General features: G+C 32.0%; 6 protein-coding genes across 7 annotated transcripts; 3 read left to right on the top strand and 3 right to left on the bottom strand.

Moving 5' to 3' along the window:
* Positions 1-2,276: 2,276 nt before the first annotated feature.
* On the bottom strand, positions 2,277-3,076 carry LOC131852749 (uncharacterized). Its single transcript, XM_059203478.1, has 4 exons — positions 2,991-3,076; positions 2,657-2,903; positions 2,476-2,511; positions 2,277-2,299 (listed from the first exon to the last, which is right to left on the bottom strand). Exons 1-4 carry the CDS (start codon positions 3,009-3,011, stop codon positions 2,277-2,279), a joined length of 327 nt encoding a protein of 108 aa, XP_059059461.1. The 5' UTR covers positions 3,012-3,076.
* Positions 3,077-10,649: 7,573 nt separating this feature from the next.
* Positions 10,650-20,772, top strand: LOC131852739 (dihydrolipoyl dehydrogenase-like). Its single transcript, XM_059203467.1, has 12 exons — positions 10,650-10,772; positions 11,350-11,472; positions 11,863-12,099; positions 16,397-16,537; positions 17,350-17,419; positions 17,976-18,211; positions 18,434-18,570; positions 18,897-18,984; positions 19,063-19,164; positions 19,277-19,414; positions 19,832-19,918; positions 20,359-20,772. The coding sequence occupies exons 1-12, from the start codon at positions 10,731-10,733 to the stop codon at positions 20,422-20,424; spliced, it is 1,467 nt and encodes a 488-aa protein (XP_059059450.1). The 5' UTR covers positions 10,650-10,730; the 3' UTR covers positions 20,425-20,772.
* Positions 20,773-23,009: 2,237 nt separating this feature from the next.
* LOC131852328 (uncharacterized) lies at positions 23,010-37,381 on the bottom strand. Its single transcript, XM_059202997.1, has 18 exons — positions 36,859-37,381; positions 35,558-35,680; positions 35,134-35,308; positions 34,476-34,630; positions 34,199-34,354; positions 31,076-31,296; positions 30,508-30,679; positions 29,817-29,986; positions 29,095-29,377; positions 28,351-28,434; positions 27,958-28,248; positions 27,299-27,495; positions 26,886-26,970; positions 26,294-26,485; positions 25,322-25,531; positions 24,997-25,081; positions 24,494-24,702; positions 23,010-24,016 (listed from the first exon to the last, which is right to left on the bottom strand). Exons 1-18 carry the CDS (start codon positions 37,294-37,296, stop codon positions 23,090-23,092), a joined length of 4,173 nt encoding a protein of 1,390 aa, XP_059058980.1. The 5' UTR covers positions 37,297-37,381; the 3' UTR covers positions 23,010-23,089.
* Positions 37,382-38,131: 750 nt separating this feature from the next.
* On the top strand, positions 38,132-39,517 carry LOC131852728 (mpv17-like protein 2; the record flags this gene model as incomplete). Its single annotated transcript, XM_059203457.1, has 3 exons — positions 38,132-38,381; positions 38,481-38,719; positions 39,304-39,517. Coding segments are annotated over 3 exons (630 nt in total), but the record flags the coding sequence as incomplete, so codon positions are not given.
* A 374-nt stretch (positions 39,518-39,891) lies between these two features.
* LOC131852958 (histone-lysine N-methyltransferase 2D-like) lies at positions 39,892-45,860 on the bottom strand. 2 transcript variants are annotated; one of them, XM_059203715.1, is made up of 6 exons: positions 45,685-45,860; positions 45,340-45,588; positions 43,697-43,998; positions 42,882-43,448; positions 42,353-42,706; positions 39,892-40,148 (listed from the first exon to the last, which is right to left on the bottom strand). In XM_059203715.1, exons 2-6 carry the CDS (start codon positions 45,584-45,586, stop codon positions 40,002-40,004), a joined length of 1,617 nt encoding a protein of 538 aa, XP_059059698.1. In that variant the 5' UTR covers positions 45,587-45,588; positions 45,685-45,860; the 3' UTR covers positions 39,892-40,001. The 2 variants fall into 2 exon arrangements, with proteins under 2 accessions (XP_059059698.1, XP_059059707.1); XM_059203724.1 differs by lacking the exon at positions 45,685-45,860 and adding an exon at positions 44,444-44,491 and having other exon boundaries at positions 45,340-45,426.
* Positions 45,861-46,445: 585 nt separating this feature from the next.
* LOC131853041 (GTPase Era, mitochondrial) lies at positions 46,446-50,739 on the top strand. Its single transcript, XM_059203837.1, has 6 exons — positions 46,446-46,508; positions 46,625-46,894; positions 47,366-47,490; positions 48,114-48,288; positions 49,564-49,755; positions 50,361-50,739. Exons 2-6 carry the CDS (start codon positions 46,718-46,720, stop codon positions 50,718-50,720), a joined length of 1,029 nt encoding a protein of 342 aa, XP_059059820.1. The 5' UTR covers positions 46,446-46,508; positions 46,625-46,717; the 3' UTR covers positions 50,721-50,739.
* Positions 50,740-60,601: the final 9,862 nt, after the last annotated feature.

The following is a 60,601-nucleotide window of genomic DNA, read 5'->3' as shown; positions in this document are numbered from 1 at the left end:
GAACCATTTGGAGCCACTTTTGACCCCCTCATAACTCAAAAACTCTTTCACACAAACCTGTCAAATTTGGTTCATATATTGAGACTTGCGAGATAAATATGTATTCCAAATTTCATAAACATATCTCAAACGGTTATTTAGATATTAATGTCCAAAAATCGTCATTTTTATCACTGATCAACTATAGATCAAAATTATAACCCACTTCCAGATGACCTAGGAAGTTCAAATTTGGTATGCAGATAGGTAATTAGGTGAATATAAAGGAAAAAATCTGAAACTGGTAAATTGTTATCATTTTACTACAATTTTTCACTTTAATTGATTCTATTTCAACTTATACTGGACGAATACTAAAATTCTATGAAAACGTCGATAGCCACCAATTGACATTGATCCCTGGCGAAAAATCTCATCTTGTACTGGACCGAAAGTAATATTGTATGAAAACGTCGATAGCCACCAATTTACGTTGACCCCTTCACATCAGTGTCGATAACTAGCAAACTTCAAATATTGCATTGAGCGGTAAACACTAGTTGCTATAATTTAGATTCTGTCTAAAATATACTCGTACTTATAACTAGGAGTATAGTCGAATTTCGTATTTATTATGTTATTAACTGAGATTTGGTATTAATTATTGTTTCAATATTTAGCGCACATCGATAGTGTAAAATCATTATTTTTATAAATAATTATTAAATAATAGGCATTTCGGTATAGGGCGCAGCGGCGGCGCCGTGTGGGAGCGGTGCGATAAAACTCAATGTTTTGTTTCTGGATATCTAACCTATAAGGTTGCGATTTATGCTACGAAATTTATAGCTTTCTTAAATTATACTGATATATTTGTGATTATATTATTATTACATTATTTTAGTAAATACGTATGGTATAGACAATAGTTTAAACCAAAAATTAATAACAATTTTAGTATAGTTATAAGTAGGAATGTACAGTTAACTCGAGAATGAGAAGTTATTGGTAACAAATTGTTTTCTTGAGAATTCAATAGATAACAGTCAATTTGTTACATAATCGTCTTTACGAACTATAACGTGTCAATAACAAGTTTCAGATATTAAATAATGTATATGTTGACAGGGAACAATTCCGTATTTGCTTAACATATGCTATTACTATCCACAAATCACAAGGCCTTAGTTTTGGCAGTCCTCTTCTCAACATAGCCTCCTCTATATTTAATAAAGGGCAGGTTTACGTTGGACTCTCCAGACTTAAAACCTTAGATGGAGTACGTCTTAACAATTTAGATCCAAGTCACGAGAGCTCTATTGTAGAGTACAACCATCTGTGGACGTTATACCGCCCGGATTTGCCCAAAAATTCCTGATACTGAATTGGCATTGCACTTGAACATTTAAAAGTTACAAGAAAATATAGAAAATAACACAAAAAAAAGACAATTATACCCCGTAAATATACGAAAATACAGTAATTTATCAAAAATAATTTGGTATTAATTTAGTTATAAATAAGTACCTCGTATAATTTATGTACAAAAAGTAATGATATCCCATCAAAAACATAAATGTGAAATGATAGCCGAGTTTAATATTATGATATATGCCTTGATTGTTGACTTCTACGACAAAAGAGATGAGATCTAAATGGGTGCCAAGTTCAATGGTCTGTCCTGAAATGTATTTATAACAATATAAAATATCATTTCTTCTTATAACTTAGGATAATATACTGTAGCCTAAGGTCTAACTTGGCTAGTTTTCATATACGAAATATACTGTAGCCTTCGCAAGTTCTAAACATGTTACTTGTCGGTTCCAATTTTAATATTAATAGTAACTAGCAATCGAAAGTAATAATTGGTATATGAGAGCTGGCCAAGTTAGACCTTAGGCTACAGTATATTATCCTAAGTTATAAGAAGAAATGATATTTTATATTGTTATAAATACATTTCAGGACAGACCATTGAACTTGGCACCCATTTAGATCTCATCTCTTTTGTCGTAGAAGTCAACAATCAAGGCATATATCATAATATTAAACTCGGCTATCATTTCACATTTATGTTTTTGATGGGATATATTTATCAACATTCTGCCCGTCACTACGTTTACCATCCATCAGAGACCTCCCGCCGGTGGGGTTAGATTTGTAGCAAATCACAATTAAAATTAGCAAAAATAAAAAAAAAGAGTAAATACATGAGAAATGACACATTTATTTAGATATATTAATAGTTCAATAAAATTATTATGCATGCTAAAAGCTTTCAATTCTATATCATTCTATTTTATACAGTAAAATAACACTGGAATAAATTTTAGTACTTTTTGACGTAACAGACAAAATAAAGAATAATATGTTCTACAACAGGCCGTTACAGGACATATCATTTTTAATTTTGACGTTTATAACAAAATGCAATCTTTCATTTTTTGATGATACTTTAAAGTTGCATATAAACAAATTAAAAATATTTTATACCATATATTTTATCAATGTGACTCCATTTGACTATGCCTAAAAACAAAAAGAAAATTAATCAAAGTCTAACATCTAAAATTATTTACTAAATATTTGTCATATTTAAAATTCTATACCTACACTGTTATTTTATACAGGTTACACCTGTATTAAAAAAAACTGATACGTATATATTACTTACCTTTAATACTTGCATCTTGTGACTCTAAATCTGTTATACATTCAATATTATGCTTCATTAAGAGATTGCGAGTGCATTTTAATAAATGAGGTGGATCTAGCACTGTTACTATTTCCCTTTGATCATGTATGAAGTAGGGTTCTGCAGGTGAAGCACCAAGTGTTTTCAACACTTTCAAGTTAACGGTTGATAAGTCGCACACAGTTGCGACTATATTAATATTGTAATTGAAGCATTCCGTAAGTATCTGAAAGAATAAAACCAATAGTTTAGTAGTTGTGTTAGGTTATACATACATGTACGGTTATACTACATAAATAAATAAAATTATTACCTCTTTCAAAATTACTGTCATTCTATCTGCGGTTAATATGTTCGAAAAGTAAAATGCTATGGGCTGTTTCCATTTTTTTCGAATTCCCGCAAGCATAATCAATTGTCTGATGAGTAAAAATAATACCTGAATTACAATCAATAATAGTCTATTATTAATGACGCTACGAATAACTAAAATGAACGATGCTAAATGTACTCAATACAAACTGCAAGTAGATTAAACACACGGATCCAACGATTTATTTTTATTTATAGTAATATATGTAGTGTTTGTGATTTCCAAGACAACACATGTATAAAATAAAGATATGTATCAATGAGAACTACGTTTTATTATAAAAGTTTATTATAGTAGTTTTTAAAATATTTAAGCTTTAATTTTTTTTTTACCTATTTCTTAATTGCTACTGAAGTTCGTTCATCCGTTAATGTCCGTTCAATGCATGGTATAAAATTAAGTAGGTAATTGTTGTCTAATTTACAGAATATATTTATTAAATATGTAACCTTAAAATGTTGATGTAGGTACATAAGGTCGCATTTTCATGTGCCGGAATTTTGTTCTAATCTGGATTGGATATAAATATATCACGGTAATGCACACATGGCACCAACAGTACCAGCAATCGAACAATCGCAAGATATTTCTGTAACTTCCTCGTTCAAATAATACGAGAGCGTATAATGTAAACTATTCACAAAATCAATAAGCATTCTATGCTTCGTACATCTGTTTAATATTCGTGTACATTGTTCCCATTATGTCGGGCTACTTTTTTGTTAATTTTTATAATACAAAATAAAGAATGTTTTCAGAACTCTGTTATCTTGTATTTTATTTAACAAACACGTATAGAAAATGAACTCTGTAATATTTTTAAGAAGGTTGTCAGTTTAGTTTAATGAATTCTTAGTATATTATCTAATCATGGGATCAGGATTAGAAATCCCCATATATTGGACAATACTAAATCTTATCAATTGTAAAAAAATATTTTTATATAGATAATCAATACCTTTACTATAAATTACATCATTAACTTATTTTTAAACATTTTTTAATTTGTTTGACTTATATATGTATATGTACATATAAATGAAATTGGAGTGTCTGTTTGTAATATTGGAATAACGTTTTTACTATATGAATATAAATACGATACATACACAAAAATAACATTTTTTACTACTTTTTGACAAATTTTGACAAACAGACAGACGTCTGTTTGTCTGTTCCGGCTAATCTCTGAAGTTGCTGGACCGAATTTGACGGGACTTTTTTTGGCAGGTAGTTGATGTAATAAGGCTTAGGCTACTTTTATTTTAGAAATATAATGTTAAATTCCACGAGGACGTAGTCGCGGCAGCTAGTTAGATATAAAAGAACCTATAGATAGCATAGCTTAAAGTAAATGGCCGCCACCCAAGGTGTTAGAAACTTATCCTGCGATCTCCTTTGTGGATTCCCGCGTGCATAATGGGCTTCGATTCTTTATTCCCAAGAGGAGCAACAAGTTAAGACTATTAAATACCTTCTCAAATAATTTCGACTTAAAATAAGTATATATATGTAAATACGAAACATTGGTATGTACCTTATTTTTAGCGAATTACACTTTGCAGAAAGTCGTCTTAATGTTATCTGTGTTTCGGTTGAAAGGATAAGTCAGAAGACATCTTAGGAATAGCAAAGCTTTTAGAAATAAAAATAATACGGGCGTCATATGAAGACATAACTTCTGTATATGACGGCTGACAGTTACCACTTAACAAATTTGTTGCTCAAGTTGTCTGACTAATCAATATATATACTTTCTGAAGTATTAACTATAGCCTAGATAAATACGGAAATACTTCATGTATGATATATGAGTATTTATAGAATGTCTTTCTAAACGTTATTAAATTAAACATTAAATATAATTTTCTGAGATCATTATAAACTTCTTATGAACATTCAATTTTTAATTCCTTGTTAATTGATAACATTTGTTATCATGCTAGTCCCAACCTAAGCAGAGCTTGTGTTATGGGTATTAAACCACTGATAGAAATACTTATAGTCATTATTTTCTTTTTTTAATATATACATAGTATTCATAGGAAATACCAAGAACAACAGAATCAATTATGATTATGAATATAATTTTTTAATTTTGCAATAACTGCAAAAGTAACTAAATAAGACATGTTTGAATATTGCAATTTTAATTAAATTCGTGGACCGTGTGAACTATGTATCTATAGTAGTGTGTTCAAGTGAACACAAAACATAAGAACAAAGATTTTCAGGCCAATAGTACGAACGATACGAAAAAATGTGGTTTCTGTGTTACCTTTGTCGTTACAATGTGAGATATTGTAAATGCAAATCATAACTATGTTGTAAGCTGTAGAGGATTACGAGACATGGCCGCGACTTCGTTCGTGTAATCGGAACATATTTTAGGACTCGACATTAAACTAACCTAAATCCTTCTCTATTCAAAATTTTTGGTGATTCAAAGTTTTGTGATATACTTTATTTACCTCTAAAGAGAAGGAAAATATAATTCGATAGCTAAACTGACATTGGCGTAAAAATAATGGGAAAATATGTCTTAACTAATAACTGTTTAATACCTACTATTTTTAGCAAGTGTGTCTGTTCAAAGTAAATAGGTCTACATTTATTTTATAACTACATATGCTAAATGCCTATTACTCGCTGAATGATAACGTAGCTTTCCATATGTTAATAATTTTTAAAGTCCGTGGAGTATTTTTACAGTAGGTAGGTATATCCAATAAAAACCTACAAACATGCAAAAAGTACACTTTCAGTCGCTTTATTATAGATTGTAGATTAAATAATAAATTTAATATCCTCGCAAACCGATCAGCGATGCAAATAAAAAGTATATATTTTGTGAAATAATAAGAGTTCCATATATAATTACAACAACATACAAAATAGAAAATACATATATGTATATTATTTCTTACTTATGTTTTAAATTGGTATCACAACTGTAATACTAAATAAAAACTATAATAACTTGTTGTGGGATGTCAAGAAATCACTATTAGCACAGTATCTATTAGATTTAAAATTTCAAATAACAATTCTCCAAACGAGCAGACCCTACTATTATAGGCCTTGTGAACAGCGGTGGCAAACACATACCACACCAACCTATCTCTTGGTACATACTCTTATTTATATGCGGACGTGAGAACAACACATTATTCTACCTGACCCATGACGTTACTTAAAGCCAACGACAGACGCACGAAGATTATTAAAACCTCTTTTTGTGTCAAGCAGTCAACACATACTAAAGATTATATTTCGGGGACAACAAACAGCGGCGCGTCGCGCCGCAACTGTATCTAACGAAATGTGTCTCTATATTAATATATTTCAATATGCTTTTTTTGTGTGCATTTTTTGTATAGTACTGTTATGGTTGATCACTTCCTATAATTATGTTCCTATTTATCCGCAAATATATTTTCCTTTTTTATTACATAGGTACGTACACAATAAAACATAATGACACTGCACTGATAAGGTGAGAAAATAGTGAACGTGAGGTTGACGCAGTACGGATATATTACAAGGAAAAATGTACATGTAAAAGATAACATGAGTGTTTATGATGTAGCTGTTGTAATGACCGAATTTATATTGAAATAGTAAAGCAAAGCTAAAACATTGTACCTAACTATAACAACATGAGTGATGGGCAAAAGTCTGAAAGATGATGATGATCACGATGTTATATGTATTGGATTATTTTACAAAGGCGTCATTCTTTACTAATGCAACAAACAAGAATGATCAAACAAATAATTGAGTCAGCAGCATTCATGACAAGCCAATATTACTTGCATTATATTCTTACTTAGATCAGATGTAAATAATGAACATTACTATGTCAACAAGTGACAGACTAAAACACGGCAAAAGGGTATCAGGTGACTTGGTAGCTCGTTGTACTAGGTATGTCAAAGTGATCGGATGTCACAATCACGTGGCGTGAAAGCGTTGTTTTGTTTAAGCTGCTCTATTAGCACGTGTGCCAAATGACAACAAGCCGTGATAAAATACGAGTACCATCGAATACCTAAGGCCTGAAATACCTAACACTCAGCAGACCATAAGACGCCTTAACCGAATTATAATCTATAATATATTATTTATTTATTATAATTGATAATTAGTTTTAATGAATTTAATGTACATAGTAGTATTATTAGAATATTTGTTTATTCCTTTAATGTTCAACAGGGATACATTTTTAAAATTTATAATAGATACATTGATAATTTTACCTTTGTTGCTGCTTTACAGACTTCAAAAAGTAATAAATGTTCTAAAGTACGTGAACCGTTCCAATACTAATAAGATCCTAATTAAACAAACCTGATACTGATTGGGAAACTAAATATCGAAAGGAACAAACCTTTCCAAGCGTACAATGCTGGATGCTGTTAATGATAATGAGAGATAGATAGATTTTCGTGACCTGAGTGATATGTGTTACTAACATATGTAACATATACAAGTATGTAAATACTGAATTCCACAATCAGCGAAGCCGAGCAAAGTGAGAAACGTAAGGTAATGGAGAATCGTGGAAACGTCATTTTATTGAAAACTATCTCTTAACCGCGACATCGCCTGCATTTTTATATAGAATACAGCCCAAGTCCATCCTCGTCAGTCTATCTTCAGGTTTTTCATTCAGATTCGTTAATCCGCTTAGTCGTTAAATGATAAACATTTGGAATTAAAACCATTGGTATCACATATCGTATTGTTTTACAATTGTTGATCACGACTTTATTCATTGGAATTATGATAAAATACATTATATATATGACTGTGTCAATGAATGAGACTATGGCCCATCGTAGTATAAAATTGAATTAAAATCGTAATCATAACAGAGTAAAAAATAAACACAGATTTACAAAATTTAACATTTAAAACATTATGCATAAATTTGCTGCCAAATTAATTGTGTTTAGGATACGAACTGTGTCATGATAATTTGGAAACAACAATATATAATGGGAATATACCCTTACAAAAAAATGAGTAGGGACCTTTACGATCGCAAAACAATGATTAAAGGAAATAATAGTGTATTAATTAGTTGCTATTTTCCGATCCTGTGGAAATTTGCGGAAACCCTTTTCTAGTAGGATTGCTGCATAATAAAATGAAATCTCGTTAGGTACCACTTATATATAATATGTATAGTGATAGTAGATATAGTATTTTACAATTTTATTAAATAATTTTGATATCACGTTGTAAATGCAGAAAACATTTGTACCTACTGTACTGATTACCGGCATTTATTAATTTATCTTCTTGTCACTCGGTAATTGATTGTACTTACAACATGGAATTACCGGCGTTTATGAAGGATACATTTAATAAAGTTATCTTTTTGCAATCAATTTACGAATGAAATTGATTGCAGGTAGTGTGCTTCGATATTACACAGATTACCGGCATTTATTAAATTTATGTACTTGGCAAGTCAATTGTAATTTGTTTGCAAGAAAAAAAACTAATAAATGATAATACACTAGAACTGCCGAAACCGGTCAAGTCACTTAATAATAATGAAAATTGCTTAATTGGTTTTAAAAACAAATACAGATAATGCAGATGTACTTCAGCACCATATCGTATCTATCGCCACGGTTAAGACTTAGGTAGCAAACGATCTTAATAAGTAAAACTTGTAAATAAAATACGAAATTTGATTAATGCGTGAATTAAATATAATGACAACCTCTCGACGAGTTTGACCTATGTATGGAAAAAACAGGTAAAATATTTGTGGTAGGTTATGGTTGTGGTGCACCTGCTGCTAAAGAATTACCGCAGGCCATTAACATTTATGATATCCGTAAAATGATTATTAATTTTCGCGACTTCGTTCCAATGACCACGATTGGCCTTATTTTTAAAAATGTAGCGTCGTTCTTTCTCTACTAAATGCTAAAATATAGGCACATGCTAAATTTGACGACTATTATGCTGAGATGTTAAGATGTAATAAACTCGCTTAGATTGTGGGGAATGAAATTGTTAGTAATGTGAATTAATAACCTAATTGTATATCAATATACCATATAAGCTGGACCTTCACGCGGTTCCCTCTTAAAATCATCGAAATTCCTGGTGAATATGTCATGATGGGCTAACTGACCTGACCTCATGCTCGTCTTAGTATACTCCTCTGGTGCTCCGCCAGCGAAAACCGTTAGCGCAGGCAGGTGCAACATCTATTGCATCGATAAAAAAACTCACTTATATTCTTTAAATATTATTTGAGACTGCAATTGTCGTAGCAGTAGACCTGTAGTACCTGCTTATTTGAGGACTAATATATAACGCCGTTTTATAAAGTAATAATGTAGGTACCTACTTACCTAATTGTTTACGAATCAATTTGTTATTGTTATTATCGATTTAAAATTAAATATTAATATACCTCATAATAGTATTGTCAACCGATTTTAAAAGAACGAGATATTGTAGGCCTCTGCCCGTTACACGATGTCTTTTGAAGCAATCCAATGATTCCTTTTGTAATCAATTGAGTTTCTCCCATGTTCACAGTATACTAAATTTCGACAAGTTAAGGGTTTCTCAACAAAATCTTAATTGTATTAAATATCCAATATTGCAAAGTATCATTTTGAAGACTGCGCTTTCAACTTATAATAAAAATAAAAGGGGGCATGAACTACAAGTATAAGACAATATAATTAATTATAAATAAAATTACTAGGTGGCTAATTAATATCCTCATTATATATAATATATATGATTACTTAAATATTTGAATAACAGTAAAAGCTCAGAATTTGCTCATTAGTTATTATATGGATAAATAAATGATAATAAATAATTTAAAAATCTAACTCTACGTGTACTGGTAATATAACAAAAATAAAATGATTTTAATATATTTTCAATTTATACAATATTTTCGCTGTATTCATTTACTATTTTTTATTTACTAAAAATAAAATTATTAGTAATTAGATTTACTTACTGTCGATGAAAAAGCTGTTAAAGCTGGCCTGACAATCCGTATTTTTCGTGTAAAAGTAAATATCACGGAACAGATCGGTTTACACGAATAATCCAAAATATTATTCACAGCAATTTACGTAAGGCAACAATCGACGAGACACTACCGAACAAAGTCATCGGCTTGATTTGATTGATAAACAAAACTTCCGCTTCTCGCAACGCGCGCATGTGTGTTGTTATATGAAAAAATGTAGTAAATATTGCAATATTCTACTACTATATTTTGATTCTGTAATAATCTTATAAAACTAATTTTAAAAATTAAATTAATGTAGCTTGTATATAATGCTATCACAATTCAGATGACAAATGTACTTTTTAGTTTATCATTACTTTTATGTGAAGTATTAATTGATAAAACATTGATCACTGTAGTTTCGACAATGTTATGTTCATGAATATAATTTCTTGTTTATTTTTTACTTGAATATATTACAATACACTCCATATATAGATAAATTATTCGATTTATTAGCCTTAGTGAACAGGAAAATATACTAGTAATATTTATTCATTCGTTAATGATAACACTCAATTACAATTGTCATTTTTGACATTCGTTTGAGCCGATAGCCAGGGCTCCGAATCTACCTTTTATCTATTAATTATTAGTGAAAAACATAATTTGGAATGGGTTATAAATTTCTAAACCTCGCTTCCTCGTCACTAAGGGTAAGCAACTTAAAAAGATATTTTTGTATTTAAGTTATTCAGTCCTAATCTGTCAATTGTTATGCAATGGCTCTTTCCCCAGTTTGCCTACTTGCTCCGATTTTCAATACTTATTGAAAATTCTTGTTTTATATTAAAATACCCATTTTAGATATTTACATAGACAAATCTAGTTGCTTACAATTACAAACATGCATGATAGTATCCATTGACCTTCAAGCATGTGACCGATTGTCAAGTTATAGCTTATCAGAAAAAAAAATCTGATTAAATGTAGCAACAATTTACGATATTAGAAGCTTTTACTCTCAAACACTAGTGAAAATTATAACTATCAAACTTGTTTAGTAACGAAGTTTATAATTTATTTTAAGACAGTAAAAGCAGGTACAATAGTATATTCCTTAGTCTTAATTTTTTTATTTCAAATTAGTTTTCATTTTACAACGACAATACATATTTCAAGTACTGAAATATGTATTGTCGTATTTAGGTGGCTATATAACATTCTATTTGCTCCAATTTATGTTTTAATAATAGAACAATATTTCAACAATTTAATGATTTATTATTGTAGGTTAGTGGCTTTCGAATTGCTACCAGACATTATGCAACAACCCATGATGCAGACATAGTGGTAATTGGTTCCGGACCTGGTGGCTATGTAGCTGCCATCAAAGCTGCCCAACTTGGCATGAAGGTATGTTCTATTTTTCCTAATATTCATTATATCACATTGCTACATACTTCAATTTATGTTAAAAGTATCCTATCTGTAAATCTAGAATGTAACTATTTATGTGCTAAATATAATTAAAATTAGTCCAGTAGCTTTAGCACATAAGAGTAACATACATTCCTCTTTTCTTACAAAGTTTCATGTTTATTGTATTAGTAAGTATTAGAATTAAATTTATTAGGTATTAACCACTTTTTCCTTATATATAAAGGTAGGCTACTGTTATACTCATAGTTTTGTCAGTGTTGGTCTGTAGTTTAAAAGTGATTTTCTAGTTTTCTAACAGTCACCCCAACCCATAGTCTAATACTTACTGCTATGGTCAGAAAATTGAATACTAAATTTGTACAGGTGGTGTCTGTAGAGAAAGATCCTAGTCTTGGAGGAACATGCCTAAATGTAGGCTGTATTCCATCAAAGGCTTTGCTTCACAACTCACACCTGTATCACATGGCGAAACATGACTTCAAACATAGAGGCATCAATGTCTCTGACATCAGTTTTGATTTTAAAGCCATGATGGATTATAAGGCAAATGCAGTTAAAGGTCTTACTGGTGGTATTGCTATGTTGTTCCAGAAAAACAAGGTAAGCTTAAAATTGTTATTAATTAATGAGCAAATTGTTATTAACTAAAGCTTTACTGATATTAGTTATCCCCCATCATTAGGAAAATTTTAAGAAATTATGATTATTTAAAAATTTTCATATAAAAGCAAAAATGATTAAAATTTCAAATATTTATCTGCAGTAGAATAGAATAGAAAATTCTTTATTCAAATAAACTTACATTGAAGCATTTTTGAATAATCATTATTTATTTTTTAATCTACCACATTACTACATTTAAAAAGCTATCTATGTCAGTAGTTTATTCTATATTTATAAATGCAGTCAGTAATAAAAGACTAGTGCCAGTGGGTAGATGCAAGATTAATTGTAGTGAAAAGCCCAAGTGAATTCGGGATACTCCTTAGTAAATTTATTTAGTATGATAGGTTCTGCAATATTTTTCACATTTCACCTATAGGATCTTGCTCACTCCCTTCACACTATGTATATACAACTCTTCACTTATTGAATTTTTTTCTTCAAGGTTACTGGCATAATAGTAAATTTTAAATCAATTTATTATTATACCACTGCCACTTGCTATTTGCTACAACCAGTGGCACTCAATGAGGAAGTAGCCATTATTATTGCTAAAAGTTGCATATAGATGGCGTGATTGGTATCGATGGAATTCTTCATAGTTTTGCAAACGTTTTAAAAAACAAAACTGTGTTTTCAAAAATGTTTAATCAATTTTTAAAAAGTTATATATACATGTTAAAATGAAATAATGCGTTTAGAAAAGTAATTTTCATATATTTACTCATTTTGTTATTTTCCAGTACTTAATTACACTTTAATCAGTGCTAATATGGGGCTCAATGTTTTCAAAATGCTTTCATAGATGGCATTGTCGTCATTTGTATCGGCCTAATTAAATGTCTTTTTTATATTTTCCAATAATAAGCACTTAATATATTATTATTGTAAATTAAACATATAAAAATTTTTTAAGTAAATTATAAATAGCCAAACAAGCAAGTAATACTATTTCCAATAATACTTATGTATGAAGTGTTGTCATATTAAAAATAAATACATGTATTATCGATTTTTTTGAATAATCGATAACAGGATTTTATTACAGCGCATTATTCGATGATGCTTTTAATGAGTCGTTGTGAACAGTAAATTTTCATTATTATGTATTATATATTTCGTTCTTTGAAAGTGTTCCGTTTCAAAGAACGAAATATAGTAGTACATACATTATTAGTGTCGTTGGTTATTTACATTTGTACTGAATAATCGATTACATAATAATTTAAAATATCGAGTACGAATCGTAGCTGTCTTCGAATACTGGCAACTGGTAAGATTAAAATAGTATTTAAAAAAAGAGAAATCGACCCTAACTCGAATACCATAAAGTTGATTTTCCTTTCTCATTAATATATCATAGCAGTTTGTTTTTAACTTGCGTATGACTCTGTGGTATGATGTTTAACGTGTATTGTTATTGTACGGTGCATACATTTCAAAAATTATATTTTAATGTAGGTACATACATTTCATACATGTCAAAAATTATCTTTTAATGTAGGTACACACATTTCTTTCATACATTTCATACATGTCAAAAATTATCTTTTAATGTAGGTACATACATTTCTTTCATACATTTCAAAAATGAACTTTTTATGTAGGTACATACATTTCTTTCATACATCTCATACATTTAAAAAATTATATTTTAATGTAGGTACATACATTTCATACATGTCAAAAATTATCTTCTAATGTAGGTACATACATACATTTCTTTCATACATTTCATACATTTCAAAAATGAACTTGTGGGTACATACATTTCTTTCATACATCTCATACATTTAAAAAATTATATTTTAATGTAGGTACATACATTTCATACATGTCAAAAATTATCTTCTAATGTAGGTACATACATACATTTCTTTCATACATTTCATACATTTCAAAAATGAACTTGTAGGTACATACATTTCTTTCATACATCTCATACATTTCAAAAATTATATTTTAATGTAGGTACATACATTTCATACATGTCAAAAATTATCTTTTAATGTAGGTACATATATTACTTTCATACATTTAAAAAATTATATTTTAATGTAGGTACTACATTTCTTTCATACATTTCATACATGTCAAAAATTATCTTTTAATGTAGGTACACACATTTCTTTCATACATGTCAAAAATTATCTTTTAATGTAGGTACATACATTTCTTTCATACATTTCATACATTTCAAAAATAAACTTTTTATGTAGGTACATACATTTCATACATGTCAAAAATTATCTTCTAATGTAGGTACGTACATTTCTTTCATACATTTCATACATTTCAAAAATGAACTTTTTATGTAGGTACATACATTTCTTTCATACATTTCAAAAATTATATTTTAATGTAGGTACATACATTTCTTTCATACATTTCAAAAAGTATCTTTTAATGTAGGTACATAACACCCCATGTCAGACCCCTTGTATTTGGAAGAAACTTAAAAATAATGCCAAAAATATTAGATGAATATATTTTTAATACGAATATTGTTTTATTTTTGTTCATCAACTTTATCCCTCACTAACAATACTAGTAGTAGTACATAACCTGGTTTATACCGCTAAAGATATTGAAAGATATACGAGTAATTCAGAATGTTATCAAGTTCAAAATAAGCACACATTACTTGCTTAGATAACAGAGTAATATTACTCGTAATAAAAACATTTGTAACACCCATATGTATACTACGTATGTATAGTAAGTACTTACGCTGGGGCGCCGTGAGACTCGTCTACCTCATCTACTAACCAATAGGAGCGCGCCTCTCGTGTTTCCAGAAAGTTCGCGACTAACGGACGATATAGTAGTAAGGCAATGAGTGTCCCAGTGACATCATTATAATATTTTCTCGTTAAATTTTATTGTAATATACACAATTTCGCACTAAATAACGTGTTACCCCATTACACATTTCTAATAATGAAAAACCTAGACCAACCCTGTTCACTTAATCTTACAAGATCTGACTTTAAAAATTACGATATCCTCATATAGCCTTTCATTTCCCCTTTCAATACTTTTTCGCATTAAAAAGTAGCCTTTCTCAGGGTCTACATTATCTGTCTACCAAATTTCAATTAAATCAGTTCAGTAGTTTTGGCGTGAAAGCGAGACAAACAGACAGACTGAGTTACTTTAGCATTTATAATATTTGTAAGAATATCGCTATTAAAAATAGGGGTTGGTGAAAGACGGGTGAAAATTTAGGCGTGTATGTATTTTCAATGTAACATTATAAATAAATAAAAAATTGTCCATAATACAAAAAAATATTTTTTCGGGGTAGGCCACCCCTATGACTTAGGGGTATAAAAATAGATAACAACCCTACCTCAGACCTGGCAAGTATACATATCAAATTTCATCAAAATGTGGGAGAAATATGGCAACTAACACTGTGATACAAAATTTATATATAAGATATAGCGGAATTCTCATTAGGTAAAAGAGGGGTACATCGTAGAATACATGAGGTATATACCAGTAAATTAATTGTAGCTAAAATCAGTCTCATACATATAACGATTGAAATAAAAAATCGTATAGCCCGATTTTGATACGTACGAATATAAACGTATCAAAATCAGGCTATACGTATAGCGCAGACGCGTTACAACATATCAAAAAAATAGGCATGGAATGTAAAATAAACCATAACATAATAGGTACATACATTGGCACATAAGCCATATCTGCAGAGTGTCGGCTAACGATATTATACCTACACATTTACATTGAATCTTGAATCGTCCCTAATGAGGTACACGATACAGTTACCTACATATCTATTATATACATATCTTTGCAAAACAGATGTCATGTAGACTGAATTGACTGCCATCTATTTTCATGCTTTGTTACTAAGCACCCACTAGTAATCCGAACTGCTTCAGATCTAGCGACATCTAACGGCTACGGTGGGGAAATAAAATAGCCCGAAGAATAGCCCGAGTTAGGAAGGAACCATTTTCTTGTATGGGATGGGGTATCTGTATGTAATATTATGTTATCTGTGCTACAACTGTAGTTAATAAGAATAAGACAGTGTGATAAAGTATACCCTAGACTTAATAACTGAATACTTTAACTTAATTGGTCTATACAGTACAGTTCATTAAATGAGCTATCCACAAAGAAATCGAAGAAACATTGCATGTAGCCGTTTATCTTTAAAGACATGTAGTCAAATTGGTTTGTAATAATTTTATTTTAGGTGAACCTTGTACGTGGAGTAGGATCCATAGTTGCCCCAAACAAGGTAGAAGTCAAAGGTGAACAGGGTGTTGAGACTGTGAACACAAAGAACATTCTTATTGCAACTGGCTCTGAAGTTACACCCTTCCCTGGTGTTACGGTTCGTTGACAGAATATATTTTTATTGATTCTATGTAGATGTATAGTTTTCAAAGAAAATAATGTTAAATCAGACTAATTTTCTCATATATTCCACATTTCATAAACTATAAACAAAGGGTAACATTTTTGAATTATGCTTAATTTTTAGTAAATCAATGTTGAAAGGCACAGCCCAATTTATTAATCGTTAGTGCAAAAATAAACATGAGTTTTAAAAATAAAACAAGTGTGTACTTATTTAAGTTTATTTAATTTACATTATAAGGAACTCGGGATGATATACTCCATACACAACAATCTTAGCTATTTATTACTTCATAAGGCATGTATTGTTGTGTTTTGGTTCAAAGTGTAAAATTTGATTTTGTTGCATTAAGGACATGCCACCATCCTAATTTTAATAGATACTCTTTTCTGATATCCATTTGTCATCACACTCTATGGTTTCTTGTATTAAATAAATACTATGGGTAATTTTTATTATACAAGAACTTATTTAAAAAATCCATAATTTATACATTGGCGACAAATGGCAACAGTATTTAGAAAGACTTCTAGATATATGCTTTATAAGTTATATTTTCGTGACACTATAGTCAATCTGTCAATGATTAGATAACAAAGACTAGCATATAACTGATTTGTATCAGTTCTTCTGAATCAGCAATGAGATAAAGATACTTCATTCATTAAGATTTTATATTGTTTATTGATTTTGTTGCTGGTACATAGTAGGCGAAGTACCTTTAGTTAGCAAATAGTTGTACAAACTACCACATTTACCATATTATTAGGCATGAGCTTTGCCAGCTTCAGACCCAGGGGAAGCTGGAGGCAAGTGAGGTCAGGTTTGCTTCAGGCCTGCTGCTGTGTTGGGGAAGTAAGCAAGTCAGTTAAGAATGTATTGTAACAATGTTTAGAAAAGGCCAAGTACCCGCCCCCTCCCCAGATACAAAATTTACATGGACTCATAATGAATGAATAATAATTTTATTATGTATATTTTATGAATATAATAATAAAATCAACAGTCTATATACTTTCTTCTTCATCCTCGCCTCTTCCCGTTCGGTCGGTCGGCTTTTCTAATCCTGGGGCGCCATACATTTCGCTGGTAAGCATCATCTTTTGACAGGCCCAGCTCCTTCATGTCCCTATGGATATTAGTCAACCAGGTAATTGTTGGCCTGCCTCATCCTCTTTTTGTTGTAGCCATGGAAAGGGACTTTCTCACAATGTGGTTTTCAGGTTTATGCTGAATATATCCATACCACCTTAGTCTACATTCTTTAAGCTTCTTCGGTAATAGGTATCACTCTGAAGCTGCATGAACATGCTCGTCTTGGGACTTTATCTCTAAGCGTAAGTCCACCTGCCCAACGAAGCATACGCATTTCAGTAGTGTGTAATTTTTGCTCATGTACTTGCTTACATAGCCCACGTTTCACTACCGTATAGTAGAACTAGTCTAACTGCTGTTTTATACACCTTGCCTTTTGCCTTTAATTTCTCAGGTGTGGGTATCGACGGCGAAGTAGGAAAGACACTGCAAAAAATTCTTACTAAACAAGGCATGAAATTCAAACTGGGTACTAAAGTGATGGGTGTCAAGAAAGAGGGAAGCACTGTCAAAGTTGACGTAGAGGCAGCAAAGGGCGGCAGTAAGGAAACGGTAAGTTAATATTTATATTGTCTGCTAAGTTTTCAAAGGCAGACCTTTCAATTTGTACCACTCATTCAATTATAATGCTTATTTATTAATCTTATTAGATCAGTGGTTATTATGCAAAGTATAGTTATTTTTGACTAACTATGCATTTTTTGTTTGTGTATTCCTTGTCAATAGCCGCAAATTAATCAAAATAATTAAACATATGTATTTATATATTTCCAGCTGGAATGCGATGTGGTTCTCATTTCTATTGGACGCCGTCCATACACTAAAGATCTCGGTCTGGATAAAGTTGGCATCGCTCTGGATGATCGCGGCCGCGTACCTGTCAATAACAAGTTCCAGACTACCGTACCTGGGTAAATATTCTGTCATTCATTTTAATAGCCGACTTTAAAATAAAGTGTTTTAAATGGCACTCCCCATGGGTTCACATATTGTACTCTTTGGTGACCTAAATTTGGATCTGTGTACCAAATTTCATTTACGTAAAATTAAATAAACATTTGCCTTTATAACCTTAGTAGAGAAATAGAATTTATGTAATTCTTTTATATGCTTATGTAAGTTATGTTACATTTTGTGATGCTATTTGAACCAACTTTTTGAATTATTTATTTATTTTTATCTTAAATTTATGTATTGTTGAGTGAATGTGTTTTTTTATCATATGTTATATTTTCAGAATATATGCAATTGGCGATGTAATACATGGTCCCATGTTGGCCCATAAGGCTGAAGATGAAGGCATTGTCTGTGTTGAGGGTATCAAGGTAAATTATTTGGTGTTTTATTTTACAATAGACTAAATATTTTGAAAACATATATTTACTCATTTGTTTTCTGTACAGGGCTTGCCAGTTCATTTCAACTATGATGCTATTCCATCTGTGATTTACACATCACCTGAAGTCGGCTGGGTCGGAAAAAGTGAGGAGGATCTAAAGAAGGAGGCAAGTTATATAATTATCAATAATATACTTAATACATAATAAACTAATAAACAAAAACTTAATACACAAGTTTTAATTTCTGTAATATTTATTATGACTTCTTGTTTTTCAGGGTAAAGCATACAAAGTAGGCAAATTCCCATTCCTAGCCAACTCGAGAGCAAAGACCAATGGGGAAACAGATGGTTTTGTAAAAGTGTTATCCGACAAGTCTACAGACGTCATTTTAGGAACACACATTATTGGACCCGTGAGTACTATTGTAAAAATTTAATTTTTATTACAATGAATAATATGTATGTGAAATTATGTTATTGAGACCATCATGGCCTAATCGTAATTTGGGGGTAATAACCGTACCCCAAATTAAGAAGGTATGCAGGCATAACTTAATTCTTAGGAATAACAACACAAATAATAGCACTATTATTTGTGTACTTACGTACGCAACAATTTCTACTTTAAATCAGTTGGACCCTTACATATTGCTATTCTAATTACATAAATAAATCATTTTGGAGACTGTATAGTAAAAGCAATAGATATTGGCTATGGTATACATATATAAACTAAGGAGGTTATAGGCAAGAAAATTATTTTTAGTTTATTTACTATGAGAAATTACACGACAGTGATAACTTATTTCCCATTTGTTTGGTGTTTGCAGGGCGCCGGCGAATTAGTCAACGAGGCTGTACTAGCCCAAGAATATGGGGCTGCTGCAGATGTAGCAAGAGTATGCCACGCACATCCCGTTAGTATATCCCGTAGCTTTGTATTCACTTGGACAGTTGCATAAGTATAAAAAAAATGTAATACCAATCTATCTAACAAATCTAGTAATCTAATCTAACAAAAAAACTTAACAATAGATCAAGATTTTATGGAACAATATTAAACAAGTTACAAAGGGTGGATAATTAATGTTTCCTTTATATGACTGAAAGGGGAAATATAATCTTTCGTAAACATTGTTCATTACACTAAAACTGTCAAACGAGTAAATGTATTATTGTTTATTTGATTTGCTTCTGGGACCTTTTGGGCTTTGACCTTGGAGTATTTAGTGTTCCTTTTTTACAACACAATGTTCGCGAATGAACACTATTGCGACCTCGTTACGTCCTTGACGAATAATCACGAAGTCATTGCCATCACTAAAACTGTATTCTGATTGTACCTAACTGTTTTCAGACATGTGCTGAAGCCCTGCGCGAGGCAAACTTGGCCGCGTATGCTGGAAAACCGATCAACTTCTAATTTTAGATGTAATTGTACAAATAATAAATGTTAACTCACAACATCCGAGTCGTGTTAGTAATGTATTCTAATTAAGTTGGTCTGCCTTAAGGAATCTTGTATGAATCTGAGTTGAACAGTTTTGGATATTAAAGTAATTTATGTCGTCGTATTACGCCTTTTGTAAATCACTCATCTTAAAAGTTTATTTTGAATGTGTTCTATGCGAAATCTTTTTATTTATTGTAATCAGACACAACTGATTATGTGATATTTGTTTTTAAAATATTTATTTCTGAAATGTTATTTTGTGTACTATATAATTTCATTCCGTTATGTTGAGAACAACGTCCTTGATATAACATTTACCTGATATAAATGTTGTGGACAAGGATGTATTTTTTTTTTGTAAATAGGTTTACAAAAATACAGTTGTCTACTACGTACTTGGTTTTATTTGTTATATGAGCATAAATGACTTAAGAATAGTCATATTAATACAGTTGTTAGTATAAATGAAAAACACTTATTGAATTAGTATAGTATTAAATTCAAAAAAGCTTCACAATAGCGACTAGATAAAGAAATACAACTTGAGAAAAACTTTTACTATCACATTACATACTTGCATATGTATAAAACTAATCTTTATTTCAAATAACGTTGGAAAAATTATTTTTGCAGATGTTACTTTTCTCGAAATAATATAGAAAACGTACTTAGTGTTACATTTATTTGAAACTTACTGTTATAATACGCGTAATATGCAGCAGTTGTTCATAGTAATCTTCTGATAATGCTAATGAGGCTACATATATTAACAAAAAAAAAAAAAACAATTTTTACGGCATGGCCAGACAAACATGGTCATAAGTTAATCTGGCCTAAACTATTGTATAGACCGTTGTTTCTTAACCTATGGTCCGCAGACGCCAGGGGATTCTGAATCTATGAATAAATAAACGTTAATTTCTATATAAGTCTCGTAATCACTACGACTAAATATTACTAATATTGTTCCAAAAAAGCTGCACCAATCTTCACATTACTAAAATAGTGTCATTTTTTTATAATTCTTCTCTTGAAATTGGTTTGATCTTCTACGGAAATTACAGAGTAAATTTACAATAACAAAATAGTTAAGACAGTAGTTCCCATAAGATATGGTGGTTTAAGGTTTAAATCCCACTAAGTTTGCTTATTTATCCATCGTTACTTAAAATACGTTTTAAAAATCAAGCTATCAATATATAAACATGCAAATTCGAATAATATAAACTAAAATATGCTGTGACCATAAATACTTATTCTAAAAATCGATATAAAAATAACTAAACACAACATAGTCCTGTAACAGTGATATAAAATTAAAAAAATAACTAACCTTCTGAATATAACACAACAGAAATGATCTTTGCTTAAATAAACTTAGTATAACAATTATAATATTTTTTAAGGTTAACAATTCAGAAAGAATAGATTCAACTCTATACAGCTTGTTATCCGAACTTTATAATCACACAAATAAAGGTGTATTTTTTTACGTTTATTAATAACCAAAAAGTAAGTACTTTTTTCGTAATGAATCGGAATCCGAGTACAAAACATTATCTCAGTACAAGATATACATATATGTTATTATAATATATAAAGAAGATTTATACAGATCTAATAGCTTAACATTCTTGCTGAATGTTTTGTTAAATTTGATTAATTAAGCCTAATCTATCTAACAGATAGATACTTCAAACTGTTACAGACATATTATGGCACTAGACTAAAAAAAAACACTTGGTATAGCACAATCCAATAATACTAATCGACAGGTGAGTACCTGGTACAATATTCTATAGTTATATTAAATATGTAATTGATCGCTGTCTGTACATGAGAAATAAATATAAGAAAGGAAACTAAATAAAGAACCCATTTATGTTATAAATCCCAAAAAGTAAATTGTAAGATTTTAACGTTATTGTTTGATACCGTTTATGCGCGTAAATTTCAGAAACGATTTAACTGATTTAGGTGCTGGTTTCACTAATGTTTTATGGTAAGGTAATAAGTTTCACTTCAAATTTAGTTTATTTTATTTCAATCAGTTTACAAACATAAAAGCTACAAATTATATTGTTTATCTGAATATTTCGGGTACGAAATCACCGACTTAGCTATTCACTATAAATATATGTCTAGGTACCCTGTAATTTTAACACTTACTCATTTATGAGGAAAATCTACCTATACAGTTTGTTAAACAACCTGCTAATTGCAAAAAGAAATATACAAACGACGTTATACAGTCTTGCTCTAATAATAGCCAAATAGACAGATTCAGGACAGTTATAGTAAGAGTATAACAATTATAGTAAAATAACAAAATATTTCTTAACAGCGATCAAGATTGTTTATTAGTCTAGAACCCTAAGTGAATAAATGATCATGAAAAACTAACCTAATTATATGAATAATTGTTATGATTTTCATTTTGCCCTTAACTGATACATTCTCTCTGCCTATTCCACCACTAAACGGATAGTATATCTGGCAATCTATTCAGGTCTGATCAATTCTTATATTGTATCAATTGATACATAATATTCGTAATGTAACCAATACCTACTGTGTTTCAACACAACCAACCATACATCTTTGCAACGACCCTTAGTATGTCTTAACATAATATTCACCCCCATGTATCCAATACTTTGTTGCACATGTTCAAATAGAACTTAGGCGTCAATATCTGGCTGTACTGTACGCTATCTTTTGAAAACATTACAGCTGCCGCCATAGTTGTTGGGTTCGTTTCCATATACTTACGCAACACTGTTTCGAGTTCCGCAACACACAGATTATTTTGAATATAAAAATCTTTTGAAAGGCGAAAGCAAACCTCCCAAAGATTTGTATCAACAGGAAATAAACTGATACACTTGTCAATAATCTCGGCCGCTTTAGGAGATATATCATCTTGAGGTATATTTGGGTTACATTTCGATATTCCATCATTTGGAAAGTACAGAAGTTCATCACAGCAGCAATGCAAATGTATGTAAGTTGAGGGGTCAATTTCTGGACATTCTTTTTCATTGAGAATTGTCAATGAAATTTCTTTAATACGTTTTAGCATTGTACTTAGAATGGCCATTTTAAGTTCATCCTTCAGTGGATATTTTCTCTCTTTATCTAAAATGTCACCTTTTAGTTCTGTGTGAGTGACATAAATTCGATTTTCTTGTGGTGCACATTTTAAATTATCCAAAAATAATTTAAGGCAATCCGAATACAGTTGGTTATAGTAGGCCAATTTAGCTGAGACATTTAAATTTGAGCATAAACTGTCTTGATTGATCCATGGTTTTAGTAACAGAATAAGATCGTCAGCCCATGATGTTTTATCGAAGTCCTCCAAGGAATTCAATGGATTCATTCGAGGACCAATATTATCACGTTTTTTATCTTCCAGTTCAAAGGGGAACATGATATCTAATCTATCTATGGGTTGAAACAGGAACTTATTGCTCAATCGGTTCGTTGGTATTTTAATTACACGTTTAGTAGTCTTCATCATAAAAACGCGATTGGTCTCTTTATCTTTCTCGCCGTTGCTCTGTTACAAATAACAAACAGAAGTCAGATATATCTAATATCGTCTGCACAAGAAATGAATTCCAAACTTTATGTATGGCTTAAATTAAAATTTACAAATAACTTTGTTGGCATACGGTAAGATTTGCCGTAAATAAAAAATATTATGTTTCTATAGCGACGGAAACAAAAGCAAGATAAGTCTTTTACTTTATACAATAAAGTTTAAATAAATACAATTGCGTAATTTAAAGCGAAGCCAAGCATATACATTCTAGGCATATAATACAGCGAATTAAATTGGTACAATGTTGAAACAGTAAAAGCCACTTTAAAAACATTATTTGCCCACTAATAAAACAAAATTAAATTTCCGTAACTGCGATAAGAAATTATATTAATTAGCAGTTCACTGCACAAATGTGTAACAATAGCAAAGGAAATTAATATTGGGTAAGAGAAGAAATTGTATAGCATAATAATAATGATGAGTACCAACCTGTAAGTGAGCATTGCCACATGCATAAATTTTTCCGTCATCATCCACAAATATCGTGAAGTCTCCACCGCAAGCGACTAACACTTGAGTGGTTACATTCGGATTTTCAATTTCTGGTGTTTTGGCAATATCAGTTTTTTCAGTTGCCTCAGTTTCTGAGCGGATTTTTATTTCTGTAGGGATCACCACTTGTTTTCTATCACCACTCCCTTAAAAATAATATAATACACAGATTAAAAAATAAAGAGATCTCTGATAATCCTTTCGTCCTGATAATTTTGTACATTCATATTTCTTTAGTACTTATAAAAGGCCAGTTGAAGGTTATTAATGAAGAAAAACACACACAGATATATGAATAATAACACACAAAATATAAAAAAATATAAAAATTACGTTAACAGTATACTATTTATCAATAATGTAAACACTTGACTTGTGAATGCTAACTAAAAACCAAATTTGCATCTTTCAACGATTAATTCTTAATAAATTATGCTTACCTAATTGTCCATCGAAGTTTAAGCCCCAAGAATATATAGTGCCGTAGTTATCGACTATGCATGAATGATGCCAGCCTGCTGCCAACTACAAAATGATTTTCGTATAATTTTACAAGTAACATAGTACATTTACACAATCAAATAAAAATAACGGCAACTTTAAGAATGATCATCAAAGGATTTTTTTTCAATAATTGTGGTAAGGAACATACAATTATATTAGGGTATACAACCTTAGTTAAGTACTTTTTGTAACTATTTTTGCACAATAAACTTATTATTATATTGTGCCTCTCGGAGGGAGTGTGAGGACATGCAAACTCACCCTTACGACCTGTCCGCGTACGTTGTGCGTGTCGACGAGTTGCGGTAACAAGTGCGGCTCGTACGGGGGGACGGGGATGACGGGCGGCGCGGGCTCGGCGGGCGGGGAGTGTCCGGCCGCCAAGCCCGCAGACTGACGCGCATGCGTCGCGCGGACTTGCTGCGGACTCGCGCCCCAACACCACACCTCTCCTTTCGTTGTTAACACCAGCTACGATAACAGCAAAAATCTTTACATAATATAAAACAAAGTCGATGCCGCAGTCTATTCGCTTTTATCTTTTAAATTACGCAACAGATTTTAATAGAATTTTCAGCAGTAGAGTCTCCAACCAACGTCCTATCACCTTCAGGACTACTTGCCGAAAGGAGTGGTGTATCGGATCTACCGTGGCAGATTATCTTCGTCAGTGCCTGAATACAGATATAATTTATATTTTATTATTTCATATGTATTATAGGGTATTTCTAATATGGGCAATACGTAGCTCGGATCAAATAAGTAAATTTTCAACACACTTGCTCGTAAAGTGGATTTAATTTCATCGGTTTTCTATATACAAAGCAGCTCAAACACGCGTGCGTTATAAACGCAAATAGTGAAGTTATATTTTATAACTACACTATTTTCTATTTTTTTTATTATAAATTTTCACCCGTCAGTAGTAACTTATTCTACGATGGTGTCAACATATGGTGTGATGGTAAATAGTTACCGTAGCCTATGGATGCCTGAGAGACCAGGGGTATCACGTGCGCATTACCCACCCTTAAGAAACCTTAATACCCTTCTTAAAACAAACTCTGCTGCAGTCTCATGAGTAAACCTCAGCAAAGAATTCATTCCCAAATCTAAGTGTACGCAGGAGGAAGCTCCTCTGAAACCGCACTGTCCGAAACCACTTCGTTTCTAACCTATAAATTCCCTGTCAACATCCATTAAAAAAAATAAAGTCGTGTGTCGGTAGCGTACGTTGTGGAAGTATCCGACGGCGAGCGAGCGCGCGGGCCCGGCGGCGGGCGGCAGCGCGACGCGCACGGGCAGCGAGCTCTTGTGGCGCGCGCCGCCGCCCAGCTGACCGAACACGCCCGCGCCCATCGCCCACACCTCGCCGCCCACCGTCACCACCACAGTGTGGCACGCGCCGCATCCCACCGCGCACACCTACAAACACATTACCTGCCTTTATACGTATGCTGTTACACGCGCCAATAGTCACGAAGGAAAGAATGTGCATATAAATGTAGACAAATTAATAAAAGATACATTTTACTATAAATACATAACTATGAAGATACATTTGTTTTAAACAGCAGCAGGAAAGTTTTCTGCTCGCTCTTGTGCGCAGCACAATGAATAGTAGATTTTAAAAAAGCGTGAATATTCAAAAGTGCATAAATTTAAGTTTATTTCAATACAGACTATTTCACCAATAATTTTGTTTGGCTGCTGTTTAAGGCCTAAAAGGTAAGAAAATGATGGCAATAATCATTTTAACTTTTACTACGTTAAATACAATTTCTTAAGTTAAAAATTAATAGTATAATTGCGTATTACAAATTACCTTCCTACCCTGAAGTTTTGTGACTAACTGTGGCACCGATTGGCAGTCTATAGTTCCAAGACCCAGTTGACCGTGAATACCCCATCTAATAAAAATACAAAATATCTCTTATAACAAGTGAGATTGTATGCACTTCTAAAATTTGTTTTGCCAACTTGGTAGGTTTTTTTTATTTAAAGCAATTTATACCTCGACTTTATTTGAATAATATTAGCTCCACTCTAAAAATTTAATATATAAAAATATTTTGTTGTTGTTAGTGTCTTTTAATATAAGGTGCTGTCAATAGTTTTTAGAGAAATTTGTTAAGTTACTACATTCATATTAGGTTAACGATTGTGTGTATAGGTATAAGGTGTGAGGAACTAAACCCGCGACCATCGGAAGTAAACCGCTAGACCATAGATGCGTACCCCCAGGTGTAGAGGCGGCCGCCCCGGTCGAGCGCGGCGGAGTGGTAGTGGCCGGCGGCCAGCGCCACCAGCGGCGCCGCCCAGCGCCGCACCACCGCCAGCGCCCGCCCGCCCGCGCGAGCCGCCCACCCCGCGCCGCCCGCCCACGCCGCGCCCACGCCCAGCTGACCGAACCTGTTGTCGCCCGCCGCGTACACCTACACCCCGCACATTCATAACACATTCTATAAATAGTGCTCATAACCAAAATATAACCCTGTAATAGCATATACTCCATACATATACTCCATACTTATACGCCCACACGTTTATAACAACGACAACACATTTTAAAATTAGTAATCGTAACCAAAAATACCCTTGTAATAGCAATAATATCTTTACACAAATTCAAATTCAACAATAATTTATGAATGTAGGACCTTTTAGCCACTTATGAATGTCAAGTTTTTTATATTATTATAATATTTTTAGTTTATTATAATATTTTCCCTACCGTACAACGTTATCTAGTTCCAAACTAAGCAGAGTAGGGTACCGATTGATAGAAATAACACTTTTTTTGGTGGTCTAGAAATAGATCACAAATAATATATGCAGAAAGTAAGAGGAAATCACATTTACATATACATACACATATATAAAAAACAACTACTTACCCCATTTTCAGTGAGCATGAGTGTGTGATGTCTACCACATGCCACCTCCACGACTCTTCCAATAATTTCTGTATTGACTGGAGTATTAGCCATAAATATCCTCGCATTCCCTTCGTCGGCCACTGCCCAATGTGCCAGACCACAACTCAAAGATCTCTTAGGAGCAAAATGATTCTTCCAAGTCTCAGGAGCTTGTGTTACTTCTAAATGTATATCAGGACATGGGTGACGAGATTCGATAGTACACACGACGTGCATAAACGTCGATATTAAATCTATCATTCTTGTAGTCTTAAACAAAAAAGAAATATATACAATAAAACTTACTTAAACTGTCAACAACATAATGGTAAATCAATTAAGTTCATTAATTATGAGTAACTTAGTACTTACATAAACTGATGTTATACCCTGTTTCATATCACGAATAACAGGGCGTAATTGATCTTGTAAAGGATTCATCCACAAGCACAGCTCCTAAAATAATAGAATATAACGATACGATACGATATAATGTAACACCCATGATATACCACTAATGTGTTACCATTCTGATAGACAAATAGATGTTATTTATCTTATCCTGCAATTTCACTTCTTAATCATCCTTCAACCGAAACACACCGTGTGTCTTACCGTGTATATGTATATACACGGTAAGCAGACGGCTTTACAATGTATACACTATATTTAAATGAGTATTATATAGAGTAGGAATATAATTAATTCAGTCTTAACAGTAAATAATTAGAAGGTAAATAAAAGTAAACAAAATAAAGTAAACAAAATAATGGTACACAAATAAAATAGATTTAAAACATGTCAGTCTATTAGTTTTTGCTAATCTCTGATTTTGACTGATTTTAGGACTTTCACTTGCAGATAGATAAGAATATAAGGGGTAACTTAGGCTACTATTATTTTAGAAATGTTATTTATTTTAATAAAATTAACGTTGCATGCGGACGTAGACCTAGGTAACAGTTATATTAATAAAAAACTCGATATTTCCACTAGGTTGCACTAACCGTGGTCACGACGAAATTCAGTACGATTTTAAGATTCATTTTATAATTTGCATTAACATTATTAATTTTTAAAGTTTTAAAGTACCTAAAATTATTAATACTTAGTTACCTTCAATATTGTTGTATCCAACGTATAACACTTTCCCACAATAAAGTCGAAGAGCCATTGAGCGTTTTCTTCAAGCAGTAGAGGTACAAGGCACGGCTCTCGTATCAAACAGCCGAGTGCGCCTCTACATATATCTTTGCGGGACTTTATGGCTGCCAGTAATAGATGTGGAGAGCCACAATGGATGCTGAACATTGGAAGTATATCCCATAGGCCTAATCCTGCGGCTACCGAAGATAATTCAAGCAACTCTGTAGTACTTAGTGAGGTATATTTTGTATTCCTGTAAATAATAATTCATTTTTCTGTTTCACATTTATTACGCATTATCTATGTTTTATACAGTTAACTTGGAATTTTAAAACAAATATAAACAAAACATTCTACAAAACAAATCTATTTCTACAAATACATACAAAGTAAACACGAACAGACAAAAAAAATAGCCTGAAAGAAAAGGACAATATAATTCAATAGGTTTAATTAAAAGTTTTTGTGATGAGTCTGCGTTCTGAATGAGTGGTAGAAAAAAGATATCACTATTCAAAAGTGCTTGTATATAGTTTATTTGAATAAAGATTATTTGTATACCTACTATTATACTATTCACTCCATTTTATTTCTTTATATACAATCCTCCTTGAGATCATAATGTTAAATTATTTTTATTTGGAATATTACTTTTATCAGGAATAACTTTAAAAGGTAGGACTAAAACTCACGTGTCAAATTTCCTTTCGGGATTAGTTCCCATTTTTAGGAGAACTGCTAATAATTTTATAGTAATAGCTGCATTTCCTAGACTACCCATGTTATTAACGTGTCTATACGTAGACAATTCATTCATTCTTCCAAAAGCTCCCAAACGAGCTACCCATCCATCTGGTTGGCTCTGAAATATAAGACATTTACTGTATTAATGTAATATTATTTATTATTCTCAATAAATATTCGAGTTTTTATAGTTGATAGCATTACAGTAAATGCATGTTTCAGTTGTTCAATGCTATACATACCGTAATTATTACGAAAATCTATACGATAATATTATAAAAGGGGTATTATGAGTGTGGATAATCGAGATAATGTCCAATTCTACTAATTTTAAAAATACATACTTTTGAATTTTTAGAATACTTTTCGCATTGAATAGCCCAGTTATCTATAGCCCAGTCATCACGCTACAGCCAATAGGAACGGGTCGGCAAACTATGGCAAAAATTGGGAAGAAGTCAAGCAAAATCGTTTGTACTGTGGGAAGGACAGGGAAGGAGTAAAACAATAATCAATATTGCGGAACATAATTTATGGTTTAAGCCGCATATTGCATATTTAGACATAAACTATAAAATAATGTTCTAAAAGAACAAAAATGCATTGTATGTACAAATGAGAGTAGAGTGCGCGACCAACCTGCGACAGCGAGTAGAGATACTGTGCGGTAGCGATGTTGCCTCGCGACATTAGCATGTCGGCAGAACCCCGTAAAACAGCCGGCAGAGGCGCAGCTAATGCCCCCGCTGAAAACTCAGCTCCTTCACCGCCACGTATTATCAGCCCCACTAACCACTCGCATGGCTCAGACCTGGGGATTAGCATTTTTTTTTTATACCACGTAGATAATCAAGCATACGGCTCATCTGATGGTCATTTCATATAGGCAGGAATAATATCGCATATAGGAACTCAGTGTAAAGATTCGAAGAATATACCTTTACTAGCCATTTCTCATTGTCTGTCTTTTTTATTCAAACAAAAGGCAGTCTATTTCAGTCCTCGTGATACAAAGTTTTAAATAATGATTTAAAAGAGGTAGGTACTCGTTTACCATCAGATGGGTCGTATACTTGTTTAACACCATCGTAGTATAAGAAATTGCCTACCTTCATGCCAAATTTCATTAAGTTGAGTTTAGTAATTTAAGCCATGAAAAGGTAACAAGCAGATAGCACACATGTTACTGAATATATTTACCACTTACACAGTGTGAAATACATAGGCACCGCAACTCGTTATAATTAGGCAAGGTTCGATGGCAAACCGGGGTAGTTCTAAATCACGCAAAAAGGTCGGCTCGCGCCAACCTGGCGTCGCTGTGACCAGCTCTTTTGCAGACATCAAATGAGCTCGACGAACATCGCCTATTAACTCCACAGTCCACATATAGGAGGATTCTCGCTTTGGACCTGATAATGGATCAACCTGTGTAATAGATTATGAATATAATATATGAATATATTATTTTTAATATATTATTTTTTCCTGTGTGGAACTAGACAATTATATAGTTATATGTGTTTATAGACCTCCAAATAGTGATTATAATTTATTTGAAGAGGTAATGGAGGATATTTTAAAAAGAGTATTTAATATTAACAAAAAAATTATAGTGTGTGGTGATTTCAATGTTGACATTTTATCACATAATACCACAAAAACTAAATTAATGAGTTTATTTCAATCCTTTGACTTGAGTAATGTCTTCCACGAACCCACTCGTATCACTGCCACGTCTGCTACTTGCTTGGATAACATATTTAGCAACAGTGAGTATTTAGATAAAATAATAATAAACAACCTTCCTTCTGATCACTGTGGTCAAATAGTTATTTTTCCAAATCACTTAAACAAAATTGGGAAAATTAATTTATTAAAAAGAGACTTGACTAGTTATAAGATAAATAAATTTAAAATATCAGTTCGTAGTAAATTAGATTTTTATCTTCCATCTAATGAACCTAACAAACTTTATACAGATTTCTTCAATATTGTTTCTAACGAATATAATAAGGCTTTTAACAAAAAAACTATCAGTATTATTAACAAAACAAAATTTTCAGAATGGGCTACAAAGGGAATTCTTAAAAGTAGAAATATATTATTTGATTTATATGCTCAAAAAAAATACCGTTTCGATAGTACATTCGTAAATTATGTAAAAAGATACTCAAAAACTTTTAAAAAGGTATGTAATGTAGCAAAGTCTAATTATCTAAATAAAAAAATTAAAGAGTCCAAGGATAAGATAAGGACAGTGTGGAATATTATTAACAAAGAAACTGGCAAAGTTAAAAGTCCATATAACGATTTTACGCTAAATTATAATGATAAACTAGTAACGTCCACAAAAGAAATTGTCAATATTTTTGAAAATTTTTTCGCTAATATTCCAACTGATATTACTTCCTCTTTGGACTCTTCTCCTGGTACAGCTAAATCATTCCTTATTGATAATGTTGTTTCTTGTCCGGTTACATTTAAATTTACATTTATTGACATTGCTACAATTACTAAAACATTTCAACAATTAAATTTAAAAAATACTGAAGACCATTGGGGCATGTCTGTTAAAGTTATTAACACCGCTATAGATGTTATTGCTCCATATTTAGTAATTATTTTCAATAAATGTATTTCTGACGGTGTTTTTCCCAATTTAATGAAACATAGCAAAATAACTCCACTCTTTAAGTCAGGAGAAAAAACTGTGGTAGGTAATTATAGGCCTATATCTATCTTACCAGTATTGAGTAAAGTGTTTGAAAAAATTATGCTCAATCAAATGCTACAACACTTTAAAGTAAATAAACTGCTTCACAGTCGACAATTTGGTTTCACGGCCGGTAAATCAACTACTGATGCCGGTGTAGCTCTCATTAAATATATATTTGATTCTTGGGAGAGGTCTCAGGATGCAGTCGGTGTATTTTGCGATCTTTCAAAAGCATTTGATTGCGTTGAACATGAAACACTTTTGCTCAAACTTGAACATTACGGTATTAGATATGAAGCACAAAGCATGATGAAATCCTATCTAAATAATAGAATGCAAGTTGTCGAAATAAATGGTGTAAAGTCTGAAGGAACTAGTATTAAAATGGGTGTTCCTCAGGGCTCTATTTTAGGTCCTTTCTTATTTTTAGTTTACATAAATGATCTTCCTTATATGGTAGAAAAGATAGCTGCCATAGTTCTGTTTGCTGATGATACTTCATTAGTATTCAAAGTCAATCGACATATTGATGATTTGGACGAAGTAAACGGTGCTCTTTCTTATGTTTTAAAATGGTTTACGGCTAATAATATGTTACTAAATGTATCAAATTTACTCTCCCCAATGTAAGGCCGGTAGATTCAAAAATCATGTTGGACAATAAACCTATTAATTTTGTGGATGATACTGTATTTCTAGGTATCACATTAGATTCCAAGTTGCAATGGGGTGCCCATATTACTAAATTAGCGAGTCGACTTAGTTCTGCCGCTTATGCGGTAAGAAGAATTAGACAATTAACAGACGTGGCAACGGCTAAACTTGTGTACTTTAGCTATTTCCATAGCATTATGTCGTATGGTATTTTGTTATGGGGCAAAGCAGCTGATATAAATACAATATTTATTTTACAAAAGAGGGCCATTCGCTCCATTTATAGCATGGGTTCCAGGGAGTCTTTGCGAGAGTGCTTTAAGGAATCAAATATCCTCACCGTTGCTTCTCAATATATTTATGAAAACATCATGTACGCCAGGAAGAATATAGACAGTTTCAAAAGAGTTAGTGATTGCACTAATAAAAGCTTACGTAACAATAACAAACTGATTTTACCTAAATGTCGTTTGGCTAAAGTTAGTAATTCGTTTTATGGCAATTGCGTAAGTATTTACAATAAAATACCAGAGTCTGTTATAAATCTGCCAGAAAAAAAGATTTAAATGTCAAATAAAACACTTCCTTTGCAAAAAAGCTTACTATAAAATTGAAGAATTCGTTAACGATAATAATGTTTTTGTAGAAAAATTTTAAATACATAGCACTGACAATATTATCTGATTACACTAATAATGAGTGCGTAGCGATTTCTATGTTGATTGTCGCATGCCTCTTACTTGTTACACTGTAATTATTTATATAAAAAAACATCTATCAAAAAGAGCAACACACAAGTTTCTTGCTCATTCTTCTTGTGATGAATCTGCATTCCGAATGAGTGGTAGAATCAAAATATGACTATTCAAAAGTGCTTGTAATGAGTTTATTTGAATAAAGATTATTTCTATTTCTATTTCTATTTAAGAGAAAGTATTTATTTAGTAAGCTTAGTACCTGAATTACAGAATAGCTTGCACTGTGAATCTCCAACTGATTTTTTTTCAGAAGATAAATGAGTCTTTGAGACCATAAGCCCTGTATATATAAGCCATCTTTCTTTATGCGAGGTCTAAAAGTTCTAGATGGTGTATGTTCTTCAGGGCTTTCAAGCTACAAAAAAAGTTTAAACAGTTTGAGCATTCGTTATGAAGTCTTATATCAATGCCTACAGAAAACAGAAGTTAAGTATAATATAAGGTCTCCATAAAAAAAGCAAACACGCAAAACTTACTATTAAAGTGCCTTCATTCAATTCAAATGCAGTTAGGAAATGTCTTCCATTTACATATTGGGCTGTGAGGGCCCAGTTGTTGGAGTCTTTACGAAACAATGGTAAATATTCAGTAGGTTTCAAAGCATGTTCGACTGTTTGTGTCTTATTATCATCTGAAAATATAAATGTTTTATTAACTAAACAAATCAATTACTAATAATTAAAAATGTTAATCAGCCCTTCAATGAGACTTCAGCAAAACTTTGGTTACAATCAAAATTAATTTAATATTTTGAATAAATAAAATATGTTTTCTAAACATTTACACATGCCCTGTAAATAATTAATTAAATCAACACTATATAGCTGAACTTTTTGAGAGTAATATTAATTAATAATTATGGGGGTGTCTTGGGTAACTCAATTATGTATAGATGAATAAAGTTACTGCTCAGTAAAATTTTACACTACATATATTTTCTCTAAATACAGTGAATCAATTATAATTAAAAATTGTAAATAAATAAAGCATTTAAATAAACCAATCAATCAAAATTATTGATGTTAGTTATAATAAAGCATGAGGATGACAATTTTAAAACTGTCCATCAATTGAAATTATGGGAATGTATGCAATATGTATCATAATTTTAAATTTAATAAATTATAAAAATACCTTTAGATCCTTGAATGAAAAATGTTATTTTATCTTTAGACAACTGTTTAATGAAAGACATAAAACTGTCTTTCTTGTCTTTGTCTATTTGAGCTCGTGTTTGCTGCAACCAATTGTACCCAAATGATCTGTGTTCTAGCACTAGCTTCCATTGTTGAGATTTACCATTAGATATCTGTAATGATACATAAACCTAAATCAATGTGTACTAATTTAAATTTAATGACTACCCTGTATGGGTTTTTGATGTCAATATTAAAATTAATTTTGTAAATATAATTAGACAATACAATATACAGTATAACAATAGTTTTCATTTCTGTCGTGTATTACTAACTTCAAATTGTAGTATGATCTTATATAGGTATCTTGATTAAGTGAAATCCAATCAGCATCCCCCTACAATATAAATAAAAGTGCTTACCAAAAGTGCTAACAGATCTAATGAGTCATCAAAACACATCTGCAAGTCAATAATTTCACTTGACACCTTGCATTCTGCAATGGTTTCCTGGGACTCCAAGGAATAAAATCTTATTGCACCTGACTAAAAGTTAAATACAATCCAATTAAATTAAAAATATAAAAAGCAAAAACAAAGGTTTTATGGCACACATTAAGATAATCAACTCCAAATTTGTATCTTTTTGTTTTGTTATGCAATATTAAAAATATATAGGAGATTCTCTGTCACATTTAATACTATTCCTACGGAAAGTACCACCCATTGATTGATGCATAAGAGGGGGTGACTAATTAAATTTACATATATTTTAATATTTGTATAAAGAATAAAATACAATGACTATCATGGTATTTTATTCTTAAATAATGTCCATTAAATGTGAGACTAGTCAGGAAAATAGGAATAAGTACATGATTTTTGTACAAAATCATTTTGCATAGCAGTTCATTACATTTATTTTAAACATATGTATATTGACTTAATGCCTACACATGTTTGTATCTAAACATATTATTATGTAATATAAATAACATTTTCCCACATTAACTGCCCTGACACCCAGATATGAACAGTGTTATTTGATTATTATTAAGTTAATTTATGTGAGGGTTCTTATGCAATTATTGCATAAGTACCTTCACATAAATTAACTTACAAATAATCAAAAATGAATATTAAAAAATTTTGCTTCCAATCTCAACCCAGATGGTCTTTTGAACTTTACAAACAACCCACTCAGCTGAAATCAACCTATCTGTTGTGGCAGTTACTAAAAAAAAAAATATTTGTAAACATTACTTTTAGGAATATAAAATGCACATACACTAAGACTACAGAGTTACTTGAATTATCATCAGTACACGCTAGGCTTGTGGGATCTTTTTATAATATCAAACATCCATTGTGGCTCTCCAGATCTATTACTGGTAGCCTTAAAGTCCAGCAAAGATATATGTATGGGTAAATAAAGCTAGACTATTTAAAAGAAAACATGATTCGCACAGCCCTATCCATTTTACACAGAATAAGCCACATATAAAAAAACAGACAACATGAATACAAATGACTGAATAATGTGAGGAATTGAACCTGCAACTATCAAAAGTAAGATGCTGTGCTATGACATTACACAACTGAGGTTATCACATTATATTGCCATTAAATGTTCTTACTGTTGTCAGTTTATGGTGTTGTACAAACAATCATACTTTTTCTTCTTTACACTTTTTATAGCTAGTAAACTTAAGTCATAATCTTACCTTCGAACCAACAATTATTATATTCTGAGACTCCTTTGTCAACCACCAAACAACTGATGAAGGTTTTGGATTACTTTCGAAAGGCAAAACAGTTACACTAGATAACGACCATTTGCAATCAAATGTATTTTCTGGTACAAATATCGGCAAGAAAGGAATGAGCAATACTTTATGATCGCTTAATAATAAAAGCCATGTACCGCTGGGTTCGAAACACATAGAATGAATAGGATTATCAAAAAAATCCCAATCATAATTATTCTGAAACCGTTCACCTCGAGCATTAATGTACATAAATACCAACTCTTTGCCACTAGAAAATGCGAAGTGTTTGTTTAGTCCCACTTCGTAGAAACTATACGTATCAATATCAAGATGTAATAAAACGTCCAATTTAAATAGGCCGGAAAAATCCAAGTGTTCACCAAATTGTCCCATCTTCGCAGTAAGAGTTATAAAGAATCAATTATTCATAACATGTCCGATACAATCAATCCCATACTATTACAATTGATTACTATGTATATATTTTTTCTCAAACTATGCTATGCTAATGCAATTTCACTCTTTCTTTGTCCCAAACAAACAAGAAAATTTCTGACTGATTGACATGACATGAAAATTGACAGTCTGTCAGTTCATATGATTTCTTCTCAAGTAGGGTGCAAGTGGTTCAGTTTTTTTATTTTTGTTGTCAAAGTTCAACAAGTAGCGCTTTCTCGTCTAAGAATCCCAAGGGTTGGCTCAATGTGCGAAGGAGAATTTAGGCATAACACGTGCCTAAATTCTTTACAAAATGAGTTGAAAAATACTCAAATAGGAGTTGACTTGCCAAGCCAAGCATACGATCCATAAGTCCTTCAACCGTATTTGGAGCGATTTCTGTTCGCCCTCTATAGTTCAATGAAGCTGTTAAGCTGCAGCCAACATTGGAAAAGTTCTAAAAACGAAAAAAGAAAACAGTTTCTTCCTCGAGTTACGTTTGTTACGAGTTTGCACTTCTCTAAGAATGACGGTGAGACTGCGAACTGTCAGTGCTACTTTAAAAAACAATGACAATGACGGCAGTACAAAAAAGTGCTCTGTGTGGAAATGGTTGTCAAATCCAAGGTCAAGTTTAAATCAAAATAAATAAATTATAGGCCATTATATGCGCTAGGGCGCACTTTTCAATTTGTTTCTTGTTATTTGAATGATTTTTTAACAGTAAGAATAACAATTATGTTTTAAAATAGTTGTTAAAATTTTAATTTAGTATTTCATTTTTTTTTATTTTTCAGGTTGTTTTATAGTCATGTTCTTTAAGAGTTGTTTAATGATAAGACAGACATCACCTCTGATAAGGTTTCAAGGCAAATCTTATTCAACTTTTCGTCGTGGAGTTCAATTTTTTTTTAAGAAAAATTTGTTGTTTACTAATAGTATTACCTCCGGAGGGTTTATGGCCATTGGTGACTTAGTCCAACAAGAAATTGAATATCGGTCCAGTATTCTTACAGAGAGATATAATTGGGGACGTATGGGTATGTCATCAATATTATTAATTACTTAATTATGGTTTTATTTCTCCTAATCTATTCTCCTCTTCATATATTTCTCCTAATCTACATAATCATTTTCAGCAAGGATGTTTACTGTTGGCACCTTAATGGGACCATTACATCATTTTTATTATATTTATTTGGATAAAGTCTTACCTAAGGCGGATATTAAAACAGTCTTCAAGAAAATACTCTGTGATCAATTCTTTGCATCACCAGCAACCATAATTTGCTTTTTTTATGGAATGGGTTGGTTAGAAAAGAAATCTATAGAACAGAGTACAACAGAAATTGTAAATAAAATTAAATATGTATATATGGTGAGTCCTTTCTTTTTATAAGTATAATTAGTAAATAACGGGATCTCATCACGTTAAATGAAGACATGTGAAGACGAATATGTGTGCCCATAAAAGATTTATTTACCTTCTACCTGCTGTTCTTCAGTTTACCTGTGTTCATGGCGGTTGAAACACTGTCGAAATATCAGAAACTCAATAAAAATAAAATGTGGTAAGATTCCGTGGTTTACTAATTATACTTATAAATAATGACCGCGTCAAACTTAAAACAGTATACTTTCTTTTTTCATTAAAATCTCTTAAATATTTTATTAATGAAATTTCTTATCATGTTAATTCTGAACTTATTGTGACGAGATTTTTGTTGTTGGTTATTACCTAAGTTTGTATAAAAAATACAAACAAAATATCATGTTTCTTGTTCTTTAAATGCTGACTTTGTTTTGGTCAATTGACTGAAAACCATTCAATTAACAAACAAAACCTTTGTGTTCTACACTGACTCGATTGACAAAATATAGTTACATGCAGAAATAATTTATAAATATTTATTGTATAAACTAGTTGTATTGTTATTACATCACTAATCATATTATTTTCAGGGAGATTGCTTATTCTGGCCTCCAGTACAGTTTGTCAATTTCTATTATTTACCTACACAATACAGAGTATTTTACATTAATATAGCAACAATGGTGTTCAATATATTTTTGTCTTATATGAAACATTATGATCAACATTGACTTAGAAGATCTGTGCCACTGGAATTATTTTAATGTAAATATTGATTACAGTTTAAAATGGATTTGAAAAGGCTTATTTTCATTTACTACTATTCCAATTGCATTACACAATGTGATAAATCCAACACACAACAGTGTGGGAAACATTTCCTAGTATTTTATTATTTATCTATTATGACAGTGAGTAAACTTACTCACTTATGGGTTTAATTCAGTTTTTTTAAGTAGTTACTTCTTCCATAATTTGATGAAACTACATACTGATTATGATGAGTCATTTAGGTAAATTTAACAAATGAATAATTCTGTATTTATGTACCATACTAGACCTTGCCTGAAATGGGTGTACATGTATTATACATTTAAATGTTCTTCTTGAATCACTCTATCTATTGTTAAAAACTGTAATTAAAATCAATTGTAAAAGATTTATAAGTACTTAAAATGTCCAACATGAATAAAATGTAAGAATTAGTATCTGACAGGATGAAAGCATTTTATTTGTAAGCATATAAAATAGATAAGTTTTTCCTTAATTCTCTAATAACAATATTAAGTTAACCCCAGCACATAGTCCAATCATCTTTTCTTGTTTGCAATTTCACAACAATACGATATAATGCAAGTCCTGGGCCAAGCGGAAGACCTAAACCTATTACTATGTCTGCTCGCCGCGCCATGTTTAAGGCTTGCCCATCAAATTCCTGAAAATAAAATATTAAAATTATGCTTGTCATCTTGAACTACATAGAAGTGTAGAAAAAATATAATATTTTTTTTATTTTATTTATTTATTTATTCATTTATTTCAGGCAACTAGGCCCATATTATAAATACCTTATAGACTAACATACATATAATATAATATTTAAAAACTAATACAATAATATTGTCTGTGTGATCACGGCACTGAAGACGGCAATCTGCCACGGTAGCGTCGATACACCACACCTTTCGACATCAAATAATGGACTATAGTCGTATTTTTAATTAGACGAAGCTAGCTGACAGTAGCTAATGTCACATTGTAAAATAATGTTGCCATATTTAAAGTAATAGTGATGCGTTCAGTTCTCAGTTAGATGAATGAACAATGAGTGTGAATAGTTAATCATTACAAACTACAAAAGAAAATTGTATAAAAGTGCTCTGATATAAGTTACTAGTAACTACAATCAGTTTTTTGACGGCTTATTACAAAGCGCGCGGCTACTAGTGCCAACACAAATCAACGTCGCGAGCGTCTGTCGCCATTTTGTTCGTAATTCGGCTTCTAACCTCTGGTCTGAGAGCACCAATGTTTTTTTTTGCGCTCACGCTTTTTTATTAAGTTTTTCCTCATGTTGTGTTTGTGGTAATTGTTGGGTATTTTGTATATTTACTATATTGTTTCATACAAACAATATGGATAATAAGCACGTCAAGCCAATTGTCTCCAAGAAAGACGTTACCGAAAAACTTATGATATCGTCTACAAATACGTATTTGAGAAAGTATTAATTACCTATTGAGGCTCCCAAAAAAACAAATGTATTTCGAAAACAGCTGACATTTTGGGAATTGGTATGACCTCAGTCTACAATGTATTAAAATAATACAAAGTGAACAATTTAAGTCTCCCGAGAAACGTGGAGCGAAACACTGTTTCAAAGATAAATTATTATCAATTTTTAGACAGATTTATAATTAATGTCACTGAAAGCGACAATGATTTTTTTATCTGATGATGAATAAATACAAATTTTGTAATAAGCGCAGTTTTTTATTTTTATTACCTAACTATATTATGTTATATATTGTTATATTTTGTACATCTATAGTTTCAATTACATTATGAATTGTAATTAACAGTCTTAAAAGTTTTACGCAATTTTTGTTTGTTTAAAATACTCGGTATTCAGTATAGGTAGATACAATAGGAACATAATCGTCGTAAACTCGTTGGTATGTATAAAGCACGGCTAAAATTCAAACCCCGTACCCGATATCGGCAGTTCGGCACACTAACTATTCACTAGACAATCGAGGCAATTCCATTAATTCAGGAGTTTTTTCAATGATTCACTTTGTCACAACACTATTTTTATTTCATCAAATACTGACAACACAGTAAACGTCAGTTGACTTCGTCTAATTAAAAATATGACTATAAAATTATTAGAATGACGTTTTAAATGAGTTTTATATCTCTCATGTGTATTAAACACATCTTGCTCATCAAAAACTCATCATTAGGAGTCCTCCAATATTCAGTCTTGATATTTGTATTGAAAATAAAGTTTTTTTGAAAATAGTATTTATCTATACATATCAATAAAATTGGAGCCTGTTTGTAATATTGAAATAACCGCTTTTTACTACATGCATATAATAATATAAATACGGTACATACAGCAAAATAACATTTTTTTTACAAATTTTGTCTGTTTGTTCGGCTAATCTCTGAAATGCCTGGTCCGATTTTGACTGTAACTGATGTAATGAGGAGTATTATAGGCTACTTTTATTTTAGAAATATAAAGTTAAATTCCACGCGGACGCGCGCGTTAAGTCGCGAGTACGGCTAGTTTAAAATAATATTTTAGATTTATAATATTATCCATACCATTATGTTTTGTCATGCATACTGTCAGCCTAAAGAAAAAAACTAAGCTAAAGACACATAATTTTTGTAATACATAATATTGTGACGATCGATAGAGAGCAGTGGAAGAGAATGACGTACTGCGCCGACCCCAATTAATGGGATAAATGCAAGGCAATGATGACGTAGAAAACACTGAGACTGATACAAACAAATATAATCATGAATACAAATGTTTCTAGAATCGACCCACGGCTATCGGAAGTAAAACATTGTGCTAAACGGAGCCCGTCAATAATATGTTTATAAAAATAATTAAATTACCTGTTCTTTTAAAATTGGAGCAGCTTCTGGAAAATTTGTCATAAAATATTCATATACATCTTCAGTAGTCCAGTTTGTTATATCTGGTATGCTTGGATCTATTGGTAGATCTCCTAATTTTGATTGCGCCCTATCCATTTCATGAGGTTTTAAAAATGGATCTATCATAGGTGAATTATGTGATTCATATTCAATACCAGGTATGATTCCAGGTGATCCCATTAGTACAGGTCGCGATTTAAGGCAGTTGTTGCACTCCCATTGGTCCCAGGCTTTTAATCGTTCTGGTATTCTTGGAGTATGGCATAAAGCATGATAAGCATCTGAGCATATACTGCAGACTGTTAGTATCCCCTGGAATAACAAATTGTTCATATATACTAATAGTGAAAATTAATACATAGACTACCTAAATGTTTTGTCCTAATTAAAATTGAATATGTATAGAAGTATTGAATGTATGATATGGATACAAGGAACTTGGTATACAGTTCATGACATTAAAATAATATATAAATATTTAACTTACAGCATCATTAGTTTCACAACAAACAAGACAGGTCTTGCAATGTGGACATTGCCATGTATTATCGGGGCGAGGTTTTAATATTCCAGAACCAGACTGCAGACAGCTTAAGTGAGCTTTATTGTTACAATCACGGCATTCAACCAGTCTATCATTAGAACCCCTAGGTTTTTGAATGTGGCATACAGAGCAAACTCCTGAAGTCTCATGAGGCATTGGTTCATCTTGTTCTAATTCATCAGCACTTCCATCTACAGACAGTTGACTTTCAGATAATGGAGTACCTTCCTTGTCTGGTTTTTGCTGATTACCAGCACCCAACAAACGTTTTTTTATTGTGCTTTTGTTAAGTGAGCCTACAGGTCTACCTCTTTTACGTTTGCTGGGTACATTATTATCTGAGGGATCAAAGACTTTCTTAGCCATTTTTCGTCTTTCGCCAACACGAACTGCTGAGTTGCGTGTTGTAACAATGTTTAATCCATTGCTAGTGCCACCACCACGCTTTTTAGGTCTTCCTCTCATTCGTTGAGGTGACGAACGACATGATGAATTGGCTGAGGAAGTCATCTGCAAACATAAATTATATTATTTTTTTATATATATGGTCTAATAGTTTATCAACAATCCTAAATCCAAACTAGTATTATAAGGAGTAAGGTCAATTTCATTTTTTGTCTTTTAATAGACATACTCAAAAAATATTTTACCAATTTAACATATCTTTTATTTATAGAACAAGAGATACATGAAAATTCTGATAAATAGATTATTTATTATTGCTATAGTGTAACAAATAAAGTATATGTCAGGGTTACCTTTGTATTAGAATCTACACTGTACTCAAATTTAAAGCTGTCTGAGCTGTCACCATCATGGTCTGCAGGACCAAGGGCTAAATTTCCATTATGTAGTTTTACCAGGCTGCCCGAAGACAACTCCTTGTTAATTATATTTTCAAGTTCTTTCTTTGAATACTTGGATTCTTGAGATGCTGCAGCTCTGACAAGATCTTCAAATGCTATGCCATTTTCTAAATAGCTTTGGTCTTGATATATAAGAGTAGCAATTGCAGATGTAATTATTCTTCTTTCACTTGTTGCTGATGAATTTGCCATTTCTGTAAAATGAATTTTAACTGTGAACTGTGATAGTGTGAGGGAAAAGTTATAGGAAAGGAAAAAGGTTTGCTTATATTAAGATGGTAAATGAAAAACATATATGCTAACACTTTTATAACTATATATAGACTCTCTCTGTCTGTTTACACAAAACATTTTTTTATATAAAAAAAATATATGAAATATCATCATCTATAGAAAATGTCTAACTGAGCCAAAATACAGAAAAGTATAATGTACATTTATTCTAAGTAATAACAAGAAACTTGAAATCTAATTAAAATAGATTCTTGTATCAAGGAAATGAATAAAACATATTCATTTAAATTATAATGTGGAATGTCCAAATAAATATTCTTTAGTGTTCAAATACATATGTTATATGTAGTGACAATACATACAAAAATAATGTTTAAAATAACTTAGATAATGTTATCTCAGTACCTCAATGATATACCTGTTTATAAGCAAGCATGAAGCAGGAGCACAAAACTAGAATTTAAATATAAATATTGTTATTCACATATTTTAAATGTAGGGTAAAAAATCTAAATAAAAACTTGTTAAAAAGTTAGAAAATTATACAGATGACTTTGATTACCATGTGGAAAAAGGTAGCATAATGGGAAGAAGAATTAATCAAGATTTGATTGATACCATTTTTAATTCATATTATTTTTAATTCATATTAAAGGCTTTTTAATTATTTAATCATTTCTTTGGTTTTAATTTAAAAAATGTTTTTATATATTGATAAAAAAAGGACCTTCCCATCTTTAAGGTATAGTCACCCCACTTGTATACCAACACACACTTTGTAGGAATGTAAATGTATCTAGCATGTTTTAATGTTATTTGTGAGAAAATTTAAATTCTGTGAATGGGAAATAAAGTCATCTGGTATGATTGTTTTAATTTGCCAGAGTAATTATATATATGTCATATCTTATAATATTAAAGAACAATGGGATCTTATCATAAAATAAAAAGATATATAAGATAATTTTATTCTTTAATATTAAATATTCCTATTAAAATGTAGTAAGCTATTTTGCAAAATGCTATTAGCATAATTAGATTTTTATTTTCTTTGCAATTATCATATACTGTAGGATATATTTTTTTATGTATGATCTTTCAGAATATTTTAAAACACTAATAATTTGAAATATAATAGGAAATGCAACTGCTAAAGATAACAGCAATTACCAAATCATTAAAATCTATTAATACAGAATACAATAAATTATAATGGTTATATGGCTATGATAGAAAAAAAATCATCTAGTTTAATTACAATGGGCATATTTTTACATAATATGTTACAAAATAAAACTTACCGCTATTCCGACTTGATTTTTTCCGCCACTTAGCAGCGTTCCTATAGCTTACATTATCTTTGTAATCAACTTTAAATATGCTTTTTTCTTTCAAGCAACGTTTTAGATCAGCCTTAGTATCTTTTGGTGCTACTTTATAACACTTTAACATAAATTTGCAAATTCTATTAATATCTGGGCGGGATTTACGTGAACGTAAATGATCTATAGCAGCTAAAATCTGTTGTTTATACTTTATCTCTGACATTTCTGTAACAAAGAAGAAAAATAACAGTTACAATTACTTGTAATAAATTTAAATTTGTCTTTGTGAATTATTCTGGAAAAATATTCAATATTATTTACCTAAAATAAATCATGCCGGCGTTTATAATCCTACAGGTCCTCGGTCTTGGAAATGGAGAAATTTATAAAAATAAACTTGACTTTAATGCAATAACACTGTGAAATAAATTCTATAATGATAGTAGAATATTAATTTAGTAAATAATTAAATTACTTTATCAGTTTGTTCGATAAAGAGTTTTGAGAGGAAAAACAAAACACAGATAATAAAAACAGTAGTAGTAGTAGTAGTATATTTTATCCACAAGTGGATAGGCAAAGGTACGAGACCATACAGCCTAATCTTCAGTAGTATTTCCATGAAATTCAAAAATTCTTCAAGGCTATCGCCTTGAAGAATTTTCGCCAAATCTTTTCATTAATTATAAGTTTGTTTTAAGTCCTTGTATGTGTCCATAATTGAAATGTTTATAATTCTCCGATAGTTGCTATGATAAAGTCGTAAATTGGTTTAAAAGTTGCAGTCCATTTGAATAGTTCTTGAAGCGATGGCGGAATAATCTTATATAGAATAAAATGCAGATCAGAAAGAGTAGTAGTGGTATATTTTATCCACAAGTGGATAGGCAAAGGTACGAGACCATACAGCCTAATCTTCAGTAGTATTTCCATGAAATTCAAAAATTCTTCAAGGCGATATCGCCAAATCCAGATCAGAAAGATCGTATATAGTAGTTTTAGTACGACACAGCTGGGTGCTAACAATATGACATTGATAGATACATGACTTCAAATTGACAATTAGGGCTGTGGGATTTTTAAGTCATACTGAAAAATATTGTTATCTTTTTTACTTACTCATTTAGGTATAATCATGCAACAAGGTTAGCAATATTATTATAGATTATTCAATTCATTGTTGTTAATTTAGTAGTATTCATTTATCTGTAGAAGTACATAATTTATAAAAATGAATACCAATATTTTTATTCCTGTATAGTTTATTTTCAGTTGTCTTCACGTCTCGATTAGAATTTAGTGTCAATTACATGGCATAAAAATTTTGAATTTTAAAATACTGACGAAGGAAACAATGTATAACAGAACGTATATATTGCGATTATCATACAATAAAGTTAATTTTCTATCATCTACATTTTATTCCACACAAGCAAAAGAAAATCTGTTATGGAAAATTGTAAATGTAGCTATTATTGGAGCCCCTAACTCTGGAAAAAGTACGTTAGTTAATAATATTGTTGAACGAAAGGTAAGTTGCATATTTTCATTATCGAATTACGAATACTTAATCTTATTTTGGTTTGTGGCTATACTTTTCTTTTTAGTCCTAATAGTCGGCAATATGTATAAAACGTTATTATAGATTTTGTTTAGTATTTTCTTAAAGCTGGCATAGTGCTATGCATGATGCTCGACCAAGCAGAGTATGCTCGCAATGGAATTATAGTTTCCATTAAAAACAATATTCTCCAAATTTGAAAATTTATTTATTGCCCAGTAGTATGTTTGGTCTTGTCAGAATGAATTGTGCACACCATTGGTACAGTAGTTTAAGATAATAAGTATGAGAAAGAAGTCAGTCATATAACATTGCTTATAATGATAATTATTCTGGGAATTAAGTACAATGATATTTCCACCTGATTCAATAGATCATTAGCTAGAATGCAATATTTTTCTTTTGATTTGTAATCATAATTTGTGTTTTTTTACATTCTAGATATGTGCTGCATCCAACAAAGTGCACACAACTACCAAACTAGTTAGAGCTATGTGTATTGAGAATAGCACACAGATAGTATTTCTGGACACTCCAGGAGTTGTTACAGAAAAAGAGCAAATGAAGTAAGATACTTTAATAATCATAATAATAACAAAATACATCACAATAATGCTTTGTGTACTTTTGATAATATACAATATTTCTAACAATATGAAACAGTTAATGACATTGTGAAAGATGGAGACCAATACAAAGAGCAAAGAAAATGGCACTGGTATAGTCATAAAATATTGTGTAATAATGACTTGTCATATAAAAACAATATAATATTATAAAAAACATAGATAATAAACAAGGTATAAAAATAGTTTGCAACAGCACATATCAGCAAGTTTTTCTGGAAGACTATCTATATGGAATAATTACAATGAAAACTAATGCTGCTGTTTTAGCTTTTATGTTATATTGTTTTAAATTTATACCAGCTCTGGATCATGCTTTTTACATTGAGCATATATGACAGATAATGCAAGTGGTATTTTTTAATATACTTACATAATATGAAGCTTTACATTATGAAAAAAAATTGTAATATCACCTATACACAACATACAGCACCACAGATCTTAGATAATACATATTAACAATCTAGGTACTTCTCATGCATTGATATTCCTGAATATTAACATATAGGGACTTACTATATACTAGGCAAATATATTAATTATTTGTTTTATATTTCCAGATATAAGTTACCAGCTTCTATGATTGGAGCATACCACAAAAGCCTTAACTGTGCAGATGTTATTGGTGTAGTCCAGGATGTTTCAAATTATTACAGTAGAGATAGTCTTCACCACCAAGTAACTGATATGTTACAAGGAGTCAAGAATATACCAAGCTTTTTAATTTTGAATAAGGTAGTTATTGCTTTCATAAAAATCATATTATCATAGTTTTTTTTATTTTGAACAAACAATAGTTTCAAGATATAATTTTCACATATTCATCATACCAGAATATACCCACTGCCTGCTACACAAGTAATAAATAAAGAGATTACTTATTGTCATTATATGTGTGAGATAGTAGTAGTTAACATTTTGCTATTCATTGATTTATTAATTCATTTTAATTAGTATGATGGTGAAGTGCCTATTCAGTTTTTTTACACAGTTTCCTACAGTAAAATCACCTACACATGACACTAAATCTGTGGAAAATATCAGTAAAATAGGAAGTAGTGGAGAGAATTAAAGAATTAATAAAAGAGAGCTTTGGATGTCTTCCTAAATTGTCTAGTGTGTAGTGTATATACGAAAATTTTATCCTGATCATCACTGCTTCAATATTGCCCCTGATTTTAATGTCTTGTGTAGTCTTACTAATATTTTTCTGTTTACATGAATCAAATGTATCTCACCAGGGGGAAAGTAGATTGTTAATAATGTGGATTGATAATCTCATTGCTAGCAATATACCATGTCAGGTTGACCTCCACACGGTTCCCCCTGGAAACCATCGTGATAAATTCTTAGTGAATTTGTTACGATGGGCTAACTGACCTCACCTCATGTTCATCTTATCATCCTCCACTGGTGCCTCGCCAGCGTAAACCGTTAGCGCAGACGGGTGCACCATTCATTATCATCCATAAAAAAAATGTATCTCACCAGGGGGGAGGGGATTGTTAGTAATGTGGACTAATGATCCCATTGCTAGCAATGTACCATGTCAGGTCGACCTCCACGCGGTTCCCCCTGGAAACCATCGTGATAAATTCCCAGTGAATTTGTCACGTTGGCCTAACTGATCTGACTTCATGTTCATCTGATCATCCTCCACTGGTGCCCCGCCAGCCGTTAGCGCAGGCGGGTGCACCATTCCATTATCATCCACTAAAATAAAAATCTCACCATTATGGTAAGTACTAACCTTATGAATTTACAGTTCTTATTACATTACAAAAACTTATTCTGTAGGCATATTGAAAATTTTCATGAAATTCATTACGCTCTTTGACAACATTACTCCTAAGTTCATATATCCTACATGTTGATATGTTCTGTAAAAAATTCAGTGTTGTTCCAGCAGAGATTTTTACAGGGTGGCTTAACACACAAACAGACAGTTATCGCCGCGTCACGATATTGTTGTATGTAAAGATTAACAATATGACTTTTTTATTGTTTTAGATTGATAAATTAAAATCAAAAAGGCAATTGTTAAGCACAATAAAAAACTTGACAAATGGTCGTATTGCCGGTAAACCAATACCTGGCACAGAAAAAGAAAGCAGAAATAAAAAAATCCAAAGGGGATTTGCAAACTTTTCTGACGTGTTTTTAGTATCAGCTTTAAATGGAGATGGTGTTAAGGAAATTAAGGTAGGTATATATTAATAATCTAAGACTAAACTTTAAACTTGGTTGCAAATATATATTAAAAATAATGAAATAAATGCCATCTCTATGGCATTTCATTCGCAATTCCTGTAATTTGTGTAATAGTTAAATGGTCTTATATTATTTTTAAATAAATGTACATATATGAAATAATGTTCCCAGTTCCTCTACCGGGATCCCATCCCATCATCTTCCTGTTGTCAAAACGCCAGTAGAGGATGATGAGATAAGTGAGTTAGGCCATCATAGCGAATTTATCAGGAATTGATCATGATTGTTATCAGGGGCGACAGGACATGCTGCATTTATAGCTATAATGCCACTGCTAACAACCTCTTCCCCCCTAATTTCGAAAACAAATGATTAATTATTAATTGTTAGTTCTGGTAGCGTTCACCATTAAGTTCTTATGCTGTGTTTTTTTGGTGTATGACAGTTTAGCGCATAGAGAACGAAAACGCTGTAATAAGCTAGTCTAGTAATGGGCAATAGTTGCCCATGTAGTTGTATGTTTGCTTTTACCATGTGCATGTGAGTAAGCATTTTCATTTTGCAAAATTAAAATAGAAGACCCGATTTTGTTTCAGGATTATCTCATAGGCAATGCAAAACCAGCTAGTTTACACTATTCTCCAACCGATTGGACGGATCAAACACCAGAATCACTTATAGAAGATGCTGTCAGAGCAAAATTCTTGGATTTCCTGTCTCAAGAAATTCCATACAGTCTTAAAACCCAGTTGGAATATTATGATGATGAAATAGAAGATAGGATCGTAAGTTCAGTGGCTGTAGAATGTCCATCTGAGAGAATAGCCAAATTAATAAGTGGTGCTGGTGGTGGTAGATTACAACAAATTAAATCCCATATTAGAGATGATTTAATTAGCTTATTCAAGAAACAAGTTGTTATAGATATACAATTAAAAGTAAAAACTAAAAGTTAGATATAATGTTTGTGCCTTATTAGAGAATAAAGAATTTATTTAAAAAATATCCTGCAATTATTTTCTTTTTCATCAATAATACTACAAAAAAGTCGTTGCTGTGGCAATGACTGTGTATAAGAAAGTTGAAGTTCACAGGTTTTTTTAAAACATATCCGGAACTGGAAATTGAATCTGCTTAAACTTTTAAAGTAATTTTATTATTAAATATCTATTCTTTTATTTATATTATTAGATAGCAAATTGAGTGATAACAATGTAATATTTATGGTTTATGTTAAAGAATAATTCTTGTATACACAATATCTTACGTTTAAAGATATCTGAAATAACACATTATAGTAACTAAGATAGTCATGATAATATGTATCTACACTGTATTCGTTACAAATGAATTGAAGTGGGTGTTTATAATTTCTAATTAACAGCTTTTCACTAAATGAAAATATATACGATAAACATTTGAAAAAAAAAATGTCGTTAGTGTTGCTAATGACTGAAACGATAGGACCGAATTTGATGGGACTTTCACTCGCAGTTAGCTAATGCTATAAGGAGTACTTAGGGTACTTTTATTTTAATAAGAATAAAATTAATTTCACGCGGTAGAAGTCGGGGTAACAGCTAGTGATATATTAATTGTATGGATGGCGTAGAACACATTACTTTTCAAGTTTAATCTCACCACCTTTTTTTTCTTTTTGACATTTTGTACTTTCATTGACATGAAATTACAAAATGTCTTTTTTTTTTTTTTAAATAAGATTAGATAAAAAATAATATTACATAATCAAAGGCTTTTTCAAATACAAATTACATAATCTTAGATAATTTTTTTTTTATATTTAAATACATTTTTCCACAGACATATTCGTCCGTGCCTTTTTTAATTTATTTTAATATTATAATATTTATTTAATTTCCATTTTTGTACAACTCCAGCCGAGATGTTACAATTTGCCTAACAGTGACACCGAGGCAGACCTTATCCGTCTGGCCCAGAACCACCGCTGGCCGGCCGGGTGAGTTGACAACATGCAGTGTCACCCATCTTTATTTGGAGGATTAGATTTACCAATATGCATATACAATTATATAAATCTTACACTACTACTAGTTTCACAGTTTTCATTACATTGTGAAATGTAAGAATTCATAATGTAACAATACACATTATGAATTCTTACACTGCATATACAATTATATAAAATCTTATTTTAACACTATTTTCAAAGTTCACTATTTGTTATAGTCCAGGTTTTGTTTAATTATTGATTGTTTATTTTCACAGTTCACTTTTTGTCGTAATTCGGCAATTTTTTTTTTCCCTTTTTCACTTCCCTTTCCCTTTTTTTTTTCTTTTTTTTCTTTTTTTATTATACTTTTAGCGAGCATGTTCTGGCCTTTCCAGTCCAAAGCGCCCGACGATGCATCAGCTGTTCCGGTTTTCTATGTGCTGATTATTTTAGCGCAATCAGCGCATCAACGATCGCCCTGTCTCTATTTTTAATCGCCATCTGCAGTGAGTACTCACGAATGTTCGAGTGAGTCGCGCCTTCGGCCTCTTGTATAAAACGAGCAACTGCGTCTTCTCGATTTCTCGTATAATATACGCAGTCGCCTGTGTGCCTGGTGATGGCTACCACGGCATGAGAGTAGCTGCCATGCACTTCCAAGGGTTTACTTCTAGTATTGATGATAATAACCCTCTCCGATGTCAGTCCCTGGGCCTCATGAATCGTCAGCACTTTAGACTCCTCGTCCATTCCATATCCCTCGGATATTAGCTTTGCTTTCTCCGCTTGGGTATGAACCAGGTATAGAGTCCTGCTTTGGTCCGATGGTATGACTTTGCTGTCGTATTCCATGAGCCTCAGCGACCTAGTCCGGAGGTTGGTCGAGTATATCCCGTTGTATACTTCTCTCAGGGCATACGCTACATCCAAGGGGTTTCTGTGAGTACATAGAAACTCCCTAGTAATACCTGCTGATTTGTTAGATCGCTCGTAGGTAATTTCAAATAGGTTATGCCTATCTATAAAGGGGAGTTGATTTATGTCGCCAATAAGCAGGACATCTTTTGCTTTGGCCATTTCTGCTGCTAGCACTATGGCCCCAAAGTGGTTCATAAGGGCTTCATCCACTAGGATGCGGGACACATTAGTATTGTCCCTTTTGCCGTTAACCAACAAAGAGGCCATTGTTCTCCTGTGTTTTTCGTTGTCTTGGCTTCCAGCTTGTTCTTGTTGTATAATCTTAGATAATAATAACAATACAAAACATTAACAAAATGTTATATTACAAGCGTTCCTTAAAATGTTTCTTTTTTCCTTATTTGAGAGATTCTTTTTAAATGTTCTGGAATGTTTTAAATCTATTTTTTCTTCAAGATCAGCTAATTTTCCCCTGCTTTTATAATAAATGCTTGCCCAAGTATAGCTGTATTCAAGATTTTAAATGTGCAACACTGTTTCTAATTATTCTCATTTGAGACATATTACAATATAGAATTTTTAAATTATGAACGGATTAAAATTGCGAACCGTACTTTGTGTGAAGGGCTGTATAAAAAAATAACTTAAAAACAATAATTAACTTTAAAACTTAAAAGATAATTTATAAGACTTTAATTATAATAAAGTTTGAATTTTATTTGTGGTTTTCTGTTGTGTTTTGATTGTTTTACGCAATTTATTTATTTCCGACGGTGCTTAGCTACTATCAACATCATGTATTTTTTTATTAAAACAAACGAGTTTCAATCTTCCTTTATAATTATTTTAAGCTTAAATGGGAATTGTTCTTTAACGTCAATAAATAAAAGTACTTAACATTATCTCGGGTTAGCTATTCATGCTTAACAATAGAATTGTACGAAACACTAAAGAGACTGTCTACAACTTAACCGCACAACTTTGTTAAGACTTGTTTACGGACAGTTACTGTTTCGGTTTATGTGATGGCGGTCTCCAACTTGGTAGAAAGCTACCTATATAGGTTACATAATGTATGTATATATACTTACTACAAGATTTCGAAGTCTGCCATAAAGAACTTAAAATAGCATCTATATTTTCCTATTTCCCTAATTATTAGATACCTACCTAGTATACCTGCGACATGTATATAAAGAATAGTTTTATTACGAAAACAAAAATAAGCCACAACCAAACTTGTTTGAAAAGTGTCGATGCATAAGAGAATATGAAATAGTACGTACCTACCTACATAGTATAAACATTTTGGTAGTATAACCGATACGAGTAGGTATAACAAAATGTTGAAAATATGTAACATCGTGGGCATCTTTTATCTTAGAATTAAATATTTTATGTAAATACACGTAATATGAGTTCACCTATTACGAATTCATAATGGGTATATAGAGAGAGCTTTTTGACTGGTATGGTAGGTATGCATAAAGTGTTACGATGCCTCAAAACTTCTAAGTTCAAGTTATGTACAGACTTAGCTAATAGGATTGCCAATCTACGATGACTTTCGCCGGAAATTTGATATACCTAAAAGAATTTTATGGCAATGGAAAAAGGTCCACTTTTAGATAACCACTATTTTTTATTTTTGCGGTTCTGTCCATAGGACAAGATTTGTAGTCATAGTCGGTCATAAATACAGGTTTCAGTCCACGAGGATCTTTGTGCTGTATTAGAGCCTATTCTTTGGTCGTTACCTTTATTTTGTATTATGTCACAAAAATGTTCAGATAAATCTTCATCATTGCGGAATTGTGGGGATTTGCAAATATTAATGATAATATAAGTATTATTCTCCTCCTATTTTATTCAAAATTAAGCTTTTCGCCGTTGGTCGGACAGGACGAAGCCCTTAAGATAGATCGTTTATATACATACAAATTATATCTCTCTATATTGTAAATTTATTGATAAACAAATTAATAATAATTAAACACAAACTCTTTGGCAACAATCATCAATATAACTAAGTATTATAATATTAATCATTGTAGGTACTACTAGGTACATTAAACTAGATATATTTACTTTTAAAAATTGGGTATAAAAGTTAATAATTATGATTTCAATTTTTTGTAGAGAAAACGTTTCTATAAAAAGGTGCGGTGAATCTGTTCAACAGAACCCTACACAAGTTGAAAACTCTTGTGATCCTATTGTATTGTAAAGTTGGTATCGATAAGGATCTCGATACACTTGGTAGGTTACACCTACACTAAATAATGAATAGGATCTTTGCTTTTGTGTCTACAGTTCTGGATATTGACGATCACGATAAAAAATCTTTTTGAACATTCTTTTGGCTGAATAGCTAAACACTAAATAATTTTTAGCGTAATTACGAGTGACACTGCAATAGTAATTATCGAAATAATTTTCGTTTAAATGAACTCATTGGTGAAGTACTTATTTTTTTAATGTACATTTTTACGACTGATAGCCTCATTTCAATTGATTCAGCTGAAAAGAATAGGTAAAAATGTAACTGAGCTGTAGCTTTTTTAATCAAAATGAGTAGGTACTTATTAAAAATTTAACATTCATTATAAGTTTAATGTTTTAGAATGAAATTTAATTTGTATTCAATTACTTTAATATGTAGGTAATTCAGTTTATTTAATTATTTAATGTTATTGAAAGTATACTTAGTATAGGTATGTAGGCTACCAACCTCCTTGCATAAACTAGCCATATAACACAAACACATTTTAATAAAAAGTATATTGTCAAAATGTCAAATTCATTCGCTTGCAAATTACTGATCTAAATAAGTTGTTAAATTAATTATTATTTGTTATTTTTAATTCTGATATTATATACACCGTCATATATTCAATCTTTTATTAATATTACTCCTTCTGTATATCAACACGCCAACCTAACCACACTGGTGACACCCTATTGAACATTTTTATTTGGAAAATTTGGAAGATAAAATATGACAGAGAGCAGCACTACATCTACAGTAAGAGACGGTATGTCATCTGAAATTTTTAAAGTAGCAATTAAAGTACCACCCTTTTGGCCCGAAGAGCCGAAAATATGGTTTGCTCAGGTGGAAGGACAATTCGCTATTTCAAAAATTATCAATGATTTAACCAAATTTAATTACGTAATAGGTCAACTCGATCAACAATTTTCTAAAGAGGTAAAAGACGTAATTATCAATCCGCCTGTAGAGGGAAAGTATGACAAGCTCAAATCAGAATTAGTTAAGCGTCTCACTGCACCAAAGGATAAAAAGGTGAAACAATTATTAATGCACGAGGAGCTGGGAGATAGCAAAGCCCTCGCAGTTTCTAAGACATTTGCAGAGTTTAGCTGGACCGAAGGTACCGGATGAGTTTCTTCAAACGATTTGGACCAGCCGTCTTCCTGCACGTATTCAGACCATCCTTATAGCACAATCTACGGCTGATTTAGAAGTATTAGCGGATCTAGCTGATAGAATCATGGATCTCACGCCATGTTCACCCCACGTTGCTGTCATGAGTCGTGATGATGCAGGCCCTAGTTCCAGTAATATGGCGAATGAATTAGCGGAGTTGCGTAAACAAGTGAAGTCACTCACTATGCAATTGGATCGTCGTCAGCGCTCTAGGTCTAGGAATTCACATTCACAACGTAGCCGATCATCATCAAGGTCCCATACCAATTATAAAAAGTTTCCCGTATGTTGGTATCATTATAAATTTGGTAGCAAAGCGAACAAGTGCGTAAAACCATGCGACTATAGTCAGGAAAACTAACAAGGCAGTGGCGACAAGCGATTGCCCAATTTCCAGTAGTCGCCTTTTCGTTACGGATCGGAATACAAAGACTCAGTTTCTCGTTGATACCGGAAGCGATCACTGCGTCTTTCCTCGATCACTACTACGAGAACGTTGCACCAAGACCAATTATCAACTGCGTGCCGCCAACGGAAGCGTCATCGATACCTACGGCTACGCACATTTGAATCTGGACTTAGGACTACGTAGGCAATTTCCATGGAGATTTGTAGTTGCTGATGTAACTAAATGTATTATAGGTGTAGATTTTTTATCATTTTATAATTTAATTGTTGACTGTCATAATCAATGTTTAATAGACAATACCACTACACTTACTGCGAAAGCTACACATTCACATCCTTCCAACACAAGTCAATCGATTAAAGTTTTAATAGGTGATTCTAAATTTCATAATATTTTGGCTGAATTTCCTGAAATTACTGGACCGGCAGGTGTACATAGAACCATTACACATAACACAGTTCATCACATACGCACCACACCTGGTCCACCCGTTCATTGCAATCCTCGACGTCTAGCTCCAGACAAGTTAAAAATTGCGAAACAAGAGTTTGAGTCTAATGGTACAGCTAGACCATCAGAGAGTCCATGGGCATCCCCATTGCATTTAGTAGCTAAAAAAGATAACGGTTGGCGTCCTTGCGGTGATTATCGCATGCTAAATGCCAGGACCATTCCTGATACGTACCCGATTAGACACATTCATGACTTTACTCATTCTATTTCCGGTTGTAAAGTGTTTTCTACTATTGACCTTGTTAAAGCGTATAATCAGATACCTGTCAATATCGAGGACATAACGAAGACAGCTGTTACAACTCTTTTTGGTTTATACGAATTTCCGTATATGACCTTCGGGTTGCGTAACGCAGGTCAATCTTTTCAAAGATTTGTTGATGAGGTGACTAGGGGACTTGATTTTTGTTATAGTTATTTAGACGATTTCCTTATTTTCTCCCGATCTGATGCAGAGCATGAACAACATTTACGTACAATTTTTACTAGAATGAGAGAGTACAGTATAATAATTAATACAACTAAATCAATTTTCGGTGCATCAGAAGTTACATTTTTAGGTTATCGAATTTCTGAGATAGGTACATAGCCACTTGACACTAAGGTGCAAGCTATTAAGGATTTTCCTTCACCAAAAGATGTCAGGCAGCTTAGACGGTTTTTGGGCATGATAAATTTTTATAGGCGTTTCTTACCTCATGCTGCTCAAACACAGGCACCCCTCAATTCTCTTTTAGCAGGTTCAGTTAAAGGTTCTAATCCTATAAATTTAACAGGAGATACTCTGAAAGCTTTTGAATCTTGTAAAGAAAGCCTTTCCAATGCTACACTTTTAGCCCATCCTGATTGCGAAAGTAATCTCGCGTTAGTAACTGATGCTTCAGATACAGCTATAGGTGCAGTATTACAACAACTTAGGAATGGCGTTTGGGAGCCTTTAGCATTCTTTTCTCAAAAACTCAGTCCATCTCAACAAAAATACTCACCATATGACCGGGAACTGTTAGCAATTTATGAAGCAATAAAATACTTTCGTCATATGCTCGATGCTAGACATTTTATAATTTACACTGACCATAAACCGATCAGTTTTGCTTTTCATGAACGGAAAGTTAACTGCTCGCCTAGGCAGTATAGGCATTTAGATTATATTTCTCAGTTTACCACTGATATCCGTCACATATCCGGCAAGAATAATATGGTAGCTGATACATTATCTCGTGTTGAAGATCTACTATCACCAAGCAGTTTAGTGGCTATAGCACAAGCACAGGATACTGATTCCGAATTATCTCATTTCTTAGTTAATCCAAATTCTTTGCGTCTTGAAAAACGAGAATTACCTGGAAGTTGCGTTTCCTTGTATTGTGACATCAGTACAGCAACTCCTAGGCCGTTCGTACCCAAGACATTTTGAAGAGAAATCTTTAACAGTCTGCATTCTCTGAGCCATCCTGGTCCTAACGTGTCAGCTAAATTAATAGCTCAGCGCTTTGTTTGGCCTGGCATCAGAAAGGACTGCAGATTGTGGGCTAAGTCATGTATAGCTTGCCAACGTGCTAAAGTAAGTCGTCACGTATCCACTCCATTAGGCACTTACGACTTACCTCGAGCACGATTTAAAATAGTGCACATTGACATTATTGGTCCTATGCCTTCATCTCAAGGTTATCGGTACTGTCTCCCTGCAGTTGACCGATTTACAAGATGGCCGGAAGCAATACCTATAATGGATATTACAGCAGAAACTGTCGTTAAGGCGTTGCTTTCTGGCTGGATTTCTAGATTTGGCTGTCCTGAAGAAATTGTTACAGACCGTGGTCGTCAATTTGAGTCGGCAATGTTCGAACATTTGTCTAAGATGACCGGGTTTCAACACAAACGAACTACAGTCTACCATCCAGCTTGTAATGATCTTGTTGAACGATTTCACAGGCAACTTAAAACTTCAATCATGTGCCATGCAAATAGTTCTTGGACGGAATCACTTCCGTGGGTACTATTAGGTATTCGAAGTTCTTTTAAGGAAGACTTACAAGCTTCTCCGGCTTATTTATGGAGAGCCGATAAGACTACCTGGTAACTTTTTCGATCGTTCTTCAGAAGGATCGACCGATGTAACAGATTTTCTTGTACGTTTGCGTACATTTGCAGATAAAATTAAACCTGTTGCTGCTTCACGCCACAGAAGTGACAAAATATTTATTTTCAAAGATTTAGCCACTACCAATCACGTTTTCCTCCGAGAAGACGCTTTGCGTAGTTCGCTTCAACCAGCATATACAGGTCCATATGTTGTAACACATAGAGGTCATAAAATTTTTAAATTGCTTGTAAAGGGTAAAGAAGTCACTGTGTCTATCGATAGGCTTAAACCCGCTTTTATTCTCAGTGACCAACACGAGTCTATCAATCAGGATTACAATATTACCACAAATCGTACTACTCGTTTTGGACGTCGTGTACATTTTCCAGACTTTTATCGCCCTTAGCCAGGTCTCAAGGGGGGAGTAATGTAGTCTACCAACCTCCTTGCATAAACTAGCCATATAACACAAACACATTTTGATAAAAAGTATATTGTCAAAATGTCAAATTCATTCGCTTGCAAATTACTGATCTAAATGAGTTGTTAAATTAATTATTATTTGTTATTTTTAATTCTGATATTATATACACCGTCATATATTCAATCTTTTATTAATATCATTCCTTTTGTATATCAACACGCCAACCTAACCACAGGTACATACCTACTTGCGAATTGTATATAGAACGTTCAATAAATCTATGACCTACTAATAATATTTGTATTTAAGGAATAATGTTAGGTATTTTAATTTTCAAATTTGTTTTCAACCAGCAACAAGTAATTTTTTTTCTTTCCGATGTTTCCGATGAAAGAATTCTGCTTAATTAAATTTGAGGCGGACAGGTAAAAAGTTATATCTTCTTTTGTAACAGTTTTTCAAACAAAACGATAAGTATATATAGGTATATATACTCGTACTCTACATCTGTTTAATTATATATCTTACCTATCAGTATTCTATAAATTTTAGGAATTAATCAGACTCAAATCAGGGCGTCGATATTGCCCCTGAATTGAGGCAGTAGTGGTGTGAGTAAAATCGGCTCTAAGGCCTTACTATGAGAAATCGACCTAGATTTCGCTAGCTACGAGGCTATCTAGGCACCGAACCAGGACCTTTCCTATATTGTTCCAAAATTAGCCCTGATTTTAAGGACTTTAGAGACGCTGATAATATAGGTATCTAAGAGGTTTCTATCCGTTATTAAGTAGGTAAATAGAATTTTAAATACGTATGTATGTTTTAGAACTATAAAGAAATAGGCAGATATGATTTAGTGGTGTGTATCATGTAAGTAAGTATACTTACTTGGAGGTTCCCTTTAGGAAGTTCGAATGTTCGTACGTGTGAGTTGTAGGTATGATTATGACAAATTACCAAAAAATAATAAGGAAATAGATTTTCATGTACACAGTCAATTTATGATGAAATATTTTTCAATTCATCTGATATTTAGGTAACTATGTAAATGTTAAGTGAATAAT

The sequence above is a fragment of the Achroia grisella genome, unplaced genomic scaffold, assembly GCF_030625045.1.
Source record: "Achroia grisella isolate CSIRO2021 unplaced genomic scaffold, CSIRO_AGI_Agris_v1 utg1179, whole genome shotgun sequence".
NCBI lineage: Eukaryota > Metazoa > Arthropoda > Insecta > Lepidoptera > Pyralidae > Achroia > Achroia grisella.
Note: the sequence above shows the minus strand (reverse complement) of the source record. Positions and strands in the feature narration are given on the sequence as shown.

Coding starts and splice junctions, on each gene's coding strand:
- LOC131852749 (XM_059203478.1), bottom strand. CDS start 3,011: ATGACAGTAATTTTGAAAGAG. Junction 2,904..2,990: donor TGACAGTAATTTTGAAAGAG/GTAATAATTTTA, acceptor TTATTCTTTCAG/ATACTTACGGAATGCTTCAA. Junction 2,300..2,475: donor TCACATTGATAAAATATATG/GTATAAAATATT, acceptor AATTTATTCCAG/TGTTATTTTACTGTATAAAA.
- LOC131852739 (XM_059203467.1), top strand. CDS start 10,731: ATGGGTTATAAATTTCTAAACCTCGCTTCCTCGTCACTAAGG. Junction 17,420..17,975: donor CCTGCTGCTGTGTTGGGGAA/GTAAGCAAGTCA, acceptor TTGCTTACATAG/CCCACGTTTCACTACCGTAT. Junction 18,985..19,062: donor TCTGTGTTGAGGGTATCAAG/GTAAATTATTTG, acceptor TTTTCTGTACAG/GGCTTGCCAGTTCATTTCAA.
- LOC131852328 (XM_059202997.1), bottom strand. CDS start 37,296: ATGGGACAATTTGGTGAACACTTGGATTTTTCCGGCCTATTTAAATTG. Junction 29,987..30,507: donor ATCTCTACTCGCTGTCGCAG/GTTGGTCGCGCA, acceptor CTTATATTTCAG/AGCCAACCAGATGGATGGGT. Junction 24,703..24,996: donor AAACTTCGATGGACAATTAG/GTAAGCATAATT, acceptor ATTATTTTTAAG/GGAGTGGTGATAGAAAACAA.
- LOC131852958 (XM_059203715.1), bottom strand. CDS start 45,586: ATGTCAGAGATAAAGTATAAACAACAGATTTTAGCTGCTATAGATCAT. Junction 43,449..43,696: donor GTGTAGATTCTAATACAAAG/GTAACCCTGACA, acceptor TTATGTTTGCAG/ATGACTTCCTCAGCCAATTC. Junction 40,149..42,352: donor CTCCAATTTTAAAAGAACAG/GTAATTTAATTA, acceptor TTTTATTTTCAG/GAATTTGATGGGCAAGCCTT.
- LOC131853041 (XM_059203837.1), top strand. CDS start 46,718: ATGTATAACAGAACGTATATATTGCGATTATCATACAATAAAGTTAAT. Junction 46,895..47,365: donor ATAATATTGTTGAACGAAAG/GTAAGTTGCATA, acceptor TTTACATTCTAG/ATATGTGCTGCATCCAACAA. Junction 47,491..48,113: donor ACAGAAAAAGAGCAAATGAA/GTAAGATACTTT, acceptor TTATATTTCCAG/ATATAAGTTACCAGCTTCTA.